Genomic DNA, 65,303 nt, shown 5'->3' on the forward strand with positions numbered 1-65,303 from the left:
TTGGAGTTAAAGGAGAGCCGAGAGGGGTGAAAAGAGACCCCCTTGTGTGTATTGAAAAGGATCCAGCTACAACAATCCAGTTACAGTTGCTGCATGAGAAGAAGATAAGCTGCTGCCCTAGAGAGAATGCTGCTCTGGAAGTGAAAAGGATCTTTCCTTCTTCCCTCCTGGACTTTTATTTGGAGGGGAGAAGAGATTTGATCCATTGTAAATACTTATGTCATGGTAGAGATAGCTAAGATTGTATATAATGTATTGTGGTATTTTATTTGTACAGTCATTGTAATATATTCCCTTTTCCCCAATTTGAATCTTGTGTGATGTCTGGAAACCTATCTCACACTAGGTTGAGATGTGGGAGGGGGCTTGGAGTAGGGAATTAGATTTTGGAGCTCTCTAACCATGACAGCTGCACTACCAGCTCCCCTGAGCAGAGAAATTGGTAGCTTATGTTGGTGGTTGTGGCTGCTGAAGTCAGAGATGGAGTTAAGAGAACAGTACCTTTGCATGGCCCCCTGCTACCCACTGCAGAGCAACACCCTAGTTTAGGAACAACCGGCTTTGCCTGGGCATTGTGGGTTTAGGCAGCTGAGGTGAAGCCCTTTCCAAGTATGCATTGCCTCTGGCATTTGCTCACTGACGTGAGTATTTTTCTTAAAAGTCATGAAAATTTCCGAGGTAAAGGCCAGCATAGGCTTGCAAAGCCTCTTCACAAAGAAGCAAGATGACTTTTCTAAACTTTCTCATTTCAGCTTAATTGTTGTAACATTTAAACTAAATGAACTCCACAGACCACAGTGGATCTCCTCTTGTAAGAATGACCTGCTTACCATGTATGGAAATAGCAGCATCTGACCCTAAACCAGCAAAAAAATTAAAGCAAGAAGATAACTAAAACCAAATAATTCAAGAAGAGCAATTTAAACTCATATTGGCAATAATAATGTGCACTGGTCCACATCTGATCTTCCGCTATTTCTAAATTACACAGAGATAAGAAAGGGGATCTGCTGCACATTCCTGTGCAGAACAAGAATCTGCAATTAGTAATCCAAGATGTACGGTTGATCAATAGTGACGCTCCCTGGTAGCTCTGAGTGTTTTTACAAGGGAAAGGTCATTTCTGCTACTCCAGCTGCATATGGAAGAGGAATTCCCCTAGATGGGTTTACCCCATTGTTTCTGGTGCAGGATTGTGCCCACAAGATTTTTTTTTGTAGTTTCCATTTTATGGTACTGTGGTCAGCAGGGTGTAGGCTGCAGGGATCAGGTTTTCTGTAAGCTATTTCTCAAGAAGATGCCAGGATCACAGCATGGCTGAGATTGACAGGGAACTCTGGAGGTAGTCTTGTCCTGTCCTCCTGGCTCACCACAGGGTCACCTACAACAGGTTGCTCAGGGCCATGTCCAGTCCAGTTTTGAGTATATCTGAGGGCAGAGGCACCACGACCTCCCTTGAGCAAACCTATTCCAGTGCTTGACCCTCACATTAAAAATGTTTTCTTCTTATGTTTAAATGAAAATTATTTTCACAATCACAGAATGATTTGGGTTGGAAAAGACCTCCAAGATCATCAAGCTCAATCTGTGACCCATCACCACTTCGTAAATTACACCAGAGTACTGAGTACCACATCCAGTCATGTCTTGAACACCTCCAGGGATGGGGACTCCACCACCTCCCTAGGCAGTCTATTCCAATGCTTTACCACTCTTTCTGTGAAGAAATTCTTCCTGATGTCCATCCTGAACCTCCCCCTGGGGCTTCCTGAATTTTCTTTAAACTTCTGCCCACAGACTCTCATTGGTTCATTGCATGCCACTGTGAAATGCCTGGCTCTGGAGTCTTTACTCCTCCTCATCAGACATTTATACACATTGACAAAATTTCCCCTGAACTTCCCCTTCCCTGTCCCTGCTGGAGAGCTGCAGTGCTCTCAGCCTCTCCCTATATGACCATGTGCTCCTGCGCCTTCAGCATTTAGTGGCCCTGCCCTGGACATCTCCTAGTAAGTCTATATCTTTTGTGTTAGGGAGATCAGGGTTGGACCCAGCATTCCAGATTTATCTCACCACTGCTGAGCAGAGGGCAGAACCCCATTATGCTGACATGTCTCCTAATATAGACCATGGACCATCAACCCTCTCTGCCATAAGGACACACTACTGGTTCACATTCACCTTCTGCCCACCAGAATGCTGAGTTCCTGATCTGTGAAGCTACTTCCCAGCCCATTAGTCTGCAGCCTGTCCTGGTGGTTGGGGTTATCCCTCCCCAGAAGGTGGGTTCTTAATTTTCTTTTGCTGAACTTCATGAGCCACCTCTCTCTCCAATCGTCCAGCCTGTCCAGGTCCCTCTATCTAACAGGCAGCACATCTACCTCCTCCCACTTCTGTATTGCCTGTGAATGTTTTGAGGATGGACTCTACTCCATCATCCAGGCCATTAGCAAAGATGTAAAGGGATATTGAGCAGGCTATATGCCCCTGCAGTGCACCACTAGTCAATGACCTCAAGCAGGACCTCTTATCACTCATAACAACCCCCGGACCCAGTTGTTCCATCAGCTGTCAATCCATTTATCCACTCCAGTAGTTTATCTATGAGTATTTTATGGGAGGCAATGCTGAAAGCCTTGTTAAAGTCAAGAAAACTCCCATGTCTCTCCCCTTCTCCGCTGAGATAACCTTTTCATCACAGAAGCTATCAGGCTAGTCAGGCATGGCTTTCCCTTTGTAAATCTATGCTGACTGCTCCCAGTCACCTTCTTCTTCATGCATTTGGAAATAGCTACTGGTCTGTTTGCTCCATCACCTACCAACAGATCACCGTGGGGCTGGTAGGTCTGCAGTTCCCAGGATCTTCCTTCTTTCCATTCTTGAAAAAAACTAAAAACATTTGCTCTCTTCCAGTCCTGAGGAATCTCTTTCCTATCACCACAACCTTTCAAAGATAATCAAGAGAGGTTCTGCAATGACACCAGCCAGCTCCCTTAGCACTTACACATGCATCCCATTAGTCCCCATGGATTTATGCAAATTGCGGACGTATCTGAATTGTTTAACAATTCTCTAAGTTTTCTGCCTCTACCAAGGAAAAGTACACTGCACCCTGTTTCTCCCACTGGCCTCATCACCTGTCACCAGACAGAGCCTTGCTTTCTCTCACATCTCCCCCTTTTTGCATTCCAAATTTTTCCTTCCTAAAGAGCCCATACCTACTCATTGCAGAATCCCAGTCCCACCATCCCACCATCTTTCCATTATCCCAATGACATCAGAATTCTACTACAGAACAACAGATCCCTCATCCTGGTCATGCCCCTCATGACATGCATTTGTGTATGGGCATTTCAGAGAGGGATGCCCCTCTGAAACCCATTGGTTTCCCAGAAAGAGTAGGAAAGCTTTCTCCACAACTCTGTCTGATAAGGTCTTCCTTCTTTATGTGGGTACCCCTGGGATGGACCCCCTTTAGCCCTGTTTTGTTGATGACAATCTCCTTTCTTTTCACTTCATCCCATGTTCTTTCTTTGCCATCCTGGTCTACCACTTCCTTACCTTGTTTCGGTGGTCCCCTCCCCACCCTGCAGAGCCTAGTTTACAGCCTCTACCAGGCTGCCAAGCCTGTTGGCAAAGATCTTTTCTCCGTGCTTGGTCAGGTGGATCCCATCTCTTCCAAGCTGGCCTCAGTCCTCTAAGAGAATCTCATGGTCACAAATACTAGAACCCTGTTGACAACACCAGAGGCAAAATCAACTGTTGACCTGCAGGACGTCCCTACTCCTCCTCTAGCCCTTGTCCCTCATTGACAAGATCAAAGAGAAAGAAAATGCCCTGACTGTCCCCACTGACCATTGGCACAGACACATGTAGTCACCACTGGTACTTTCCAGGTCACCCTCGAACCTTTTGTGCCAGATTCATGTCTGGGTTGGAGCAAGTGGATGATGGATAAGAACTGAGCTGCCCACAGAGATGGGCCAGGCCAGGAGAGTTCTCATGGGGCTGATGAACAGTCGCACGCAGCAGCACGTCCAGAGGATGTCACAGTAGCCTGTCAGCAGAACTAGAATTCCTGCATGCTGCTGTGGCAGTGAACTGCTCTTCCAGAGGATTACTTTTCAATCCAAATAGTTTCTAAAGATTCTTAAAACTTTTTATTCTGATTTGAAGTATAGGTAAGGAGATGTTCTGAAAGTTTCAGGAGTCTGGATAAGAGCTGTCAGCCAGAAAATGCAGTTGTTCCAGCATGAAAGTGTATTACAAAGCTGATCCATTTTTAAGAAAAAAATATATAAACAACCTTAAGAAAAGCAAGACACATTTGAACTGAATCAAATGGATTTATGTACTTCTAAGGAGATAAAAATTACTTGTTTTCATTTCCTCAGTTTCATTAGCACTGTTGGGGTTTTCTTCTTCTGTTAAACCATTTTTAATGCTGTATTGTAACTTTCTAGTAGAATTATAGAATCACAGAAGTTTGGTTGGAGGACACCTTTACTGGTCATCTAGCCCAACCCTGCAGTGAGCAGTATCACCTTTCACTAGGTGACATCGAACTTTCACAGGGTTTAAAATGTTTTCTTTTTTTTTCCCCTGTTGAAGTTGTACATTGAGTTTCACTCATTTATTTTTATTTCTTTGGAAATAAAAATAAATAAATAAAATCACAGCAAACTAGAGATCCTCATTTCAGTTTGTTCTGCTTGTTTCTTCAAGCTTCCAGAATCTCCAGTGGCACAAGAACACATCAACATCAGAGGGCAGTTTGTGAGCACAAGTCCATGGGTGTGTCCCAGTAATGCAAAACCTCATGTATAACTCTGCACCAAGAGCACTCTCTTGACTTTATGTCAGTAAACATCAAGCAGTAATGACCAACTAGATTTGGCGTGGCTCAGTTGTCAGCATCCACTGTGCCAGTGCAGGATAGAAACATAAATGTCGGCAACACAGAGAGAGCTTCACAGGGTAAATCAGCATAGACCAGCTGTAAAATCCAGACTGCAATGTATTGCAGTTGCAGAAAATGAGGGAAGATGCTGCACTGAGTATTTAAAGAGAGAAGAGCAGGTTTCCTCATTATGATCGGGAAAAAAAATTATTCACAGAAAACTGGAGAAAGCAGACTGCACAATAAGATGGTTGCAAGTTGTTAGTAGGGTGCTGGTAAAACTGACTGAAAGTAGCCCTGCAGTCTGGATGCTGGATTCAGTGGTGTTGCTGTTAGCTCTGGGCAGCCCACCCGAGGGAAGCCCACCTCTCCTCAAAACCTTAATTCCAGTGTCCATGCTGGAGTACAGTCAGGGTGCAGGCATTGTCCCTCTGGCCAATGCAGGTACTGACACGTAGCCAAGGGGACAATTGGTGGTGACGCAGCCCCAGTCGCTGAGCTCAGATAGAGTTTGAAGTGCAAGCTTTCACAGCCCCAGCAGGAAGCCTTGCCGCTACATGAGGGTAATAAAGCGATGTGAGTGCATGCCGCCTCTGACACGGCCATGTGCACCGGCCGCGGCTGCAGCGAGCCCTCTGCTCCGTGTGCCGGTTCCGTCACATTAACTCATCCTGTGTAGCCATGGTAACAGGTGTGGAAAACATGCTGTTGACGGGTCCAGATCCACCACCGTTCAGCTCAGCCCTGATGTGCATGCCAGTGGGGAGCAAACCACTAATGAGACCCCTTAATTTTGTTCATCAGGAACACCTCTGCTCACAGACTGTCAGTTTGAGAGGTCTTGAAAATAGTCCCCAGAACTAACGGTAAAAAATAGAGAAAAACAGGCCAATGTCTTCAGCCAAATAGGAAGATTTCAGACAAGCAGCAAAATGCCTTGGTTTCTTCAGAGACAACGATGCTACACGGCCGCCCGATTTGCGGCTCTTGAGCATTCAACACTTATGTTTGTGACTAGCAGAAACCCCCTACCCAGGCAAAGATCCACAACCATGGCTCTCCAGCTGTGTTCATCCCCTCCAGCACCCAAATGCAACAGAGATGTGGTGCTACAAACCAGTGGCAAAGAAGGGAGAATAATCTGACAGGAAAGATGACTTAAAATTAAAAAGGCAATGCTGGTGGTGGCAAGAGTGTGAGAAGTGTGGGAAGCGGGGAGGAAGGAGAAGGAAAGCACAAAATTCATCAAACTTGTATTTGTCTTATTGAAAGTATTTTTAATTTATAATGTCCTATAATGTAGTTGTCACCCAGCTGCGCAGCCATCATTGTGTTGCCTCTTACTTTTTTTTCCCCAACTCTCCTCTCCCACCTCACTGTGATTGCCATCAATTTCTTCCCATCAGCAGGAGTTACAGTAAATAGATTCATTTGTGGGCAATAGGAGCTGAGAGACAAAGGTGACAGTATAATTAGGGTTTTTAATTCTATGCCTGAACAGTTGTCCAGAACTCATGATAATTAGCTGGCTGCAATGAAGGATCTTTGGTCATTATTTTTCCTTTATTTCCTATAATTGTTCACTTTGGCCAACTACATTTTTCCTTTAATCTGAATCCTTCATCGCTGATGTTCTGCCTTTCCATCTATTCCCTGGGGCTGCAGGAAGTTTATTAGTAGTGCAGGAACGTATGAATGGTGAACGTGGACACCAGGCAGCATCCTTGGTTGCACAGCATGGCTGGTGCCTCTTGCATACATGCATGGGTGGGAGCACATTGCTGGACTATATGAGGAGTGAGAATGAAGAAACAGGGAAGAAGGAAGAAGGGAAGGCTTCTGACATCACAGCACCTAAAACAAACAAATCAGGCACTCTTGTGCCCCAACATCATGTGTCCTTGCTGTTGTTGATACTAACACTAGAGGAATGCATCAAAAATACTTCATATTTTTTCTTTTAAAAAATGAACAACAGTGGTAATTGCCTAGTTAGCCTGCTTGCTGTTTGTACGCTTTTGCATTCCATAACTGATATATCTGTGGTTGAGCCACCACACGAGGTGAATGCAGCAGCCTCATCAACGGCGATGCCACCAGAAAGCTGTCCTTTGAGGTAAGGGGTCAACAACCTCTCCAAGGACAACTCCATTAGAAGGAAGAAGGAGAGCATGACAAAAGATTGTTTTTTATTACTGGGTGCTGAGGATATCTCAAGGTCTGCCTCTGGTTGCACTACTAAGTCCCAGTGCTGCCAGCAGAAAACCTTCATGCCTGTCTTTGACCTTGCAGAACCGGACCACAGGATCTGACACTACGCACTGGCTTGACCTTCATCCATGGTAAAACAGCCCACAGGCCCACAGCACAGTTCTCCCAAATACTCAGAGGTATTCTCCAACATCACTGTATTTAGTCTCTTTTTTTTTGGTGCATGGGAGCTGCCCCAGTGGCACACCTTACCCTTTCCTGCCAGCCTAGTCCCAAACAGGTGCTCTTCATCAAAACCTTCAGAGAAGGGCTTTAGAGCTTTAGGTCTCTTGGCTCAGTATAAATCAAAATATCTCATCCTTTTTAGGGGTTTCAGAGTGATTTCTGTTATTCAAGGTTTAAGGAACCAGGCAATCACTGAGAATAAGATACTCCTACTGAACCTGCATTGAGCCATAACTTTATTCAGAGGAATATCATCAAGTGAAAACAAGCATGTGTTGGGCAAAAAGGAAGGAACAAGAAGCAGGAATCAGTGAACAATAAACAAACACATGCATTTGGTTTCAGCGAAGTTTCAGCAGGAATAAACCAGCAGTTTGGAAAGTTTCAGCAGGAATAAATCAGCAGCAGCATTGCAGAAAGTGAATCACTCCATGTACTGCAAAAATGGTTACAAGAAGTACTGGGAGAATGTTATGCAACGCTAACTTTGACTTAGCACATAACTTAGCACATAATACCAAGAAGACCCTTTGGAGAGACTATTTTGGCAAGTAATTTGCCCTGTCTGACCTGCCTGTAATCTGTGATAGCACTCTCATTGCTTCAGGGCTGAGTGGACTGGGAAAGAGACAGAAAAAAGTCTTCAGAAAAAAAAAAAGAAAAAGGGAAAAGTCAGTCCTACCAAGGAAAATCGAACACTGACAATTCACGTAATGGATAAGTAGAAAGGTTTCTGTCCATGAGCTCATTTGTTATGTCTGGGTATGACATTCCCCCTTCACCCCCCCATGCACCAATTCCTTTGCTTTATGATATAATTTCAGCCAGGGTCATAGACCCATGTTCCATGGGAGTTCCTGTTTTGGTTAACTCTTTGTCCCAGGCACTGTGCAAAGTTTTCCCTGAAAAACTTCCTCAGAAAGCTTGCATGCAGTGTCTTGCACAAGCTGGACAAAATCTGGTAAGCAAGGGCAGATGTAACATTCAGAGGTCTAATTTCACACAATCATGTCATAAAACAGTTCAGCCCCAGGCTGATGATGGAGCAAGTTAGTCACTAAGGAGTAACAGTGATGTCTTCTGTGAAAAACATTTAAATCTGGAGAATTAGCTGCTAATTATCACCAGCACCATTGCCCGTACCAGTGACAGGTCTGGATATGCCAGTAGTTTTGTTTGGAACCAGGGATTAGTTTTGATGGAGCATAGAGGAAACCTGTGGAACTCCAACTTTCCGCACCAAAATAACCTTCAAAAGCTCTACACATCAGTCTCAACATGCCAAAAATATAATTTTAGTCCTCAGCACCCTTCTTCTTCCTCCCCAGTAGCATTTTAAGGGAAACAAGCACTTCTTGGGAAAGTGTATGCTTTTTAAAGAGGAATTTGTTTTGATTCAGAGGCTCGGCTCAGCTCTTGTTACCGATCTCATTTCAAATCGGTGCAACTTATTCTCCTAAACTGGGATGCCACATCTACTTGGGCAATTTGAGCCCTTGGACTTACTGTAATGCTTTTCTTGAGCCAGCAGTTTCTTTCCCATTATGCTTTTATAAGGGGAATCCCACAAACTGTCTGTGCAGAGCCATGGGGCAATAGAGGCAACTGCCCAGGTTTGTAGCTGGGAAAGGATGGGGACAGCATGCACTATACTGTTGGCTGCAGATGTCATGATGTATAACATCACTTTTACTGCTGACTTCAGACCTGATATCTGTGCTCACACACAGTGACCAGACCCATAAGTGGCTGCACTTCCCATTGCAGTCAAAGCATCTGGCCACGTGAACTCTGCATCTGCCACGGCATTTCAGTCAGTGGTCTATGGGGCCAACATTTCATTGAGGCATAGAAGAGTTTGCTTTTTATTCTTGCGGAGACCATGACAAGCTTTTGCACAGCCATAAATGGCAGATATAAATGGCAGGCAAACCATGTTTTTGTAGTCAGCCTGTTGCAATGCCTCAAAAGCCTCTGAAAAAGCCTGGTGATGTTGTTTTCAAGAAGAGTTCAAACAGAAAAATCTTTTTGGTATAAATGCAAATATTAGTCTGGTCATGTTAAAAATTGTTTCCTTGATAAAAAGATGGCTCTAGCCACTAGAAGAAAAAAGAGCAATAGCACTGCATGTTCCTAGCAGGTCCTGTAGCAGAGGAGGGTGTCACTAATCCTGTATAAATTTGCTGGAATCATATACACATAGAGGAATAAAATATAACCACTTGTATTTTCCTTTAAAGGACCAGAAAGCAAAATGTTAGAAATGAGCATTCACAAATCACAGAGCACCTAACCACTGTTGGCATCTATTGGACTTCGGATATTTTCAGAAAAAAAATGAATTCACACATTCAATTTGTGATTATTGAACAGAAACAGTATAAAGTAAAGCAGGTTTTACATTTATTTTAAAGAAAAATTAGGTTTTATTCTTAGAAAATTATTTCTTTTTCCAAGCTATGTAATATTTTCTAGACAGAGGTTATATTCTACATAATTTGTTTAATTATGTTAGTTTTAATGATGTTATTCCCTCTACAGCTCGTGGACTGGTAGGGGGTTATCTCTTTTCATTCATAGCCCACACCCTGTCCTCCCTGTTGCTCAGAGCTTGTCTCAGTTCGATGCTCTGGCACTGCCCACCTGGCCTGCCCTGCCCACTGTGTGGTGAGTGTTTTTGAGATGCACAGCAAGCACAGAGCAGCCACTGTGGTTGGCAGTGGAGAGGCACAGGGAGATTTCCTGCCCCGAAACAGCCTGTGGCTGGGTGTCCCTGTGCCTGGAGGAGTTCTTCCACCTCAGTGTTCACACGTACCTGGTGTGCTGCAGCCTTCCACACAGTAAATCCTGCTGGGGTGCTCAACCCCTGCCATCCAGAGCACCTGTACTGCAGTCATGCTAGCCATACAGCACTAATGCTATTTTGAACATATTTGTGTGCTCCCTCCCAGGCCATTGCCTAGGTGAAAAGGCAAGAAAAGTCTCCAAAATGTTTAATTGTGCCTCTACAAGGACTTCCCAGCAAGCCCAGCATTCTCTAACCTTTACACCCCAGTGGTGTCTTTCAGGGGAGGAAGGCTCCAAGTGTGGCTTAAACTGTGTTTCCTCCACAGGATGGGGACTGCTAGAACTCCTGGCCCCCAGCTAGGGTAGGCAGCCAGTGTGGGGGGCCACAGTGTGGTGGTCCCCAGAGGTGCTGCAGTAGGAGACCACAGACCAGTCCCCTCCGACAGGTAACTGATTGGATTAGGAGTTCTGTCTGACAGCTTGTCTGCTCAGCGGCATGGGCTCATCAACCTCCCCGTCCTGCCTGCTAATAAACCCAGCACTTGGGACCATTCTGCTTGATGATCTCTCCTTGGGGAGTTTTTAAGGCTTCACTCTGTGAAAACTACTTGGAGTCTATTAAAATTGCAGCTCTGCTGTTGTCATGTCGTCCTAGAGAGTCATGGGAGGTGCCTGTCACCCAGGTGGAGGTAGCTATTACATATTCAAGCGAAAAAACAGCCCCTGCTTTGGGAAGACGGGCATCCACGCCAGCAAACAGAATGAAAGGACTCGTGCGCATCTGACACACTAAGGCCTGAGGAAAAGAGACACGACAATGCCTCACTGTGCCCTGGCTCTGCTGCTGAAAATGTCTGCAGTGCCTTTGCTGAAGGGATTGAGCAAAAGGGCAACTATCCTGGGCTCTTGGTCATCAGCCTGATGCTTCTGCTCCCTGTCTGCGGTTGCTGCCAGCCAGCTCTCTGGGCTGCAGGAACCCAGCCCCAGGCAGCTGCTGCAGCACTGCCTCCTCCACAGCTTTCTAATTCAGCCATGACAGAGTTCTCTGCTTGCAGGATGGGCTTCTGCTCCAATACATCTACTGGCAATCATCTTGTATAGGACACTGCCTGAATAAATCAGAAGACAGTAATCCTGGGATCTATAGTATCCATATAAAAGACATATAAAAAAATTACAGTTTTAATTCTTTTCTTGAATACACCTTCAGAGAGCAGCCTGAGAAGGGCTGAAGGCAGCAAAACAAAGAAAAATCTTCCAGGCTGTAAAGCTGCTGTGGCTTTTGCCTCAACCACCACAATTAAAGGACCATAAAACCCAATATCATTTGTTGTTTAAGAAAAAAGTTAATGAATGCAGAGTCACAGGATGAGTTGCTGCAAAATATTACTGTGAGATTTCAGGTTTTGTTTTCATTGGGCAGACTGCAGGTGCAAAGTTTGAATCTGTGTCAGGCTTAGGAGAACTTTCCATCGTTCTGGTATCAACAACACACTAGAAATATTTGGGCTGTTCAAATGTCTGACACATTCATGATGCACTTCTAAATAACTCAGAAGGAATGAAATGTGTGTCTGATTAGCCAGATTAGATTATACAAATACCAAATACTTTAAAATTATGGACAAGCAGCCTTGGCATCTACAGAGAGATGCTCTTCCCTAAGCAAAGGCCCCTTCTATTTCTTCCTCATACTGAGCTGCCTCAGTAGAAGTTGTCTCTAATGCACAGTCCTGTCTGGAGAGTTGGGTTTGTGCCTGGAAGCTGTCCCTGTGTGTGCTTTCACCCACAGACTTTGCAGCTTGCAATGCCTGTGAAGGGAGACTCGTAAGTTGGGCTCTAGGAGATGCTGAGCATTGGGTAGTGACCCATGAAGCCAGGAAAATTTGTCTTTCTGTATACCTTGATACACATGAGTTGTGCCTACAGCTAGAAGGAAGCGAAAAAAGGGAAGCAAGTGGGAAAAGGGAAATGGAAGAGACATTTTCTGTATCTCTAGTGCTTTTCTCTGTGCTGTGGGCTTGAGACAACTGTGTCTCTTCCACTGGTATGATTTCTGGAAGGTAGTAATGCAAAACTTTTTATTTAGCAAGATGCCAATAACATGGCAGTTCAAAATCCTGTGGATGCCCGTGGCAACCATTTGCTCCACCATGGAGGAACCTGCACTCCAGAGCACTTGGTGTGCTAAATAAAACCCAGTTTCTCTTAGTTTACTACAGAGTCAGATAAGCAAGTCCCAGAAAGTCTCTGTGAGGCTGGGTTTCAGCAGTTCTGGAGTGCCAACAGAGAACAACAAATATAGGGCACATTTTCTTTTACCCCTTTGTTATTTTCCTCTTCCAGTACTTCAGATACAAAGAGTAGAAATACAAAAGCCAAGGACTGACTGTCATTATGTTATTTCAAGTTCTCACCAGTTCCATGTGACACATTCAGCCTCCCACAGTGCAGGTGCAAGGCTTCTATGCACACTGTGCAGAGCTGAGCCTACATTTAAATTCAGGTCCCTTTGCATGTTAAACCCTGTAGTTGCCTGGTTACTGTGACAATTGTGACCACCAAGAGAAGGTGCTCACACGACTAATGTTATTTCAAACGTAAAATTAGCACTTATTCACAATTGTTGTATAATTTATAGGCATCCTTACCCACACCACGACCAAGGTAAATACCAAGGGGGGGGAAACCCCATATTCTTTCAGTATGGACATAAGTGGAAAACACAGTCTTGGAAGAGACCACACTTTAATTCAAAACCTCAGATGAGACATGGATAAGCTGGCCACAATTTGGGTAGTGCCTATTTTCCCCATTTACTTTATGTTCAGTGTAAAACATGTCAAAAATGAGTATGGATTTCCATCTTCTAAGAAAAAGAGCAGGGCCCTTTGAAGATAACAGTACCTTGGCAATGATGATTGTATTTCTCTAAGTGTAAGCACAACAGCTTCAGCTGGTGAGCAGCAGTTGTTATTAAAGTGTCATGTGCAAATTGATCACTATATTTAGAAGAGAGCATTCAGCTGATCAGTTGCAGCTTTTTGATTTTGCTGTAATCGTCTTTCTAAGAAGACTTAAAGCAACTACAAACTCAAACTGCTGCATGGATGCAGAGCTGGTTGTAGCTGTACCGTGTGATGTTTTGATAACTCTTTCAAGGGAATTATCTCTTGGAGATTTTTGTTGAGACAGGCTCATGTTTTTGTTGCAGCATCCGCCCATGGCAGGTGGGGTTGAACAAAGTGACCTTTAAAGGTCCTTTCCAACACAAACTATTCTGTGGTTCCATATACCACTCCTGTGATTGGTAAAAGATCAATCCAGTTAGTATTCCACACCCAGATCTCCTCTGAATTTTGCTAAAAAAGCAAATTGACAGCGTCTCTTGTTACATTCCATTATGTGTTCTGCATTTGGGAAGGGTAACCTGCAACCAAACCTGCACCTAACACTGACATTTACTCATGGCCTAAGCTCCATTTTGGGATCAAAATACATGTTAGCCTTATATAACCCAGATCTGTGAAGCCCTCACAGCTCAGTGACAGAGAGAAGATATGCTCACAGCAAAGAATTTCTTTCTCATAACTGTCTGGTTATAGGTTTTAATTGCTAAATATATAAAAGCTTAGAATGGAAGCAGGCATTCTTGAAAGTCTGAATATAAGCACTTATCAACCACTTGACAGCAATCTGAGCAGAAGACAATCTCCATGGCAGCATGCAGTGGCTTATTACCACGGGAGTACCTCCTGAAAAGCCTGGGCAGGATGGCAGCAACGTCCTTAACCTGCTCTCCTCTTCTCAGGAAGTGCCTGTGAGTTGTGCACTGAGTCCAGCCAGTGGTGGGTGCCTGACGAGGAGTCGATACCTTTGCCATGTGTTGTCACAGGAGCTTGCCCAGACCACATGTCTTGTGGCATGTCTCAGTGAGTAATGACAGTGTCTGCCACTGGCAGCAGTGCCCAGTGTAGAGCTTCCCAGATAATTTCCCCCAAGTTGCAGGTCCAGTGGGGTGCACCCCAGCTGTAAACAGCAGTGCCACAGCTGCTCCACACCTGATGTCCATGTACCTGCCAACAGTACCAAAGACATGGTGCTTTGTTGGTCCCTCCACAACTCTAGACCCCACCGAGCTGAGATAACAATCTGTTTAAAAAGAGAAATATGCTCTGAATTCTGCTAATGTCACCTTTCATAGTCTGGATCCTGAAAAGAATAGCACCTTTCATGGTAGGCAGGTTTGCCAAATTTATTTCCAAAGCCACTATTTTAAGGGAGGAGGAGAGAAATTTTCATCTTTTTAATGAAGGCCTGTTGCAATAGGACACGGGCTAATGATTTTAAACTAAAAGAGGGTTAATTTAGGTTTGGTATTAGGAAAAAATTCTTGACTGTGAGGGGGATAAGGCACTGGCAGAGGTTGCCCTGAGAAGTTGTGGCTCCCCCATCCCTGAAAGTGTTCAAGACCAGGTCAGACAGGACTTTTAGCAATCTGATCTAGTGGAAGATGTCCCTGCCCATGGCAGGGGGCTGGAATGAGATGAGCTTTAGGGTCCCTTCCCACCCAAACCACTCTATAGATCTATGATTCTATCTTCATGTGCTGCTGTGCATAGGTCCATTGGAAGACACTCATTATTGTGTTCAGTTGCTGGTTTTGCTGAAAATGGACATTAATTCTTACAAAAGATTCAGCTTCCTTCAAAACCAATGGACATCTCTATTTTGTTAATAGAAAACCTGCTAGTGACCAAAATCAGGACATGAATGGTAAATACCATGGTTGAGTGCAGGGTACCCTGACAGACTAAGCTTTAGAGGAAAACAGAAATGCTCCTTCATGCTTGGCCTGTTCAAGCCAGCAGAGGACATGATGGTGTTTGATGCTGATGGTGCCACTCAGTTGTTGTAGCTGCTGTCATGGGATCTGGTGGGGGTCATGCAACACAAACCAAGCACAGAGAGGATTCACAGATGTGAGCCATGCTGCAGGCCAACCCCCACAACTCAGAGGAGTAGGAAGGAAAAGGTCTTTCAATTTCATTCTGTTTCCCTACTGGCATAATAAATTCCAGCTTTAAAAGGAAACCTGAGTAGTACTAAGTGAACCTGAAACCTGGAGTGAAGGAAGGCCTGTGCCTCTGCCCATTGCTTCTCTGGGCTTTGGACCATATGCCAGCACCAGCCTCTGATGCACCGAGAAAGGGGAAGATGCGTCCCAAATACGTGTGCACATAATCGTGCTGGCCTGCTTGCAGCCCAGGGTCCTTGTCTTGGTTTAATGACAATATATATATATATTCAGGAGGTTGAGACATTAATGAGATGAACCTTTCCATTTCCCTCCCACAATACCAAGAGGGTAAAAATTGCAAGGAGTCTGAATGAATGAAAAAAATAATGGTTTTACTAAAAAGGGGGGGAAAAAACAACCAACCAACCAACCAAAAAAAAAAAAAAAACCAAACCACAAAACACCACAAAAAACCCCAACCAACCAAACACAAACAAAAATTTTTAAAAAAAAAGAAAAAGAAAAAACCAAACAAGAGCAGAAAATTATTGCCTAGCTCCCCTCCCCCTGGGTTAAAACAAAACCTGGAATGATATTTCGCCTGAAAAAGTCTTATGCTGGCGAGGTGATGATGTGGGTTCCGGCATAGCAACGACGGGGGTGTGGCTGGCGGGGCTGGGACTGACTCGGCGTGGTGCTGGGGCCCGGCGGGGCAGAGCAGGCTCAGGCTGCGGGGCAGCGGCGCTTTGTGCGGTGAGAGAGCGAGACGGCTGCGGCTGAGAGGGGCTCGCCCCCACGCTGAGGCAATAGCGGATCCGGGCTATTGCGAAACAGCTCCAAAAGTGCTCTGAAAAACAGCATTACATTGGTTCCCCTGGCCTCGGCACGAAACAGCCAGGAAAGCCGATCGTCTGGGCTCGGTCAGACAGCGAAGGAAATGCTGACCACCTCGGCAGAGACTCGGAGGGTCCGCTCCTCTCCTGCGGGCAAAAGCCACGTACAGAGAAAGCCAATTTAGCCTGCCCTTGCTCTTTTATGGCCTATTTCCCGAGTTCCCGGGATGCTCCACTCAAGGGACCCAACTTTCCAGTGTCAGACTGAAGTTTCTAGCTTTTAGCACTGAGGCTATGCATAAGAGAATTGATGAGGAACAGATCTTAACCCCTTTGCTGCCTGCACACCCCTTTCCCTCAGTCACCCACTGAGCAACTCTGGAGGGGCTTCCCAGCATCTTCTAGAAGGCTCTGACTTGAGTCCATACCTGTGCTACACTGGGAAATAGGCTCCTTGATGCTCAGACTGTGTGATCTGTTCATCTGTAGTGACAAATCCTAGCCCAGCCACAGCTCTGTGATGAGACTGAACCTGATGGAGAAGGGCAACCTGGGCACACAGGAGAGATTTTGCTGTTAGTGCAGGATGCTGCAGTTGTTCTCCTGGGATGAGAATGGGAAGAGGTCTTGCAGTGGACAGCAGGTTGGGCAAATTGCTTCTAGGGGGACAAAATCTGGGACCAATGCACACAGTCTCCATCCCCCAGAAACTCTCTGTCCCTGTTCCTGAGCCAACTCTGTTCTCCACCTCCCTCCTTGTACATCTCCAGATCACCTGCAGTGACCCTCTCTCCTTCCAGCACTCCCTGCCTGAGCGGCAGTTTCAAGCGCCTGAGACACATGCCAAAGCTCCCAGAGTCCTGCCACCTCACAGAACCCCTGCCTGGTGGTCTGGCATGGACCTTCCTTGCTGGGAAGCTGCTGGCCTCCAGGGAGCTACCTACTGCCTGCAGATCTGGCACTTTTATCATGCACACTAAAGGAGACATAATCAATTCCCCAGTTGGCACTTTGCACTGAATACCCACTTTTTCAGTCTGATAGCAGGACTAAATTAGTTATTTAGCAATGAGGCCCTAATTTAAAGTGAACAACTGCCCTGACAAGCATCATTGTTCAAGTCCATTCCCCCTTTGCTTTCAGATGAGAGGCCCACCAATCCATGGAAGGTGATAAATAGACAATTAGAAAATAGATATATTTTGTTAGTTCTACAAAGCTCCCTGGTGCTGTCAGGCTCACAATAAAGGGGGCTCCAGTAAATTGGTGGGCAATGAAAGCCAGCTGTACGGTCATCACTCCTACGGACACAAAGCCATATGTGGCCATTTACAGGACATCCCTGAGAATAGATGGAACCAGTAAGACCAGAGGGAACTAAAAATACTTGACAAAGTTGGCTGCTCTTCATTTAACAAGAATAAAATATCTAATGGTGTGTAATGGAAGCCATCAATCACCCCTGAGTAAAGCACAGTTTTAATACTCCACTTTTAAGTGTTAATGCAAGTTTTTATTCATCTGTAATAAGTCATAGATTAGTATCTCCTGTGTGCAGCACAGTGATGTTGTGAAAGGGCTCACAAAAGACATGGGCTCAGCAGCACTGTCGCAAAGCCATTCAGATTCAAATAGAGCAGGGACGGGGGACACAGAAAAAGAGGGTTGAAGGTAAGAGTAACCATCTCTTCAAAGATAAGAAGATATCTGCATGCACTTCCTAGAAAATATTCCATTTAGGCTTGCAAGCAAGATGCCATTTCTTCTTTTTACTTATTTACTTTTTCTAGGCAAAGACACAAGAATAGGTGTTAAAGACACAAGAATAGGTGTTAAAGGAAGTCCTTCAATTACCTGCCTATTAGGGAAAAATATTTGAAGTGCTTCTCCTGGAGACAAGGATCAGACAGTGGGAAACTCCTGGCACATCCTCAGTCCTGCAAAGTGGAACTGTGATGTATAGCTTAGCACTGGACCCAGGCAACAACACACAGAAGTCAGGCCTGAGATGGAGCCAGGTCACACCACATGCCTTCAAGGTGCACACAGCAAATGCACACTACTATTGAGTCATCATGGCCATTCTAAGAAGCTACTTCTTGGTGTATGCAATCAGCCAACCAAATGCCAAATTGCATAAAAATAAACTCAAAAGATTCTGTCTTGCATTACCACTGCTATAAAAGAGGACCAATAGCTCTCATCTGTGTTCAAGAGGCTGGCAGACAAAGCTGCTACGACACTTGGAGTCTGGTATTTAATAACCATGGAGCCACGGCCCCCTCGCAAGATAAAACATGCATCAGCAAGTCAAGCAGCGCTGGCCGTGCACATGAGTGCTCTAACTGCCACCCCTGTAATGTCAGGATCTCTGCCTGCATTTAACCATGGCATATGCTGCAAGGTAACTCTCTGCTCTCCCTTGCCTATTTTTAGTTGCTTTCACAGGACAAGAATTGTAATTTATTTTGCAGAACAGCAAATGTCACATCCTATGAATACTTTGTTGTACAAAATGCGATATAGTAGCTGGAGAAAAGTGACCTTCCATAATGGAAGTGTCCTATGGAACTAATAGAAAATGATAACCAATAGCTTTTACCAGATAATTATATCCCTCTTCCAGAACAGTTTTAAAAGCCAAGGACATCTCTATCTATAACATTGTGACATTCAGGCTTGTTTGGTTTGGGCTTTTTTTTCGCTCTTTCAATTTCAATAGAGCCAAATTCATTTAATCTCTGTCTGTGCCTAAGAAAATTCACATTGCTGTTGTCAAGGATTTAGACACAAGGCTTAACCTTTTGACTGTGATCGACCAGCCCCTGTTTTCTGCATGTACCACAAACTTACATGATCGCAGTCTTCCAAATCTAGTTTAAGTGATCTTAAATCTATTATGTTTTAATTTTGTGAGGATTGCTGACTGGGTAACAAGTACAGAATTCTTTATATATGGCTACAGCCACACGTGAATGCAGACTTTTTATCTCCTATACGAATGTATGGTGCCATCCTGAACTGAAGTCTCTTTTTGGTAAGGTCTTTTTGGTCTGTTTTTGAAAGATTACAGCCAGCTGCATGTGATAATGATACTGACTGAAATGCACTCCTCCTGATGCACGACAATCCGTGCCAGAGCACAATAATTTATTGGAACAGATTATGGGAACAGACAGAATACTTTCAGGGGAAAAAACCCCATGGTTTAAGACACATCCACTGTTGAGTACCATTATATCTAACTGAAATAGCAAACAAGCCCACATGTAGCAGCAGAATGAGGACAGAAAAACGAGAGCATTCACAGCACCATGACAGAAATGGGCATTCTTGCTTTGACAAGCTTAGCCAGGGGACAGAAACAATTTCACAGCTTCCAAATAAGGGCCAGAATAACAAAACACAACACAAGTCAACAGTCCCGTTTTTTCCAACACAAATGTCTGTGTGCCCAGAACATCAGACACGGATCAGGGTGGATTCTGTCTCAGATCTTCAGGTTTTTCATGATATTTGGTAATACTTTGTTTTGAGGGGGGGGGAAACATTGGTTTCATAGACCTGCCAAATATTGTCCACATATGCTTTCTGTCAGCAGATGCAGCTACCTACAGGCTGCCCCTCTATCAAGGTTTTTTCATTGCCTTTGAAATCCACCATGTTACTATGTCTCTGGTAGAAAAAGGTAAAAGTTTCTGTAAAGTTTCTCAGCTTTCCATGAAAATCCAGGACAGGATCTCAGATTGCTGCAGGTTGGAAGGGACCTCTGAAGATTGTCCACTTCAACTGTCTGCTTGAGCAGGGCCAGCAGAACTGTGGCCAGTCAGGTTTTAGACATCTCCAAGGATGGAGACTTCACACCTTTGCTGTGCCACTGCTTGGTCACCCTCACAGTGAAAAAGTGTTTGCTGATGTTCAGGAGGAATCTCCTGTGTTTCCGTGAGTGCCCAAGGCCTCTGGTCCTGTCACTGGGCACCACTGAAGAGAGCCGGACTCTCTCATCTTCATTCCTGTCACCACTTATTTATACACATGGATGAGACCCCCTCACGAGCCTGCTCTTCTTGAGGCTGAATAGCCCCAGCTTCCTCCCTGACCCTAACCCTGTCTTCGTAGGAGAGATGCTCCAGTCCCTTCATCACCGTTGTGGTTCTAGGAGGCCCAGCACTCCAGATGTGTCTCACCAGTGCTGAGTATAAAGAATGGCTCACTTTCCTCAACCTTCTGGAGACACTTTGTCCCAGATGTCATTGGCCTTCTTTGCTGGCTCATGGTCAATTTTGTGTTGACTGTGGACCCCAAACTATGTGTTTCACCAGGTCCCCCAGGGCTATTTCTGCCATCTGCTTTCCAGTTGGGTGCCTGGGGGCAGCACTTGGCTTTTTGGTTTTTGAACTTCATGAGGTTCTTCTCTAGCTTGTTGGTAGGTAGTCAGAATCAAAAAAACTCCCTAGAGAAGGATTTAATAACTGAAGCTTGCATTAGCTTGCTCTGGAGCAGTCAGCTGCACAGAGATGGTTTTACCTGAGGTGTAACACTGAGGATAGGACGAGAAGTATCAATTTGCACATTCAGAAAAACACACACTGAACATGTAGGTGCACGTATGGACAGTGTGCAGTCAGCACTTTGGTGTGGCCCCTCGCTGGACCTGTTGTGATACATACTCCATGTGTGTGTGCTCTGTCCTCCATTGGTGGTAAAGGACAGCTGTAATGGGAAGGAGCATTTTTCTACCATAAGACACAGAGGGGTTCCAGGTCTTCGTGTTTCCGAGCAGCTGATGGGTCTGGAGAAGTGGCTATCACAAAGAGACCTTAGCTGGGGTCCCCATCAACAGACCAGAGCTCAAATCCTCTCTGCCTTGCACACATCTCCTAGAACCAAAAACCAATTGCAAACCATTTGCATGGACAAAAGCAGTAAGAACATCTCTCACACATTTGAGGCAGTGTGGGCTAACTGGCCAGGAGCAGACAGAGCACACAAAGATGTTAATTTTCCCTTGTCAAAAGTTCAAAACCATGTGGAAGATGCAAATCCTTCATAACTTCAAATGTGACAACAGCCTGGCTGACTCACTTCAGAGGACTAGAGGTTGAGATTGAGGGAGTTGCATCCCTAGTGATGTTCAGATCACTGGTTGCCGAAAATAGAATATGCTGCTTGGAATCCACTGGGGACAGGTTTGGCACACTGGGGTTAAATGGAGTTCTACTAATTTACAAGGTGTATCCTTAAAGATCCTTTCTATGATTAAATTAACATAAAATGTTTTAATACATGAAAATCACCAAACAGCATGTATTTGCGAGAGATTTTTTTTTAAATTTTTTTTACATTTGATAGGACATAATGAGGCCATCTTGGTGCTAATTGTGTGTCTGCTAGAGACATGATTCGGGAGGACAGACTACCACTGTTGAATGGAATTGCCCAGAAAAGTAATTGCTTTTCAGAATGAGCTTGTGCTCGTTTATATGATTATTATTTTTTGATTAACCTTTTTTTCTTTCTTTCTGTTCTGTGCATAGTAAGCAGGATCTTCTCCTTTTGTAACTTTATCATTTTAATAAACCTTGGCATGCCAGCAGCAACCCAGAGATCATTGTGACCTGCCCACGGCCACCTGAGCCCTACTTAATCAATTTAATTAATTTACCTTACACAATCCTTGATATCAAGTTTAATCAAATCTGTTGGATACACTAAAAGCTCACTGGCCACTTCTGTTACATCTTGGTGGGGGAGGGGTGTGTGTGTGTGTGTTGTAAAAGTTCTTCAGTTTGTCTTTTTAAGAAGAAATTAGCTTTTTCTCTATGACCATTGCTAAGTGAAACCATATACATGAAAAGTAGTTAGATTAACTTCTCTCAGCAAAGGAAAACAGTGAGAGTGACCATACAAGTTCATTTGCTCCATCTCAGTGTGACCAGTATGGGATGTCCATGGAAGAGTACAGCAAAATGGCCATCACTGTTAAGGTTTTAACTGAATATTCTCCAACTAAGTAATGATTTACAGCTCATGAGTGTCTGCCACCTTATTTTTAGCAAGATGTCCAGCTCAGGAACGCGAAAAGGGGACAGTAATTCCCAACCAATCCTAGTGTCTATAAATTAGTTGCAGAATAATCATAGGAAAAAAGATGCAAAAGGAAGAAAGGTTGGCCACACAGCTTATAAACTGTATAAACAAAATTGCAAAGACACAGCATATTGAAAAAAGCCACGCGCAGAGTGACAAAAATTTGAAAGCAACTCAGGTGACTGAGGCACCATACCCAGCAGCCTGTAATATGTTGGTCCCCAATATATCACAGCAGCACCTCCAGGAGGGGGAACTGTCACACATTACACCCTCGTCACAGCCATCCCTGGAGTTGACACAGGTCTACAAGGTGCTCTGCTGCAAAGTGGGCTTCCTTTAAATGTTACATTGAAATGACCTCTCTCCCTCCACTACTGCACGAACTCCTTTCTAAGGGAGATCTGTCTGCAAGTTAAGATATGCCTTTTGCTTCATATTGAACAAAACATCTTCCCTGACCCTGAAAATAAAGTCAAGGAGAATCGTGTTCTCCTTCCACCCAGAATGATCTTTGGTGGCTCCTAGCTGGTTTTCCATGGGGAAGGGAGACCAACAGAGCAAGCATCCAGATCGGGTGTATGGAGCCACTCCTTATGTGGGCAGGACAGGACTGGTCCACAGGAGGGCAGAGGGAAAACCCCTGCCGAGGAGTGAGTGCGAGCACCAGAGGAGTCTACTCCCCATCCCACTCAAGCCGCAATGACCCACGTGCAGGTAATTTTCACCATTCCCAGGCTCAGCAGGGATAGGGGTAAGCAAAGGTTAATCATAGAATCACAGAATAGTTTGAGTTGGAAGGGACATTAAAGATCATTGCATTCAGTGCTTCTGTCAAGGGCAGGGACAACTTGTATTAGACCAGTTTTTACTCCAAGCTCCATCCAACCTGGTCTTGAACACTTCCAGCAATAGGGTGTCCATGAGCCTGAGCCCTGTCCACACACTGTCTCTTGGCAGCTCAGCTGGTTGCAGCCCAGGCCATCAGCGTGGCTGGATGGCTGTGGACTCATAGCATTGGGAACCAAGGATTCTAGAGTTGGAAGATTCCAGAGATTATCCACTCTGTACTGAGAGCATATGCTGTTGTCTTTTCCAGTTTTCTAATTCACACACCCAGAGAGCCCTTGAGATTTGGATATGCAGTTTCATGTTCCTGTTGGCCCACAGCCCCGTTGCTGCCAGAGGGGTTGCTGGCCCCTTCACAGCACTCTGTTCCAGGGTCAGAACACTCGGCAGCAACACACCTTCTCCTCAGCCTCAGGGACTCTCCATGCCCAGCTGTCCCCAGCACAAGCCTTTTCCTTGTGAACCAACACCTGCCAAGCGGGAGAGCAGAGGGTCATGCGCAGCACCACAAACAGAAAAGCAGGAGCCTGCTCTCAACTGCAGCACACCACCTTCTCCCGCCTTTCCTAAAACACATTCCAGACTCTGAGGGAGGAGAAAGTGCCCCAGACCTCCCCTCTGCAGGAGGGCATAGGAGATGTGTCCCCACTGCTGTCCCTGTGTTCAGCATCCCACTCTGGACCTGTGCCTCACTGTTGCCCTTCAGGGGCTCTCCATCTGAGGCTCTTCATCTGACTTCTGTGCTGCTGTAAGGCAGAACCCCCAACAGCCAATCAGTCCCCCTCTAAATGCAATATCCTCTTCCTTTCCATACACACCCATAATCACCTGTCACAGGACTATTTGTCTAAAGCTGAGTACATCAGTATTTTGCGCTGTGGCCAAGCAGCCGAGGGAAGACTCTAGGCCATGTATGAGAACTGGAACACAGTGATTTTGAGGAAGACTGTGATCAGATTTATTTTTTTTATTTTTAATTTATTTTTATTTTATTTTATTACAGTACAGTATATAAATATTGCTGGTACAGTTCCATTACAATAGATTACAGTATTGTTGGGTCACAGTCCCTCCTGTTGAGTCACATGAGCCCTCTCTGTCTGAACTTCCCAGAGAAGTTTAGTTCTACTTAGTCTCAGATTTGGTCACAGTCTATGTCTACAGGGTTATTATATAAGCAGGCTCAGCTAGAAACACAGGTTTATGGTATATGGCCTTGCAGAATTCACAAGCGTTCAACAGAACGCAGGTGTTCTGTTGGTTTTTGCTTTACAGTTTTATTCTGTACTGATCAGGATTTTATCTAAGCAGCCCAGATCCCAATGTTAACCTCTTTTTTTATCCCATAAATTAAAACACTGAAAAATGTATCACTATGTAATTAATTAAAAACAAATGAGTTTCTAGCTGCTGAGCTTTTAATTAAAAGAAAACCTGTATTACCCTGAACATTTGCATTAGGAGTCTGTAAAGTATTGTTGCGCAGTGATATTGAGAGAGTTTAGAAGATGCAGATCTTCATGTTTCCAAATGAAGATGTTGCTGCCAACAGCAGGAAGCCACATCATTGTTCCCCATTTGGGAACTTTGCTTTATGTTGGCTAAATTTCCCCTTGCTAGGCCAACACATCCAACAACTCAGTCACATTTTCCCACCTGATCTGTGAAGCTGAAACCCTGAAAATTAATACTGGAGCAAGGCTGATTATGCTTCTTCCTTTCCCAATTAGCAACAGGTTTTCAAGAAAACTGTTTTTGATGGGGAATTTAAACTGCAAATGAAAATTTAATTTTCACAATTGGTAACACCATTTTACAAGGTAAATATCAATCATTTCTCTCCCTAGGAAAAGGTTGATTGTTTTTCTTTCTGATGTTGGGCCAAAGTTACCTAATCCCGTCAGTTTCTATGCTTGCTTCCTATACTGCTCCTCAGCCTCATGAAACTCCTCAGAACTTCCCTGATGTTTCCTGAGCCCCATGAGCTCACTGTCTGGTGCTGACGAGCACCTTCTCTGAGTTCAAACGTGGGGAATCCTCCTTCTGGCCAGAACTTGGCAGGGACAGCCAGCTCCTGTGCTCTAGGGAAAGGCCTGATAAGAGATCGAGAGAGGCCCCAGCCCTGGAGCTCCTAAACCTGCTGCTGTACATCAGCTTGCGAATTCCACAGGCATTCACAGAATCAGAGAGTCATTTAACAGTTTGTGTTGGAAGGGACATTAAAGGTCATTTTGTCCAACTTCCTTGCAATAATGTTGTGGTTTAGATCTTCTTGCTGAATTTTTCCATGCCATCATGGGGTTTTTGGTGGGAGGGGGAGGTGGTGTGCGGAGACGATGGCGCATGGTGCCTGGCAGCAGCGCCACTGCCCCAGGCCCGAGCAGCAGCCCCAGAGCAGGGAGGCTGTTCCGCACCCCGCGCTCCAGCGGCGCGCCGCGCCCGCCGCTGCTTGGGGGCTGGCCGCGGAGCGGGGTCGGGGCAGGCGCCAGGACCCCTGAAGCGAAAACGCCATGGGAACCGAGATGAGATCCCCTGAAGTGAAGGTCCTGCGAGAACTGAGGCGAAATAAAAGAATCCGACAGTTCCACTTTCGCTCTCTTTGCCCCGAGACCGCAGCCACCGTCGCTCTCGCTCCTGGATGGAACCCAGGAAGTTCCCGCAGCCACCTCCGCCTCTCTTTGTCCTGAGACGGGACCTGGGAAGTCTCCACAGCTGCTGCAGCCACTCTTGCCCCTGCCGTGGAACCCAGGAAGTCCTCGACCGTCGCCATCGCCTTTCAGCCCCCGCTGCCTCACTGCTGCGCGGTGCTGGCTGAAGCCCCGCCGTCTGTCCCCGGCGACTCTGCGCTTGCCGGGCTGGTCCCCAAACGCTGCCCACTGCTCCGACCTACCGGCTCCCTGCGCCTTCTCCCCAGTCCCACCACCCACTGGGGCACCGACACACCGCAGGCAGAACCAGAGCTGCCTGCCCGCCACCGCCCACCCCTGCCCGCCACCGCCCACCCCTGCCCGCCACCGCCCACCCCTGCCCGCCACCGCCCACCCCTGCCCGCCACCGCCCACCCCTGCCCGCCACCGCCCACCCCTGCCCGCCACCGCCCACATGCCACTTCTGCAGCCGCCGCAGCCGCACAAACCGCGTGCGCCACAAGCTGCCGGCGCCTAGAGGGCTACCCTGCGCCAGACATAGCTCACCATCGCAGCCAAATGCATGCAACCAGCAGGAACGAATTAACTACCCAGGTTTTGGTTTATTTTAGGAAGGTGAAATCAGTGGGGAAAAAGGTCTCCGCCACCTTCCCTATATTCTCTTTGTTTGTCGAGGGCAGGGGAGAGCCATGCAGCTGACTGGTCTCCAGTCTCTTCACGGGAGCGGGTGGAGAGGCAGACCATCTTCTCTGTATACCCCTGTGGTTACTGTGTTTTGCTGCTTTTGTTTGTTTTGTTCTTCGTTTTCAGTAAAAACTATTATTCGTTTCTATGCTTTTCTCAGAAGTCTCATAATTTCAAATTTACAGTAATTTGGAGGGAGGGGTTTCTGTTCCATCAGGTCCCACCTTCTGGCATACACTGTCTTTAAAACAAGACAAATGAGCATCTCATCTCCCACATGTATGTAAGCTGCATCCTGATGTGGGATAGACAAGCTTTCATATGTGGTTTTATGAACATGGTGGCACATATCACAAAATAAAGCAGTTGCAGATGTCCCCGCTTATTGCATGGGGGTTGGACTAGATGGCCTTTAAAGGTCCCTTCCAGCCCTAATACTTCTGTGATTCTATGAATACTGCCTGGCATCAGCAGTGTGACATGGAAATTGTCTCCTGTAGGATATCTCGATTTGCTTTACAGAGTTTCTTATGACTCATAGTTCCTCCTTGGGATTGTGATGTCTTGTGAAGGTTCATCTTCATCTTGCTGTTGCAGCAAACAGTCTGTCTGAGACAGTAATTTCTCCTTTTGCCAGCAGATAAAAGGGAGAATTTTTCCCTAGAAGGGATGGTCCTTAACTCGCTTTGTTTATATTGTCTTCAGGAAAAGTGGCAATCACAGGACTCAAGCTGGCAGGAAGGGGAGCCTGGGAAAACTGAAATCCATGAGAAGCAACCAAGGACCCAGAGGGATTGTGGGAGGTTACGACCATCCTCCAGAGGGAGGCTTTGAGTGGGAGGCAAAGGAGCTGAAAGCTGCCACAAACTGAGAAGGTACAAGTTTTCTGGAAGAAAGGGAGAAGGAGGAGGAGGAGGAGGAAGGTGATACGGGTAAGAAGGCTCTAAAGGGTGTGGGACCTGTATGTGGCAGGAAGACTTGCTACAGGTGAAAATATAGTGCTGAGGATGGAGAAAGCCTATAGTCTGCTCTCGAGGTCTGTGACCACTGACGCTAACTCACACCCCACGAGCTGCTGGTGAGGACAGAGCTTTGCAGGTGTATCTGGCTCAGATGGACTTCGGAAACCCTGTGTGAAGCAGGGCCAAACAGCTTCCCATGGGAGTCAGGGTTAGGACAGGTGCTGACCCCCAAGAGGCAGGAGCTGCCCCTTGGTCTGTCCAGCTCAAACCAAATCAGAATGTGGGTGATGCAAGAGAAAAATTACCTGATTTCTTTTTGGGGAGTTGTTGGGTAAAGGCTGGTTTTAATGTCACGATGACTGGAGGCAGTAGGAAGGGCTAAAGAAGAGCTGCTCATTACGGTTATTGCTCCTTTGCTACAGACACACAATGAAATCTGCCCATTACTCCCAGTAGGATATTTTTCCCCTTCTCTTTCCTTCCTCAAAGAGAAGGTCCTTAAATTAATGTCATCTCAAGATATAAACACACTTTATTTTTCCAACACTTGATTAGGCATATAATTTCCACCACTTATACTTAACATTTAAGTTTAATCATGAAGTTGTTAACCATAAAAAACTATTAAATGAGTACAGTACATTCAAAAAAAATTAGTTAAGTATTTCAGAATGAGCACTTAAAAAGAAAATTTATGCACAGAAACAATGGAGAATTACAATTAAGAGCTCTAGGGATCTGAGAGTGATCTGTCCAGCCATTACACAGTCATTTCAATTTAAATTAAAATTGCAACTATTTTCTAATCTACTAAAATATGTAGTGTCACATTAAGAGTTTTAATGGAGCTTTCTCTAGGGAACGTAGCAAAGCTAGTTAGTAGCACATAAATAACTAAATATTGGAAACTGAACAAATTGTCTGCCAAAACTCTAATATGATAAAAACAAAAATGACAGTGGATTATTTCATTTTCTCTAACAAAGTGCAGTCCTTATATTAAACAAAAGGAACAGTTCACAGGGTGTCCAAATCTACATCATTTAACCAGAGCTGACTGACAAAAATAAGTAAATCTGCCATACATATTTTTCTAACCTGTCAAGTATCCATGTGAATGATGCTGCATACATTGTTCACAAGATACAACAGTGTTATTTACCAATGTGCAATTGTCCCTCCTACTCCTAGGACATGCAGAAGAAGTCACTATGGTTTATGCAATATCTCTGATGTTGGGAAAATTAGCTTAGTCTCTAAGTTTTAAGCTTTTAGCTTAGTGTTTTCACTAAGCAAAACATGTTTTCAGAAACTGAGTTGCTTTGTTCAAGTCTACTTAAACACTAAGATCTGACCAAACAAAATATACCAAAATGTGCCTTCAGGTGAACCTGGATGGCTTTTGCAATTCAGAAGGTACTTGGAATCTGGGAGTGGCAACTGGGTCATTTGGGGTTGGCTATCCCAGCTGTGCCCCCTTCCAACTCCTTGTACCCCCAGGACCGCTTAGAGCATGAGAAGTTGAAAGTCCTTGACTTAGGTTAAGCACTGCCTAGCAACAGGTAAAACATCTGTGTGTTCTCAACCTTATCCTCATCCTAAACACAAAATATGGCACTGTAGCAGCTCCTGGGAACAAATTAAATCAATCTCAGCCCAAACCAGCATAATAACGAACATAAACTGAGTTTAGACTCTCAAAAGGTTGCTAGCCAAGGGAGAGAAGTTAGTACATACCAAGCATGCTTTCAAGACTGATACACATGATGTACAACCTGGCTGCCTGAAAACAAATCTTCAGGCCCTCTGTTCCTCTGTGCAGACTTCCACAAACTTGGCATGCAACCGGTGCTTCTCCTTATCCACATAGCTCCTTCATCTATTCATCTTTGTTTTTTTCTCCGAGTTCCACCTGAAGTCAGCTGAAATAGATTTCCAGCAATCTCAGTAAAAACAATTACTGACCAAGTAGCAGCAGTTTAGTTTAAAAAAAAAAAAAAAGCACAAATTATTCTTGTTCTTGCACATTCACTGATTCCTATCACCAGATGGCATGCATTCACAGCAAGGAATATTAGCAAAAAAAGTCGACATGGTAGCCTATGAAGAGGCACCTTATTTCGCACATCAGCTTGTAAGACAATGTGAATTAAATCAGTGATTTTTACCTTAAAAGGAACGAAGAAGACATCTTAATTACTATTTGTGCATCCGTAACATCAGTTTTGTCACCACACGGAGGAGATAGTTACACAGAATGTGCTTCTGAGCAGTGGCAGTTAGGGTGTTCCAGAATACTTCTGTAGTCTTTCCTGAATTTAAAACTCAAGGAGTGCAAAGGCAATTGAATGTTTCAGTTCTTCAGCCCTTGGGCTTCACGGTTGTGATTGGTGATTTAAAACATATAGCATGCTATTCATTAGTGAGACTGTTATCGATATGCCTCCTTCAATCCGCCCTTCTACCCTTACTTCAGTTCTGATCAAGTTCCAGACAGAAGCCCAATTCTTGAGAAGTTTGTATTGAAAAAAAAGAAAGCAAGAAAAACCAGAACTCACACAATACTGCAGCACTCAAGATAGACATCAGCTACAACCCTTGGCTGCTCCACCACTTGCCCCTGATTTACAACTGATATTTAGCAAACTCAAATTTCAGCATGCAGAAACCAAACAGGAGTGTCATGTTGCAGCTGGGAATACCAAAAGTATTTAAATGCTGATATGAAGCTTTAAGCACTAATTTAGTAGAACAATAGGTTAGCTGTGCTTTTGGCAACACAAACCTTTAATTCATGCGCCAGTCATACTCCACTTAGGAGATTTCCTATATGTGTGGGCATCACCATTTACACTTCAGTACTAGCAGTTAAGGAATGTGAAGAGCATAATTATCTCCTCTAGCATAAGCACAGCCAAGAGTATCGTAGAACACTGCCTGTACCTTGACTGTATGTGTGTCCCTTCCTTGCTGTCTGGTCTAGCCCAGTGCTCACTGAAAGCATGCAGCACTCACACATGGGCCCCTCAGCACACCCCAGGCTTGTGTGTCCCTCTCAAAACCAGCACGCAGTCTTTGCCCACCTGACACCCCTGCCCAGACCTAGGGCGTCCTGCTTACCTGTTGGTCCAGCTTCACATTTCCTGGGGAATACCCACACTCAACATGGCTGGGGGGGTGTGCAGACACGCTGCCCCACAGCCAGCACTGGGCTGAGACTCCTGAGCATTACCCTATCAGCTGGCACCTTCCCATTGACTCTCCCCAACATCCCACACCCTCGGGATTCCAGTCTCACTAGCTGCAAAGTCCCAATTTGCTGCAGTTTTCCCAAAGCCCCTCCCCTTGCTGTGACTGACAGCATTTATTGTCTTTCTGTCACTGAACAGAATCACAGAATACATCAAGTTGAAGGAACTCACGAGGATCATCAAGTCTGACTCCCTTCTCCTTGCAGGACTGCCTGTCAGGTTTGCATCCCTATATTTTTTATTTCTGACTTTCCCCCTTTTCCTTACTATGCCATTTGACAAGGTCCTCAGTTAGATAACCTTTCCAAAGTGAACGCAACCACGTTCCGCATCCCTTATCAATTAACATGACCGACCAACCCTGACTCTCGTTACAACCTCTCTTAACCTCTGTCAGGTGGACTTGCATCATTGTTCATGTTGTCCCTCTTTTCCTTCTAGTCCCTTCTGCATCTAAAAGGTTCTTGACCAGAAATGTTTCGAAAAGCAACAGTTTTCTCTTTGCTCTCCCTGCTTGCAAGTATTCCTACTTTTTCTTCAAAAACGCTAAAAACGTCCCTGTTCATTTACCTGTCTAAAAAGCAGTAAACTGACAACTTGGCATTGGAAAAATGCATTGAGGGACACTTCTATCTTGGTAGACACAAAAGACCTCCTCCAGTTCCTGCAGTAATGGTCACAGAAAACAAGCAGACAGCTTTCATTACCAGCCGTATCTCATGTCTATCGCTGCAAGTTTTCAGCAATGCTCAGCCCTCCACCCACCTAACCCTTGTGTGGACGTGCCTCAGGCTCTAGCTAAGGGGCGATAACGTGGGCTGTACATGCAGCATGTGCCAGTTACCTCCAGGTACTTTAAGAAAAAGCTGCAGCACACTGTCAACTTGTCTAGGTATTACTGGATGTCTTTGCATACAGAAAGGCTTTAACATATGTCTTCCCACTGCTGTTGCTTGGGTTTAGCCGGATGTGGTTGCTGCTGAAGCATAGCTAAAGGCAAAAATAAACAATCCACACAACAGACAGCACAAGCACATGCACCATTTTCTAAAGGTATTACCCCAACCCCCCCAGCCACCGCTTAGAAGTCCTTTCTTGTTCTGCATATTTCGAGTTTTATTTCTGGTGCTTAAATTCTGTTAAAGGTGTCACTGGATTCCTTGTACACAGTCAGGGTGACAAATGCCTTCTCCATTCCCAACAGTTCAAAGGTGCTGTTGTTCTTCAGTGATCCTTATATCATCACGTTAACATGAGAGCATCAGAAAGTGCACAGGCTTATTAAGTGTCATTGAGGCTTTGTAATGAGATACGGCAACACTTTATATGAGATCACAGTTTAAATCCAAGCACTCTTGACTTCACATTTATTGAAGCCAGTCCTATTTTGTACAACACTGAGCATATAGTGTAACTCTGGGAACCACAGCTGTGACTTAGTTAATGATCTCAATAAATCCTACTTAAGCAGAGACAAGAGAATTATGCAAATTACTATTTCTGTGCCACATGCACTTGATAACTGAAGACATAGCACAAAAAGCTTCAGCACATAAACACCACTACTTTTTTAACCCAGATATGTGAAAAATATATGAGAGAGGGAACAGCTTACAGAATTTTGCTTCAGAAAAGTTGCAGTTGCAGAACATTTATTATGAACCTAATAAAGGAAACTTACAGAAGGCATATGTAAAAAAAGGGATGGTTAAAACCGAAAAAATATGACAGATTTTTCAAATATAGCTGTGACCGTGACAAAGAATTACTTCTCTGAACAGACCTTTCCAAAACATCATGATAAAAGCCTCTGCCACTCACACTTGGCAGCTAGATAAGATGTCTTCCATCAGCCTCTTGTAGACCCAGGCGTCACCTTTAAGCCGTTGTCGCCAAATACCCACTGCTTCAGTTTTATCGAGTTGACACACTTCTAACTCAAACTCCATTGTTACTCTACCAAAATCTGACCGTGTTCGACATTTCAGGGTATAACTGTAGAAAACAAAAAGGAAAACAGAATAATCATTGAACCATTTAATGTTTGTTTTGCAATGCAATTTTAAATTAATAAAACCACTTTACAAAAAATATCCCATTGCTACTGAGAATATTGGGAAACAACTCACAATTTAGTCAACTGAGAGCTTTGTGAATACTTTATTATTAGAGTACTATTGTTATCATTATGCCCAAGGACCAGGTGTTCAGCACCAATGTTCTACTCAGCCACAGGAATCCCTGCTAGCCACAGACACTCATCCTCAGAGCGGAATGATGGAAAGTTCCCATGTTTTTCCTAAACAAGACCACTCTTATCTCTGGTTGTTACAGCTTAGCTGGTGTGAAAACAGGAAAATCTGAATGCACAGTTTGAAACATTACAATGGGAGAAGGTGCTGCTGTGCAATCCAACATCCTTCCAGATTCAGAGCTTGGGAATGCATCAGAAGCTGATGCATACTCTGATGTTTTACAATGGCCATCATAGAAATACTCAAGAACTTGAGAAAATGCATATTGAAGAGTGCCCACAATGTTTATTTCATGTGTTGGGTACTCAGGAAACAGACACTGAGTTTGATCAGAAGTAAGAACCAATCTAACCAATCAGTACCCTAGTCTAGCTAGTAAACCCTACAAATTAATCCACCAATGGTGTAGACTCTGCACAGCTTTTAAGCTATACTGATCTTTTGGCTAAAGGCTAATGTATTTTAACTGCCAAGAATGAGGGTTAAAAAATTAGTAAGTTACTTCCCAAATTGTCCCATTTGGTCATGTGACTGTACCCAAGCAGACTTTTTGTATTTAAAATTTCACATGAGACACAAGATTATGTGAATTTTTATCTCACTATTATTGGTTGATAACTGTTGGTCAAAGAGATCTGCTAGAGCTCACTTAACATAGTTTTGCATTGTGTCAACAAGTTTTATCGCACACATTAATGTAGTGCTTTGTACATTTTCTATAAGATTATTTTACAGTGGTGTCAAGAAAGTAAGTTTAAATACTTCTCTTTATCAAAGATTGGAGTAACCACTATTTAGACAAATATAAGTTGGAGCCATCATATTTTACACTTACCCCTTCTGAACATATTCCACATGCTTCTTTGAAAGAACGGTGATTATTTCATTCAACAGTTGGTCAGGATTCAGTAGGTGAGTGACGGTAACATTGCAGTGTGCCTAAAAGTAGTCAGCTTGTTAAAACAATTAGAGGAATAAAAAAATAAAAATATCTGTCCTAAAACCGAAGACATTGCAAAATGTTTTCACAAAGAAAGTTTCAGAACAGCTAATCTTCGTGACAAATGCTTCAACTTCCCAAAACCATCACCCTGCTGTGTGCCCTACAGTTGGGAGATGGCCTATAGCTGAGACTGAGTGCTTCTGATATCAAGGAACAGGCACAGCACCACGCTGCTTTTCATGTAGAAAGAAAAAAGGTAACTTACTACTCAAAAATTTCCTGTTATAAGTAAAGTATACTTTATATACATCACATCTAGTACTTCATATAAGAGCTTATGCACTAAGTGAACTCTTGAACAACTTGCGGACATCCGCAATAGATGTCTCAGCAGCCAGTCAACTGAAGGGACACATCACTGGCTTCTGCAGAACTGCTTATGCCTTGGTACACAACCTGCGTTCTTTCACGGTAATCATATTTTTCAAACATGTTGCCTACAGATTCAAGTACAAATTCCTCCTTGTATAGCTTCTGAAGTATATATGTTGCATTTGAGTGATGTATAACAGAATAGCTAGGTTTGGAAGGGACCTCTGTAAATCATTTAGTCCAACACCCCTGCCAAGGCAGGGTCACCCAGAGCAGGTGACAAAGGAATGCGTTCAGGTGAGTTTGGAATGTCTTCAGAAAGGGATACTCCACAACCTCCCAGGGCAGCCTGTTCCAGTGCTCTGCCACCTTCACCTACTTGCAGAGTACAGCACCCTGCCCATGCAAACTGCCACACCACATCCCTTTGCTGCACCACGTTCCTGTTTATCCACCTGTTCACTTGTGCTCCCTGGAGCTTTTAAATCTCCCTCGCTGCTTCTGGAAATGCCCCTCAACACCTGGTTGCCTGCTAAGGGCTTCTGGGTCCTGCCAGGGCTTGGAGCTGCTGCTTGGGTGTCCCTGAGCTCTGAAACCCTTCTGTACAGCTCGATCTGATGCTCACACCTGGACTTACCTCATTTGCCACTGCTGCTGCTTCACCAAATGATTGTGCTGTTCACTAAAATGGTATCATGCCAATGCCATGTGATGTGTATTCTACATTAATATTAACCTCATAACTACTTTCAGTAAGAATAAATTCATAATGAAATATTAAAGTGTTCTGTGCAACATACTGCCTGAGGAACTGCTTTTTCTATGGCTACCTAAAGGATAAATAGCCAACCAGCTTGAATGCAGCGACATCGAAACCTAAACAATCTAAATTACAGGGACACTGTCAGAAACTCTCTCAAAAGGTGTAGTTATTTAGGCTCTAAGTGTAATTTCAGATTCCCTAGACACCTAAGGATGACCCTAGAATGGACATATTGCTTCTGGGCTACAGAAACCTAAGCCAGGAAGGTTAGCATTTTTCAGTGGGACAGCTAGCAGTATTTCTTTACAAATAACATGAAAAACTGTCAGCTAAGGCTCTTTTAAAACCATTCTGCTTCCTTCGCATTTGGTTTAGATGGGCTATAGGCAGCAAGGATGAAACTCCTACCTGGATCTGATGACTTGCCTGAGTGCAGACTAAAAGATGCCTCACTGTGAAAACTGGGGCATTGTCTTGTTAACAACAACGCAGTAAGAGCACTCTGCTGTAGAAAGCAGGCAAGACAAGGCACAGAAGCTTTCATAAAACCATTTCTGAAGCTATTGGATGTTTTCAATAATAACAATAATTGTAATATAATAATTAATATATAATTAATGTAGTCCTAATACTTGTTCTCCTGTAAGACTTTCGCAGCAACCATACCTTACGTTTCCTTGGACAACTTCTAGTGCATCGTTTCTTCTTGCTTGGCGTAAGCATTGTGATCACTTTATCTAAGCCTCTTTCCAGACTTCCAAATATTTTGGCTTTTCTCTTCTTTTGGCTGCTATCCACGTGACCTAGGTTGAGATCTAATTCCACCGAGTGACATCTGTTACATGAACAAATCAATCAGTTATTTTTCTCTCAGTGTTAAAAAATTAAGTATTTTGGACATGTCACTAAAATACTACCACACATGCCAGAACAAAAGAATCAAATCCAGTGCAGTATATTATAGGAGTTTCTGTTCAAAAGTTTGAAGGTTTAAATCCAGAGATGTATCAAACTGCAGTCCTATGGAGAACTGGGATAGGAACTCACATTATGGAAAATAGGAATATATCCTAAAGATAATTGAGTTACATAGTTTTAAAACTTTTCTGTACCATCAGTGTTTTCTAGTGACTGTAGAAAGAGGTTTAAGGGAGGTTTTTACCAAGAGAATAGAAATTACTGCTTGCTGCTGTAACAAGACTTCCTAGGCAGCACATGGATTAAGGCTGTCCTGCTCTAAATCAGGAGTGTACACAAATAACTGGACACTTACCTTCTTTCATGAAGAACCTCAGCTGCTGTGAATTCATCTGTGTTTGTCAGGTTTGTGGGCTTAATTGGGGTGACTGCAGTGAACTGGCTCTCTGAAAGAAAGCATCCAAGCCAAACAGGTATGTCTTTGCATAAAGGATTTTCTTTTCTTCAGCAACAATTTCTCATTATTAATAATTTATTTCAAAAATCAGATCCCTTTTCTATCTCAGGTCTGTATTTTCAAAATGATAAAATATGTTTTTCATACAACAACAGTACTACCTCTACTCTACAAATTAAAACTGCAACTGATTTCCCCAGGGCTCTACAAGCCAAACCTTAAGAGTCAGCAATGCAGTTCAATATAAGGAATTTCAGGATCCGAATTGCTTTCTTGCTCTGCCACTGCTCCCACAATAAATACTGAGCAATCCACTGCATCAAATAGTTGTGTTCTTCACTGATCCATTTCCCTTATACAAAGGGTGTAAGTTTATATAGCCATGTTTAATACATGATGTAGATGTTACATAGCAGCCTAAAAAGTCAATGTCTGCAGAGCATGGTTTTGAATGTGCAGGAGAAAACACTAAGTGAAATAGTCATCAAATGAGTTGGTGCAATTAAACCCAACTTCAATGTTCAAAGTTTCAGCTTTCTACAGAATTGCACCTGATCCCAGAAAAACAACCTCAAAATTTCCAATGAATACTTCCATTTTTCTGCTTCTAGGGAAGTATTAATACCTTTCCTGAATCAAAGATTTTTCAGTGCATCAAAGAATTAGCTTTCATTGTTTAATAATCAAAAATCTAAATAAATGAGCTAAAATAGTGTTTCTGCCTTTCCCATTTCAGAGAGTACCTATTTTGCTTTTCAAACTTACTGTGATGTCAGACTTCACATTATCGCATACAATCTTAAAATAAACTCATGAAAGACTAGTCTTTTTATTGCAATTGCAATTGTTTAAACCCTTTACGAAGGATGACATTAAACAGCAGTAAGTCCAAGAGCCCTTATTCCTTGAATCAGTCTGCAAGGACTTACTGTTCCTGAACAATATTCCTTAGCGTCTGGAACAGATGACTCTCCTATTGCAAGGAGCACTTGGCATTTGAATGACAGAGATAGCATTTACAGTATCAACACCAAAACTTCTATGGTAGTCATTGACGGAAACAGTAATGTACATACAGGACATGTACATGACTAGATAGGCTGAGGACTGAAATATGTGATAACTCAGAAAAGCTGACATAATGTAGACAGATTTCTGAGGTTTATTGCACAGCTGCAAGACCTATATGTTGTTAACAGAAGTATTTTCACTGCTACAATGGACTGTTCCTGTGAAAATGCTGATATGCAACTATGAGAAATCCAAAAGTTAGGTTTCTCTTAGAAGCAGCAATAAAAGCAGATGACTAAAAGTGTACCTTTATTTTCATTTAAGGTAATCACAAAGGAAAACTGGAGTGTTGAGGAAATCGTGTTCTCAACCTTCACGGAAAAGCAGAACCAGGTGCAAGTTTTAGGAACACAGCACTTAGCTCCATGTTAGAATGTGTCAAAAGGCACTCATACGTGATACTGTGAGCAGTAATGACTCCTGTTATTAGTAACATGCCCTGATGCACGGTTAAAACTCTTGCAGCACCCTACCAGATGTACTAGAAAAATCAAGATGGTGAATAGGACAAAAGAAGTCTTCCAGAAACAGATGTGTTGGATGCACAAGTATTGTGCTCATATTTGAATTCCAATAATTCCCAAGCCACATATATGTTCTAAGTTGTCATTAGTTACATTCCCTGTACCTTTGAAGGCAGGTGTGTGAGGGGGTATGGCTTGTTCCTGTGTCTCAATCTGACTCTTCGCAAAAGGAGTTTTTGGAGCAGGAAGTGCAAAGGGCATTTCATTTCTTAAAGCTGACTCTGTCTCTACATTCTCTTTGTTTTTATGCTTCTTTGATGCCACTTTTTTTGTCACTGGAGTTGACAGTGTGAATTCCGTATTATCCAATTGAGCATCAGGCTTTGAATGCTACAAAAGATGTAACAGAAAGAAAAGAGGCATCCTTTGCAGTATTCTGATCATATTCAGGAATGTTACAGAAAAGGAAATTCTGAAGCAGGTTAAAAATACCGTACAATGCTTGCCTATAGATCAAAATAATTAGAAACTCTTCAGTACTTCTGATTCCCTCTATAACTTGCTAATAAAGTTCTTGAGTAATTTGCCACTACTATATCTGCTCTTCTAAACTCTTTTGTTTGCCCATTTAAAACTGTTAGTGACCAACTCATTGAAACACAGATAAGAATTTTCATTTGGCTTAATTGTAAAATTTCAATTGCTTCACTGGATTTTGTTGTTCAATACAGACAGGTTGCACTTCTTCGAAGACTTGTGCAGCTCTAGCCTAGCTCCAAGACCTTGTTTGCTCCACTTTATTTTTTCTAGTCAGTTTTAAAATCTTCATTTACTCATTTTCTAGATGCTAATTTTATGCAAATTGGATGTCAAGTTATAAAAAAATCATTCATGACCTACAGCTAGAGGAAGTCACAACATATGTTCAGCCTATATATTTAAAACACCTCATTACTTAGTTTGTACCTTGTCTTGGCTAGGGTCCACCAAATATTTAAATACACAATAATTTTTATGTTCAATGAGATCATTTTTGGATTAAGAATAGTTTATCAAACACCTGTTTTGTTCCATGAGTATTTAGAATAAATTCTTCTAAAGGAGATTCTTTAAACAGTGAAGCTGTATCTGAAAATTCCGTAGATCCAAACGCGCATGGCATTTCACTGCAGTCTGGCATGTCTTCACACATCACAATGTTTTCAGACTGAAAAGAAAGATTTAGTTGAGATTCCACTGCATGCTTAGAAGTAGAATTTCATCAGAAAAGCACCATTAAAATCTAAATCTAATATCTTTCTAAGTTCCTAATAATGGAAATTCCCATGATGGTGACCTAAGTTTTAATATCATCATTGTGGATTTGTCATTTGTATCAAAAGCAGATGTGAAACTATTCTCAAAGCATCATTCCCAAGTCATCTTTCATTACCTGTGTCAAGAAGAGAACCAACTCATAGAAATTCTCACCTTTGAATTCAAGGCTTGGACTACAACCTCTTTTTACCAAAAATCCTAATAGTAAAAGAATAGAGCAAAATTTGAAAGGGGGCTGGATAAAGGTAAACACATATATCCAAAACATACTTGGAACTAGCATTTGGAACCTTTCATCTGATGGGTAGCTCCCCAAAAAAGCTGTCATTTATTAAATCAAGGAATTGATAACTTCAGCCGAGATTGCTAACCGTCATGGCTCACACCACATACAATCAGATGCATATCAAGGTATCCTTAGTTTCCAACACCTTTTGTTATTTTCAGGAAACTCTTCCCGATGACTTGTTCCATAGTATTTCAGTGAAACTGCACACGGTCATTTGGTAGTCCTTGGCTGGAATGGATACCATTTTAGGAAGTTATGTCTGCTGGAAGGTAAGTTTCTGTTGGCCTATGATCAAGAATATCACAGTGAACAGATCTCTCATTGCTACTGGAATAGAGACAGAGCTCCCTGGTATACTGCCAAACCTACCATGATGATTTACTCAAAAGTCCTTACCAGAGGGCTGCTAACTACAGCCAAGAGTCTAGGAGCCTGATATGGCAGTTGAAATCACATTCCATTACAACATGAATGCCTGATTAGGATACCTGGGCTACTGTGTTCCAGATAAAATTTATGGGATGATGAATTTTTTGCAATATCCTTCAACATTAAACTACCTGAAATAAAGAAGTATTCCATACAAGCTTGTGCCACCAAATTCAGAAATGCCTAAATTAAAGGTTCTGTTTGCTTGGTTGTTTTCACATCAGACCAGGTCCAGCTAGAGAGCTCTTCTAGGTAGGTGTTTCAGCAAATTCAGTTGATATTCACCCACAGCATCTACACACAAGCAAGTTAAATGTGTCCTTAGCGCTGCTGGAGGATTAATGGATTGCTGTATTGTGCAGCAATTCCCCACCATCACCTGGGAAGGCGTAATGCATATGTTAGTAGCATTTGCCAGACCAATTTACCTAGGATATCACTAGAAATACAGTAACTTCACAGCATCAGCGCAGCTGAACCTAGAGAGCCTCCATTTAATCATTGGAGTGTAGAAGGCTAACCTACCATGATCATGGAAGTCACGTTATGCATCCTGAGAAACACTTATGATTCACGATCTGTTACGCAGCTCTAGTAGGCCTACAATTCTCGTCTCAAAGAAGCTGTATGGGTTAACTGAAAGGATTTAAACGCAACTGAATCAGATACATAAGAAAGTATTTCTCCTGAGTGCTTGCCTCTACACAGAAACAGCACATTCAAGTAGTTTCACACAGATGCCTCAGCTCAAAGGGGGAATGGCTAATGGTAAGTCTGAGATTCCACTGAATGCTTCTCAGTTTGTCTAACAGACAAATATCACCAACAGCTCATATAGCTGCATATTATATACGACACTGCAAGCGATTTAGCAACTTTGGCCAATTTCTGAAGTGCCCTATGTGCACTTTGCTATCAAACTATAGGAATAGAAACTCCCTTAAGATATACAAAACTGCTTGAAAATCCCAATCATCAGAAAAATAGCAGCAACATGTTTCCTTTACTCAAAATAAACCAAGTCTTCTCTAGGATTATGTTCCCAAAGGAAACAGATGAGGAAGGAGTTGCTCTTTGATCAACAGCTCACATAGTGCCCATGTCATCTCAAAGCAGGCTGCCCAGGTCACATGCCATGACATTTCAGATTTTCCTTACTAAGCCATGTGAAATGCAACCCGAGGTACAAAAATATATATAGAGAAACATGGAGTGCAGTAAGAAGTTAGTCATCACAGAACAAGATCTGGAATGATCACACAGGCCAGACAACAGAGGATTAGGCCCATTAACGTGAGCCAAGGTGGGATTCTGTGCAGCTCTTGATACATTGTGTCCTGCCAGAGCTATTCCAATAAAGCCAATTCATAGAAGCATCCCAGCTGCTAAGTCGTGTTAATAAGACTCAACTGTTTAATGACAAAGACTTTGGCTGACTGCATACATGTTCTCTTAATGATATTTAGAGCACCAGCATGTTTCCTCAGGCAGAGCTTTGTCAATGCAGAGCAGGATTTTAACCAGGATGCTATCCTGCTGAACTCAAGCTTACCTTGAGGCCTGCCAACGGCATGGTTCTAGCATGTTGTGTTAGACATGGAAACCTTAAACACACACGCTTGCCGCGAGCCTTCTTGGATTGAAGCAAGAGGTATGTTGCTGACATCTGGTCATATTTCCACTGGCAAGACACAGAGAGAAAAAGAGTATTTTAATCTCCTCTTTGGAAACCTTGCAAATACAAGGCAAGCTCAGCCTTCTGAAAATTTCTGTGTCTCTGCAAGTTTGTCCACCTGATGTGCAACCCTAATGTTGGACCACAGTGTAATTTCAGACTTCAGATGATTCACTTTATGTGTCTGAGATCATGAAACAGGCACTACGGAGGTTCTTTGCAAGTTAGTTTGCAGTTCATGTGCTAGCATGGAAACTAATGCTGGGATCAGGATCTATCTACTGAAGTGAATGGCAAACCTAGTAATTGGGTTTATCCAATATTTTAACCAGAGATTTGATTTTTCTGAAGTCCCTCCTGCCCATTCTTCCCCTACAAACAGCACCAACTTTTTGCAGGATTTTCAGCAACTCTGCTTGTGTCAGGAACACAAGCACCATGTTTGATAGGTTTGCAGCATATGCAGTTAGTTTGAATTAGTTATAAGGGATTAGAAGTCCTTCAGTAAAGGACTATGCAAATATCACAAAGCTATTTGGAAGGACTCTTCCCCATGTAGACAGATTTTTCTGATCATCTGCTGTAACTGAAAAACAAGGAGCATCAACTCCACAAATCTATCGTAAGTATCACACACAGTTTAAAAGTCTTCTTCTGCTACAGTTACATGGGAAACCCAACTGTTAAAGAAAAACCAAACAACTATTGTAACTGCTAACAATTACAAAGAAGCAAAAAATTAAATTTTAAGGAAGAATTTTCAGATTCAGGTAAAAGCTGGAGTATGCATCATGCTTTAAGTCTCTTCTACAGCTTGCAGTGTTATTGTTAACCTTTGCACAATTCTTCTAGAAGTAGTCAGTTCAACTTTTGTCAGTTGTAGTCAAAAGTGACTTGCTACTTTTAAAAAACTGTAAATAGTAACTCAAAAAAAATACATATTTTGTAGTCTACCTTGGTGTTGCTCTGATATTTTTCTCCTTTTTTCTTCACCTGCTACTTATTGAACTATTTCAAAGCAAAGAGCTAACCCAGCAAATGGCATCTGTTGTTCAACTATAAATTTCTGTAAATCTACTTTAACTTCCAGAGATTCAGAAGGATTTTACCATAGTGGGAAATAACAGTAAGATTTAGGAAACATCATGAGCACAATTAAATGATAAAAAGAAATAAACAAATTTGAACTTCAGAACCGTAGTTACAAGCTACAGCCAGATTCTAGTTCTGCAGGGGCTCCTTAAATCTGCAAAGTATTTAAAATGTCATACTTGAGAATACATAATACAGTATCTGATAACACAGTAAATTTTTTTACTCTATTACCATCATTAATTACTGTAAGTTACTGATATATACTCCTTACCTCTGTTATTAATTCCATTATAGTCTCCCTGCTCTGCTCATGAAACACAGAAAGCTCTGTTACGCAGTCCTCATCAAGATGTCCCAGCTGTAAGAACATGATGGATATTGAAACATGAGGTTTTCAAGTTGTCTCATAATCCACACCTCACAGTGACACTGTCATGAAACCCAGTGGGCTGAATCAATAGTCAACGATGATTTTAGACCTTGTCTTTCAAATGTTCAGCATCATAACTAAACATTGTAGGGAGGAGACTGTAAAAGTCATACAACTTCACAGCCTGGCCCCTCACAGGTGAGAGCTTGTGAATTCAAGTAAGCCACCCAACAGGAGGTGAGATTTTTACTAGAAAAGAGGCTGTTCTTTCATCTGTCCATAAATATCCAAAGCCACTAGACATGCATATCTTTTCCAGAGCCAGCTAGTAGCACTGACACTGTGAGCACAGTCAAGTTCTTCTTTATGTGGAGAAACAGTGGCATCTGGTGACAACAGGAAGCATTGGCTGCCAACATACAGGAACTTCTCAGCACTTTCTGCTGACAACCAGATTATTTTGGTTTTTTTCCTCTGCCTTCATCTCTCACACAAGTAAAACAAGTGACAGAGAGACAGCACGAATATTCTTTCAATGAGATTGAATTTTTTATTCATATTTTCAGTGAGGACTACATACAAGATAGACCATAATCACGTCTTAGCATGCTCTCCAGAATATTTGTGTTTTACACCTTAAACAAAGTATCAAGCAGCCTGGAGAAGGAATTCGTCATTCATATGAAGAAATACTTCACATTTTGATGAGAATTCAGTTATTTTGCAGATTCAGCTGCAGAATATGATGAAAACACATTTGAAATTTCTCCACAAGAGAAATCAAGAGCAAATAATAATATTTTGACAGTTAAAGAATCAGAAAGGAACCATGGCCATCTCAAAGTTCATCTTTGAAGAAATGCCTTCACACCCCCATACTGTAAGGATGGTCATAAGCCAGTAAAGATTACATTAAACACTTTAATATTCATCTGACCAGAGTACTTACTGGGTATTTACTTTGCCACTGAACAGCATCAGAGTAGCCTTGCATAAGCCAAGGGTGACTTAACAGGTGTTTGACTGTAATCCTCTTCTTTGGGTCAACCTGGTGGGCAATAAAAGTGATACTTAAGTTGTGGAGAAGTGAAAAAATAATTCGTCTTCTACACAGAATGGGTGGCTAGGGGTAAAAATGGAAACCAATACTGCTTCAGAACTTCATCAAAAGGAAGCTCACACTCAAAGATGTGAGCTGTGAAGGACAGTTACAGAAACTGTCAAGTTACAATAGATGTCCCAGGGATATACAGCACTGACTACATTCCCTAGGCGTAGCCCAAATACATATTTAGTAAGTTTACCTACAAAAGAGCTCTTGCTTTTATTAAGAACAACCAAAAGCAAGCTGTTCAAAGACTTTGTTAAATCATTTAAACTTTGTTCAATTATTTCCATTCTCAAATATTTTTGAGCCAAAGGCAACGATAATGATTTCTTTAAAAGTGTATAAGAATTAAACTCCTTTTTCAAACACTGAATTCTTTTAAAATGTTTCAGTGATGCTATGTTTTGACCTATGTAATAGTACTTTATAGACCTATGCAACAGAAACAATACCTTTACCTGCAGCATTTGGTCAAGGAGCAGTGTACTACTAGGAGAGAGCCACTTTGGAATACTGTATTTTCCTCTCTGCAGAAAAGAAGAGGATTTAGAACTAACCTTGAATCTCAGAAGGAACTACTAAAGTACTTGGACAATAGTAACATCTGTACTCGGAAAAAAAAAGAATAGCAGGAACATGTTAGCTTTAAGAATGACTTGAATAAACATCATGGTAGTACTAAAACCCAGCTGCATCAGTAAGGAAAATACCATGTTTGAATCACCAGCTGTAGTTTTGACCCGTTCAGCTTGTTTGAAACTTCCATCTCTGCCCACTTTTGCAGCTAACCTGCTCCTTTATCCATTGTATCAAGTCAGTACTGAAGTTCTAGAAGTGCAAACATGCTGGAGTATGAATGACTGATATTAGTGCTCTGAAATGTGAAGATTCACTGAAAACAATACTTTTCAGACACTAAAAGTACACCATCCTCAGTATTAAGATATTCTTTTTTTGAACAGGTTAAATCTAATGCTCAATCTTATACTGCAGACAGGAGAAAGGTTATAGGTCTAAGAGGTAAGTTTTTTTCAATCAAATGATTTACTGTTGGTTTTCTTTAATTCTCAATTAGAAGAAAATTGAAAACAGCTTTCAGAGGTGAGGTACAACAGTGGCTAAAAACCAAACCAAATTCACCATCAAGGATCATTTACTTTGCAATGAAAATTAACAAAAAAAATAAAATTAATAAACAGTCATTGTCAAATAATGTACTTATCATTTTGTCATGGCAGTTTTCTTTCTACAGACAAATTCCTCAATGAAAAAACATTTGCATTATATGCAGCCTGCATTTCTAAGCAGAGTATGTACTGCTTTGACATCACAGGTTAAAGAATTTAGCTTACCTCTTTACAGACCCTACTAAAAGGTTATTTGTGAATAGTTTGTTGGGTGTTTCACAATGCAGTTTTACTCTGAAACTAAGTAATGTATGTAATCTACATTTTGCTTTTAATATATTGCTACAGAAAATGATGTAACAAACAATTCTCATCTACTGGACTATGGGCAATGCTGGATAGGTTGTGATATCTACCAGGTGCATAAGATCACACCAGATATAAGGGTTTTTTACAGAATTTACACCACAACTTGTATTTTCATTCAAAAGACATTCATTCTAGTATTCCCAAATGAAGAGAGGTGGAACATTCTGAGGAAAGAAACATTGTATGTAAGTCATACAACTCTAATTAGATTCAAACAGCAGATTTGACTTGGAACAACTGGTCCAAATTGAGATTACAATAAGTTTCAGGATTTGTAATGTGTGAAATTAAATTCCAGAACAGCGGGTAAGTATTCTCATTTCAAGCAATTTCCAGTTCATAGCCACATGAAATTAAAACAAATTTGGAGTGGAAATAGTAAGACTGCATCTTAACACCTGTGACATGATTGGGTTTTGACCGCTTCCAGACTAAACTTTAAAACCTCATCGGTTGTCTCAGCACACTTAAGCACTAGCATTATTTGGTCAACACTCCTCAGCACTCACGTGGCTTAGTTTTAGGTAGTCCTGCAAGAAGCAGGGAGTTGGACTTCATAGCTCCCTTCCAACTAAAGATATTCTATGACTATGGGAGTATGAAAGTCATGTAATTTTAATGGCACCTCATCTAAACATCAGCACCTTTACACAACCTCTTTGAAGCCTTTGCTTCCTTCTTTTTCCCTTTTCTTATTTTTTAAAGTTCTCTGCAACCACTCAAACCAAGCTTCCTAGGGATCTTCTATCCAAGTATTTAAGTCCGCTCCAATTCCAGAATAAAAAGCCACACTCTTTGATGAACTAGTCTGGTGCTTCGTGGACACCAGACTGTTAGCACGCTAAAAATAGTTCCTGTGCAGAGCAGTGTCAGCTGCCTCCTGCCAAAGTAGCCCTTGAGCACTCTCAAGGAGTTTTTCGGGGGGGGGGGTTTAAACATACTAGGCTCTGGATAAGAGAAGAAGAATGAGATAGATGAACCCAAAGCCCATACTGAACACTGCTTTTCCTCATCCCACTCACTTAGTGTAAGCTTTATCAACACAGATTTTAAGGCAGCTCAGAAGTGGCTGGCAGAGGTGCATGCGTGATAAGACACAGCATCTGTTTAGCCACATCAAGAGGAGTTTACAGGGAAACCGAACCAATGGCTTAATTATATAATTTACTACTTATTCAACTCATTTAGGAGGAGGAAAGTGTAAGAGCAGATGCAGAATCCTCCTTTTCCTAGATATGAGAATAGCTGACGTTTAAGAACAATATTTTTGGTAAACCATAAAATACAAGGAGAAGATAGATAAAGGCTCAGATGCAAAAATCTGGGCCACTAGCAAGAAAATCCTTCTGCTGAAGCTCAGTTTTCTACCGTATCACAGGACCAGCCTAGAGTCCTGCAGAGCCTGATGGAAGACAGAAACAAATCCAAAACAAAATATTGATCAGAAAAGTAACAAAGCATAACAAAATTCCACAAATAAGCCTTTTACCCAAACACAGCTTAACAGGTTCTGTCATCAGAAAGCAAAAGCCTCTCATAATGCTTAGAGATGCCTGTTCCTCATGTATTCTAGCACCATCAATACCTACCAGTATCTTCCTGTAGACAGCCATGACATTGTCATCATCAAAGGGGAGAAAACCACACAGTAGAGCATACAGCAGTACTCCCATACTCCAAATATCTGCCTAAAAAATAAAAGAGTGAGAGTTCACAAACCTGATCTGTCTAAAATGGCTCAGACACAGGTAACACTGTCTCTCTTTGGCACATGCAACTTACTAAAAGTAGGCTCCCTAAGTCTTTACATTCCAAGTGAAAGCACACAACCTGAATTCAGTTTTCAATTCACTGAAGCTGGAGCGCTGGTAAAACTATTATCCTCTCCTTAGGTCACCAAATTGCTGCATTACGTACAAGGATGTCTCAAGCAAAAATGAAATCAAACTCATTGGAAGGGATTTTGTACTGAAATGTATTACTGATTACAATACCTATCAGCACAGTTACAATCAGCTTTAAAGCCCCTCTATTTTTTCTGTACAGTCATGACAAAGTCCATGTGCCTCATACTGTAATTCACACTTCAATCATAAAGCAAAAGGAGGTTTTGAGAAGCACTGACTTCATGGAAAACAAAACAAAAAAAGAAAACAAGAGTTAGAGGACAGGGACAGTGGTGCAAAGGGCAATAAAGGAAAAAAGACTGACTCCACCCAACAGTAGAGCCAACTAAGTTTGAGTGAATTGCAATTACAGCATTTTGGATGGATTTACAAAGGCAAGTAGCAGGCCCTAATGTTCCAGATATGGAATCAAAGCTGGATAAATGCCACAGTTTTTCTTCTCTCTAATTTTACTACACTGCACAGTACAAAGAGCAAGTTTTCATACACAAATTTAAAGGTAAAGTACACAAGACACTGAGACTGCATAAAAATTTTGCAACAAGAGTTGAATAATTAACAAATTGCTGTTTGAAATAATGTAGAAGGAAGGAGTATAAGTTACTTTTTGTAGGGCACTAAAACACAGAGTAACACCTGGAGACAGTGAAGGATTAGTCAGACATGAACAAGCCAGCTGGCTAAGAGCATGATATGCTATTCCAGGCTGTGACTGCTATCAGTCATACAGCTTCTGAGAGCCACTGAGGCAACATTATCCAGTGGCATTGAAGAGAGACATCAAAGGAATGTATCTCAACCTCACCACCTTTAAATACAAAGGAGGCAGGAAAAAAACCACCCTAATCCACAGTTGTGCTACATACCTCTGAGCCAATGTATGCTTTGCCCTGAATCAGTTCTGGTGCTGCATAAGCTGGGCTTCCACAGCATGTGTTCAGATGGTAATCAAGGCCACCCTAGAACAAGACAGAAAGCATTGGCTCTAACACAGATGGTGTCTTCTAGCAACAACATATTAAGAGGCCTCAGAGGCTTCATTTTCCTCTGTTGTCTATGTACATCCACCTTATATTTTGCTTTGGTATAATATATGGGTTCACGAGGCAAAAACTGTCCACGGCCATGAGTGTCCTGCAAACGTTCAGATCCCAAGCGGCTTATTCACCTGTTATCCCGCTAGTCTTTTCTGCAGCTCCTCCTCCGATAGGAATACTTCCTTTCATGACCATGAAGAGAAAAGATGGAACTTGGGAAGCAGTGACCCAAGAGCTACTGGGCATGAGGCTGGTTGGATATTTATACCAATATTTAATGCAATAACTTCATAAAGAACCACAAAAAAATGTTCCCTTATTAAAACCATGTAAATACTTTGCCTGGGCTTTGTTCTAAGCAGATCAGAGTAAGATGACATTGTACCAACAAGATAGTGGTTGCAAGGTGTTCTAACTTGAGTCAGCTAAAACAATCCAAGGACTTTGGGTCAGGCAAGACCTTCTTCCCATTAAATTGTTTCTTAAAAGCACCCATCTCGCAGGTGAAGCTGACAGAGCAGCAGTCTAGAAATCAACTTTAAACTTGGAAAACAACTCTGTACAAGCATCTGGATCCAGAGGCTTTGTAAATGTAAAGGAAATCTATTTGATTTGATCCACAATCTCCACACATAGACAAATCTTATGAAAAAAGACACATGCCATCGAAATTTATTAGGGAAAAATGCACACCAACATAACTCTTACAGTACAAGCAGGTACTCTACACACACAAGGTGATCTCTGCCTTAAACTGGGATAAAAGATGAAGACAAGAAAGTGATCTGAAATTCTGCTTAGAACATGCAGGTTACTGCTTTCTCACACTGTTAAGGCTCCACCAAGAAATCAGCAATGGGACAACAACTAGACAAACGGCTTGAATTCAATGCAAGGCTCTGCACTGCACGTTGAAGTTACATCTGCAATTCTTATGTGTGCACTGTAGCTGATTCAGCTCTGCTCTGTGAGAGCAACTGACACTCTTACCTTTGGCTTTGCACAAAGTCCAAAGTCTATCAGCTTCAGATTATGTTCCTCATCAATCAGCAAATTTTCCTAGTAAAAGAGAAAGTAGTAATGAATTCTTCTGTAACCCAAGTCATTCCAGAAACAACACTTCCTTTCACATTATTTCTTCTTGCCATTAGCAGCTAGAATTTACCTAGAGCTCTCCTCTGGAGATTTTGACCAGTTGTTAATGAATATGTCCTGTATTCTGGATAGGGAATATGAGCTCCTACCTGTTGAGAAGGGCCTGGAAGTTTGCTAGACAGGAAGTTGAGTGTGAGGCAGAAGCCTGCCCTGGCAGAAAAGGCAACCAGCAATATCCCAGGTGGTATGAAAAGGAGCAGAGCTGGCAGAGTAGGGGAACTGACTTACCCTCTGTTCAGCACAGCAAGAACAGCCCATCGAGTTTCTGCCCAGCCCCCCAGCACAGGAAACACATCAAACTAAGGTAAGCTCCGTGGTTAGGCACAAGCCTGCCAAGGATGGTGGAACGCTTTTTCAGTGAGGAGAGCCTGAGGGAGAGACACTCTGCGGGTGAGAAAGCGTCAGTGGAGGCCTCATAGCAGCGTTTTAATTCCTTCCGGGGGGGGCTGAAGACAGAGTCAGCCCCTCCACAGCAGCATGTGGTGGGATGATGATAGACAAGAGGCATCAGACTGGAACTAAGGAAAACCCTTTCTCTTCATAAGGAAGAAAGCAGAGACATTGTGCCTCATCCTTGGGAGAGGTCCAAGATGTGACTGGATAAAGCCCCAAGAAGCTCAGTCTGATGCTGTTTCAAGCAACAGATTCAAACAAGCCACTAGAAGTCACTTCCCATGCAAGGTATGACATGATCCTATAAATCTGTCAGCACTCCAGCTGAGACAACTCCTTCCAAGAGATGCAATGAAGGTTTTCCTTGGAGAGAAGTTCTTTGGAGACAATGATTTCGTGAGCTGCCTAGTAAAATGCTCGTACAGTAAGAATTTGCTTTTCTCAGGGTTGCCAGTGTCTCTAAACATGCAAACTTCTAATCCCTTCAAAGAGAAATGGTCTCAAGGCTTCTATTCCCTAAACCCACACTTAAACCCTGCAGTGACAGCAAAGCCACAGGTTCTGTGGCATGTCCCTCCCCTTGCACCCTGTCGAGTCTCCACTCATTTAAGCTGTGGGGGTCACCATTCTCCTTTGGGCATGATGGGCATAACAACTCTCTCTGGGTACAAGCTGAAATAAAGAAGATAGAAGGAATGCCTAAGCACCAAAATCAGATCTGTGTCTGCTCCAGTCTCAAATGAGTGCACTGTTCTGCTTCTCTTTCAGAGGAAGCTCCTTCCTCAGATACAGACACATCCAGCTCAGCTGAGGAACAAAGCATCAAGTAGAAATAATGCTCTTTCAGCAAACGTTAGAGATGTTAGATAAACCTGCTCCATACTGAGAAATAAAACCGGGTCTTCATTATTATTTGTGCAAATCTGATTACTGTTCAGACTTACTGGTTTGAGATCCCTGTGGGCGTATCCTCGACTGTGCACATAAGCAATTGCTGAAACAACCTGCCGAAAAAATACACGAGCTTCCTCCTCGGAAAGGCGGTCCTTAGAAATTATGTAATCAAACAACTCTCCTCCAGGACAGTACTGCACAAAGGTAGGAGAAAGAAAACATTTGGAATACAGTCATGAAATCTAAACGCGAATGAAAGCACTCTTCCTTTCCCTCTGCTTTATCTCAGCAGCACCCAAGTGTGTCCCAGGCCAGCCTGCAACAGATCCAACAAGCCCAGGAGCCCGACTGTTGCCCAACATGTTGCTATAGACATGTCACTTTAACATCACAGGCAACAGAAACTGCCCAGGAGGTGACAACTCTGTGGGAGTTCTGGGGTCCTGTGTATCCCGCTGGTGCTAGTTTTTGGAGCATGAGATGGGAATTAAAGTTAGTTAGGACAGAACATATTGCCAACTATGGCACCTTGGACACACTTGCCATTGAGATAACTTTCTAAGAATTGTTTCATTTGGACTTTGTTACCATCTGCTGCTAAACCTAGGGACCTTTGTCATAGCAGAAACACGGTTTCTTACCTCTAAAACCATAAATATTTTCTTAGGTGTTTCAATCACATGATACAACTGGCAAATGTGCTGGTGACTCAAGTCCTTCATGGCATCAATTTCTAATTTAACACGAGGCAAATCATCCTAAGAGAACACAACGGCAAGCTATGAAATTGCCAACTAGTTTGACCACCTGTACATTACAGTAAGTAGACTATTGCACAACATTAAATGTCACAGCACACAGTCCAACTGCTCAAACTCAAGCAGCTCCAGCTCTGTCACTGCTCACACACTAGTCAGCAAAGCCCCAAGTGACAGATGCACAATTGCTACTATTCTCATCAGCACTGTGTTTGAATTACTGTAATTTATTTTGTCATTCGTTATTTAAATCCAAAACTCCCTTAGTTTTACAGCCATAGAATGTTGCCCACTCCATAAGAGGGCACAGAATTTTGTGGTGCTCTGTTAACATTCTTTCAAGTCTACAGCATCCACCACCAGCCTACAGAGACAGTTGCACCTGTGTTCCCAAGAACTCCACAGGAACAGCACGTTACCGACTTAGAAGTATCTTCTGACTTACCTGTAGAGCAAGTTTGTCCATGATTTTTATCGCAACTTTTTCACCAGTGAGACGATGCCGCGCAAGTTTTACCTTGGCAAACCCACCTAGAATTTGAAACAGAGATGTGTAAAGCTCTGCATGGCAACAAGCTTTCTCACCTGTGACCTCAATCGCCCTGGAACACGTCCTATATGCACAGCATGCAGCACCTTTGTTAGGGGAAAAAGTGATCACTCCACTACCTTCCAGCTACATTTCCAGACTTCTGCCTCGCAAAATACACCCTGGAAATATGATCCACAGCCTCCTCTGCTCCTCTGCTCTGCTCAGATAAACGCTCAGGCAGGCGAACACGTCACATACATCTGTTTGCATTCCCAGACTGAGCCCACCTGTGCCGACTGTTCCGTGTAATTCATAGTACTTGAGAACTTCCGCATAGTCACCTCCGGCCATTCTGCGACCCGCAGGGGCCAGGCAGCTCCTGAGAGGACAGACCGTAGCCCGCGCTCACGCTTTCGGGCACGGGAAGCGGCTCGGCTGCGGCCCCGGGGAGGGCGGCTGCTCTCACGGACAAGTTCGAGGCGGACTCCGTAAGGGCTATCCGGTGACAGGTGCGAGCGAGTCCCGGTCCCCGGGGCGGTGCCACCAAGAGACTCCTAAGTTCAACCCCGCTGGGAGCAGCGACCCCGCAGCGCAGTCGCCTCCGGAGCCCGTTACCGTTCAAATCTCCCGCTTCCGGCTGCCGGGCCCGAGGGGCCAATCACCTCACGCTGCCGGACCGGAATGGTCGGGGTGGGAGGGGCGTGCCGGGAGGGAGGGCGAGAGCGAGCGGATGCAGTGACGGTGGGAGGGTCTCAACTGCCGGCTCGCAGCAAAGGTGGGCGACCTCGGCCACAAACGGTTCCTGCAGAGACGGGAAACAGCACCCGTACCTTTCAGGAAGAGCATCCACGCCTGCAGCCACCTAAGACTGCAATGGGACCCGCATTGCTGGGGCTGTCGCCACGCACAAGATGGCAGCCGGGACTGCGGGCCCCGGAAGACGAAGCATCCCAGCTCCGTGCGCGGCCCCTCGCGTCCCAGGCCCGGCCACCCGCCGCACCCTGCGTGGCCTGCTCGTGGGCGCCCCTGGCAACGGCGAGGCATGGCTCTGGCCCGGAGCAACACGGGACAGGCGGAGAGGTCACTGTCACCCTCTCTGTGCCTTTGTGTAGATGGCTATTAACAGACAACAGGCTCATTAATGCAGTATTGCAGCTTTGCTCTGTACACACAAAACCCACAAGCCAGTCTGTAACCTCGTCTGTCAGTTAATTTAAAAATGCAGTAAATGTGAGAGGAAAAGGGCAGGAGACATGAGTGAAAAAACATGAGGGAAATGTGAGGGGAGAAAAGGGCAGGAAACATGAGAGGAAAGCATAAGAAACATGGGGGGAGAGAAAAGTCAGGAAATGTGAGGGGGAAAAAGGCAAGAAATGTGATGAGGAAAAGGGCAGAAGTGTGAGGGAGAAAGTGTGAGAAAAATGAAGGGGGAAAGTGGGGAACATGTGTGGGAAAAAGGCCAGGGAATGGGACAGGAAAAGGGTGGGAAACAAGCAGAAAAAAGCGTGAGAAATGTGAGGGGGAAATTATGAGAAACATGAGTGAAAAAAAGGGGGGGAAAATGAAAGAAACATGAGGGGAAATGGTGGGCAACATCAGAGGGAAAAGGACAGAAAACCTGAGGAGAGGAAAAAGGGCAGGAAACCTGAAGAGGAAAGTGCTAAAACGAGAGGGGGAAGGTCTTGAGAAACGTGAGGGGAAAAGTGTGAAGAACATGAGAGGGAAAGTAGGAGAAAAGTGAGGGGAGAAAAAGTCTAGAAAATGTGAGGGGAAAAGTGTGAAAGATGTAAGGGGGAAAGTGAAGAGTACTAGTTTGACTTACACAGTAAGAAAGACTGAATTGCAGTGCAAAATCAGTAGCTCTGCTCACCTTGAGTTCTAGCTGTCCAAACAACAGTTCTCTGCAGGCATAGCTACACAAAGTTTGGCTTCCTGGTGCTGCTGAAAATGTCCTAGAATCCCACCATACTGGAAGTTGCTTTCCATGCTTAGTCAGAAGTTCTGTGTAACCTTAGTTGAAATGTAAGACCTGCAGAGAGTGACTTCTGCTCTCTGACTGGGGGACAGACTCCTGGGTTTGGGTGAGGTTTCTCTTCTTCTGATGTTTTAAATGTTCTCAGAATCCACATGTAAATCTTTATCTACAGGAGGAAGCTGAAAATAAACAAAAGAGAGAGCAGCTGGAACACTTGTGGAAGGACATGGGCAGTGTGTGTGTGCAGGGCAGCACACTGGCAGGTACCTCCCCAGGAAGATAAAGGTTACTGCAGAAGTTTTCTGAAGAGTTTGCCTTGTGAAGTAATACAGTGCTTCTTTGTCCTCACAAGAAGTGTGAAAGCAGCTCCATGTTAGAGGAGTGGGGCTTTAGTTCCTGTGGGATTGGTCACACTTAGCTCTTCCTGTGTCAGTCACAGGTTTGGAAGAAACCCCGCTGCGTAGCTAAAGCAGTGGACCTACTAGAAATAATGAAATACTTTAGAAAAGGCGAAACAGTCAGATTAGAATATGAGAAAGCAAATATTCAGTCACCTGACATGTCAGAATCTGTAGCAGAAGCTCAGCTGCAGTGGTCACTCTAGGGATATCACTCTGTAACCTTTGTGAAAGCTGAATTTTAAATTTTCTATTCAAGTAATTAAGAGGTGTATAACACACATAAACCAGAGAACTTGTTAGGCTTGGGGCATGCAGTGACATCTGAACCTGACTGATGCACAGATGTGTCCATCATCTTTTTGGCCTTACAGTTTCTGCCCCTGGCTCTCTTCCCTTTTCCTGTGACTGTGGTCTTGGAGCAATCTTCTAAGTTGTTACAGTGTGATTTTTCTCTTTCATAGCTCACAGACTTAATCTTCATTCTTTCCCTGTTCCACTGATGGGTAGGATCACTTATTTCCTTTGCTCTGTAATGTAGTTGAAGATGGAACAGACTTTCTATCTTGCTTTGGCTATCCTGATTCTAGCTTTTTTTCAGTAACACAAGTAGAACAAGTACTGAAATAGTGCTGAACTGTCGTTTCTTCCCCCAGTGACTGAGGAGAGTCATGAAGAACCAGCTTTCAGAAACTTTATGCAGGACATGCGGATGAAATGCCAGAGGAGAAGCAACCTGAATGAATGAGACCTTCAGAAACAGAAGGTTTGGAATCACTTGTAATGGAGTTAAAACTGAAGGAACGGCATAAAGAAACTTGCACGGAACCATGCATGAAGACTTTTATCCATGAACAACTTCCTCTGATAGATTTTTATTTTTCTTTCTGCAGTAACTTTTGGTCCAATGAGTTAAAGGTCTTGCAGCCAACTGACTGCACATTTGGCCATCTGCCACTGTGGCTTCCTGAAGCTGAAGGAACTAGAAAGCAGTTTCTTTAACTGCAAATTATTCAGATCTCTCTGTTGAGAGCTTAGATTTTGAGCTCTGATAGCATTAGCATCAAGAGTACTCACTGGTCCCCAGAGGCACCTTCCGTTTGCTGAGTGCAGTCAGGCATCTGCTGCAGCCAGGGCACAACTTGATCAATCCACTGTTTGATGTTTTGTTTTTCATTAAATAGATTTTACGTACTAAGAAATGCATGATGGTTAATAGAAGGAGATTTCCTGTCACCATTCTAAGGTGAGACTTTTTCCCCATGCTTGCAGCCTATCCTGCAATCGGTTATGTCTATCTCGTATTAGCCTCATTAGCCACCAGTGTGCCTGTAATAAATGTGGATAGAGCCTTCCTTAATCTTTGTTCACGAAGCCTAGCCATGATGACGCAGCCTATCCATATGGATGCACAGCAAATGCATCTTAAGTATATTACAACCCTGCAGGTTACCTGGTGAAAACAGGGAAGTCCCTTTGCCCACATTGCCTTTCTCTTGTCCCTCTCCAGCCTGAGGCCACTCCTCTGCTCATTCACTCTGGCCTCACTGTCCTACACGATGTCTCTTCTGTCTTCTCCAATGGCTGCTGCCAAGAAAAGAGGACACAGTGAGTCCCAAGTGCTGACTCCTCACCACTACACCTGGAGAACCACTATGCCAGCCCCTCAGTGATTCCACCACCAGCCCTATCCCCATACGCTGGGCTAGCTACTCTGGGGTTGAAGCTGGAATATAGTGTCTAGAGCTGGACCCGAAGTAAACATCCTTCTCTGATCAAGGAGCAACTTCACTTGGTGGTGGGAAGACGTGGAGCTGGAGCTGAAATCATTGTAGGGCTGGGATAGCAACTGCAGGGCTGGGATTGCAGAGAGGCATGCCAGAGATTGGTTCACAGAACCTGAGCGTAGATCAACTTCAGCATCAGCGGAGACTGCGCGGGAGAAGGAGGGTGGGCAGCGGGCCTGGGGCGGGCAGGGGGATAAGGGGTGGGGACGGCACTTAAAAGATTTCGACCAGGGAGCTGATCTCAGCCCAGTCGGGGCAGTTTAAGTCCCCGCAGAAGTGCTGCGAGGAGAGAGGCGGTCAGAGGCGCACTGCTGCTCTGTGTCCTCCCCCCTCCCCGCCGCCGACTCCCGCCCCACCACGTCGCCGCTGCTCCCCGGTCCCCCATGCCGCACAGTCCGCCTTCGCGCCCCGGAACCGCCCGGTGTGCCGGTGGGGGGCTCCCCGAGGGGCTCTGCAGGGGCCTTGGGGCCGGGCCCCCGGCAGTCCGGCCCGACCAAGGGGCGGGGCAGGGAACGGGGTCCCGGGAGCGGGACCCGGAACGGCCACGGACCCGCGGGAAGGGCCCCTCCGACACGGCCCTCGCTCGACCACCCGAGCACCTCCCGCCACCCGCGGCCGCGGCCCCGCGGGCTCCAAGCCCCGCCAATCCCGGCCCGAGGCAGCGTCCGGCCCGCCAATCCCGACCCGCCTTTCTCGGCGCCGTCCAATCACAGCCTGCCTTTTCAATCCCGCTGCCCCCCGTTCCCCTCAGGCGCTGCTGGGAGCACGGCAGGGCGGTGGGAGCTCCGCCATCACGTCTCGTCCAGGAGCTCTCCCAGGAGAGGGGGAGGGAGGCGGGGAGCGGGCGGGAGCGGCTTCGGGAGTGGGGCGTGCGGGGACAGCGGGGTTCTCGGGAACGGGCGGGCGGGGATTGGCGGAGCTGGCACGGGGAGGCGAGGCTGTGCGGGCCGCGGGCTATAAATAGCGGGGGGGGGGGGGGGGGGGCGGGTGAGGGCAGTTCGGCGGCGGGAGTGGAAGCGGCGCTGGAGCTGCGGGAGCCGGAGCGGGATCGGCGGTGAGCTGGGGCGGAACTCCCGCGGCTGCCGGTCCAGGCACCTGGCCTGTCTTGGGCACGGGGGCCGCTCTCTCCGGGAAGTTCTGGCTCCCGACATGCAGGTCCGATCCCGACCCGCCACTCCCACCCCGCTTTTCTCCGCTCCGTCCAATCGCAGCCCGCCTTTTCAATGAGCCCGCCCTTTCCCGTAAGCTGTGCCCGCTCAGCCGCGGCGCGGAGCCGCCCCCTGCGTTCCCCTGAGGCGCTGATCTCGGCTCCTTTGCTTCGGGATCCGGCGGAGCCGCGCCTGCGCTGCCGCGGCGCCCGCAGGCGCTGTTGGAAAGGCGGGTGGGAGGTCCGCGGTCCCGTCCCGTCCCGGAGTTCTCCCGGGAGAAGGGGAGGGAGGCGGGGAGCGGGCGGAAGCGGAGCAGCCCCTGGGAGCGGGGCCTGAGGGGACAGCGGGGTTCTTGGGGACGGGCGGGGCGGGAGCGGGCAGGCGGGGATTGGCCGGGCCGGACGCTGCCGGACGCTGGGATTGGCTGGGCTGGCACGAGGGGGCGGGGCTGTGCGGGCCGCGGGCTATAAATGGCGTGGGGGGGGGGCCCCTGAGGGCAGTTCGGCGGCGGGGCTGGGGGCGGCGCTGGAGCGGCGGGAGCCGGCCCGGGATCGGCGCGGCCGCTGGGCCGAGGAGCGGCGGTGAGCCAGGCTGGGACCCTCGCGGCTGCCGCTCCAGGGAGCCGTGGGGAGCCATGGGGCAGCACCCCCTCGGCTGCCGATCCAGGGGGAGCCGGGGTGGGTTCCCCGCAGCTGCCGAGGCAGGGCGTTGGGCAGGCGGTGTCCCGGGCAGCTCTGCCGGCCAGCTTTGGTCAGTGCTCGGGGGGGAGCAGCCCATGCTCAGGGGTGCTCCCCCGAACCAGAAGGACTAGGCTGCAGCCTCTCAGGGGGGCTGGTATTGAAAGTATTGTTACAAAGAAACGTAATAAAAGGTGTTTCATTCTATTGTCACTTTATTTTACTTTTATTTTCATCTTTGACTACTTGATTGTCTGTTCTATTGCTTTGTTGGTGTAGTACTGTTCCCATTAGGATGGGTGGGACAGCTCCTAGAGATATTTAAGTGAATGACTAAGACTGATTTGTGGCCTTGTCAACAGCCCCAGGCTGCAGAGATATCCAGAAGCAGCTTTAGGCAGAGACAGCAGAAAGCTGAGGACCTGGAGCTCAGGCAGCAGAACTGGTGGAGACATAAAGTTGGTAGGGCTGTGGGCAAAATGAGTGAGGCTGGGTTAAGGAGCATGGACCTGGCATAAGTACTGCACACATGGAGCTGGGATAAAAATAGTCAGGCTTGGCATGGAATGTGGGCTTGAGAACTGGAGTGGAAAACTCAGACCTTTAACAAAAGAAAGATGCTAGGGTTGGAACGTGCAGCAGCTTTACTGGGAGCTGGCAGAGCAGAGCTGGCAGAGAAATAAAGCTTAGGAGTCTGGCTATGGGATAGGGAGAGTGGAGCTCAGAAAGGGACTGTGGAGCAGGGATAAGGACCATGGCACTGGAGCAGAAATCACTGTAGGACTGAGACAGGGAATGTGGCACTGTCACTGAAATCCCTGTGTGGTGGCATAGGGATTGTAAAGTGGGAAAGTGGACAGGGAGACTGGGGCTGAAATCGGTATTGGGCTGGAATTGCATCTCTGGAGCTGGGAGAGTGTCTCAAGCTCGGATAGAGACTGTGGCACCGTCACTGAAATCCTTGTGCAGCTGTGGAATAGGGATTGATGGGCAGGAACATAGACTGGGCGGGAAGAGCTGAAATCAGTATAGGGTAGGAATTGCGACTTTGGAGTTGGGATAAGAGTTGTGGGGCTGTAGGAGTAACTGGGGGACTGGGATTGGGAGTGTGAGGTTGGAGCTGGAAAGTCCCAGAGCTGGAGCCAAGATGAAGATCCTGCAGTGAGAACCTGGAACAGCTTCTCGTGGCGGTGATGGCAAGATGCAGAGCTGCTGCTGAGAGCAGAGCTGGCAGTGAAATAAAGCTTGTGGGTCTCAAGCTGAAATCACAGTCCCACACCAGTGTCCCTGTTGGAAAAATCCTTGCTTTCGATTTATGAAATGACAAAAAATACCTGCAGGACAAGGAAAATGGCAGCAAGAAATCCTTTATTGCAGCGCTGGGTGCAATCCCAAGTCACATGGCCTGGAAAGCACACGCAGTTTGAAAAACAGCACTCTTTTTGTACCCTTTTGGTTACATAAGCTGTTAAATATTCAACAGGTGACAGGTATTTTACCTTAAAAGGTAATTTTTCGAATTCAGGAGGGGGTGTCACCCTCCCTCCTGATTGATTGATGATGTACACAAAGGCTGGCCATGTGGCGAGGGTATATTTTCCATTTTTATAATTTTCCCTGGTGGCCGCCGGGGAGCCTGCCCGGCATGGCCCCCCAGCAGCATGGTGGCCGACTTGGCCGGGGGCTGGGAGCCTGCCCGGCAGCGGTATCACCATTGGCAAATCAGAGCTCAAATTAGTTCAGCAGTTTAATTACCTAGGTAGTCTCATCTCCTCGGATGGTAAGATTGACAGAGAGCTAGACAACAGGTTAGCAAAGTGTCCTAGTTAGAACAGCTGGGACCGATTCATCATCGGATGGGTGTAGCCCGAAACTGTGTATTCTATAGCCCTCCATGCCATTTCCCAGAAACTGTTGTCAGTAGAGGCCTGTGAGGTGCCCCCCCCCGGCCCATGCTCCTGTCCTCATGCCCTTTTGTGGAATTCCCTGACTGAGCACCCTCACACCCTTTTATGGAATTCCCCACTCTGAGGGAAGGATTGAGCATCCTTTTATGGAATTCCCCGCTCTGAGAGAGGGGCTAAGCATTGCTGCCTGAGCTGGAGAATATATAAACCTGGAGTTTCAGAACCTTTCCACCTCTTGTGGGATCCAGAGGAGGACTGCAGCTCACCGCTCTCAGCCGGACTGAGACCACCACCCCCAACTGAACTGCAATCACCACTTTGGCCGGACTGCAGCAGCTCTCCCACCAGCAGGTTTTTCCCCTCTCCCTTTGCTTTGGACTCAGGGGGGGGGCCCAGGGAGCACCGTTTTGTTTGTGCCCTGGGGTGCTGGGTTGTACATTTGGGCTTTGTGGGTTAGGGCCGGTTGCTTGTCTGTGTGGTTGTACTTATTGTATTATTTTATTAAATTGTTATTCTGATTTGTAATCTCTCTTTTGAGTTGGGTTGGTTTCCCCTGCTGGTTAACTTTTAAACCAGCACACAAAGGCATATAGTGCCTTTGGAAAGCTTCATAAAAGAGTTTGGCGAAATAAACACCTGAAGAAAAGTACAAAGATCAGTGTTTACAGAGCTATAGTGCTGTCTGCTCTCTTATATGGATCTGAATCATAGGTCATCTACCACCACCACCTGCGACTCCTCGAACGCTTCCATCAATGCTGTCTCCGCACAATCCTAAACATCCACTGGTCATGTGACCAATCCATCTGTTCTAGAACAAGCAGCAGTCACAAGTATTGAGGCCATGTTACTGAGAACACAGCTGCGTTGGGCAGGGCACATCTCCAGGATGAAGGACCACTGCCTCCCTAAGATCTTGCTCTATGGTGAACTTGCTGCTGCAAGAGAGGAGCCCCAAAGAGAAGATACAAGGACTCCCTGAAACAACATCTCAGCCTTGGCCATACTGATCATCATAACTGGTCTACTCTGGCCTCCAATTGGGAGGCCTTGAGACACACCATCTATAATGCTGCTGATGCCTTTGCGAACGCAGCAGGATCACCCTTGAGGAGAAAAGACAGCGCAGAAAGAATCGTGCCTTGCAGAATTTACCATCTAAGGAGTCTTTCTGCTGTGCCTTTTGCAACCGGACACGCCTATCTTGTACTGGCCTTTTTAGCCACCAACGCGCCTGCAACAAACGTGGGTAGAGCCCTTCCCAAATCTTCGTTCGCGAAGCCTAGCCATGATGACGAATTTTCCCTATCCCCACCGTGACGTTTTCCTGGCGTCAGGCCCAGATGAGCCTTTCACCTTACAGTCTCCACAAGGCGCCTAAAAAAACCTTGGAATTAAATGAAAGAAAAATCTCACCACCTTCTGTTTTCCACTAAATTCATTTTACTTATAATAGAACCAGATTATTTATTTCTCATACCCCACTCCCAGCCCAAATCCCCCAAGTGTCCCCAGTCCTTCTCCAGTCTCCCCAGTCCCATACCCGTCCCTTCCCCCTGCCCCCAGTCCCTCCCAGTACATCCCAGTACTTTTCCCCAATGGAAGAGACACAGAGGGCATGAAATCCCAGGGCAGCTGCAATTGCCGTAGGGGCTGCAGTGAGAAGCAGCTGGGGGGGTTTGCTCTCTGCCCCCTTCCCACCTTCCCCTCGGTTCCCTGGGACTCCAGGGAATCCCAGCTCCCCTTGACTTCTCTGGGGGCCTCGCAGAAGGGTTTCTGAGTGTGGCCCTGAGATTTTCTGGCCTTGGAACTGATTGCTGTTTTGGGGCACGTCTCACTGGGTAGTCTGTCTTTTAACACTTGCCGGGGCAGGAGAATTGCAGCAGAAGAAAGCAAAGGAAGCCCACAGCCTGGACTAGGAAGGCCCAGGCCTCTGGCGAGCCCAGACCTTGCTGCTCGGTGCTGATTGTGCCCGGGGCTGCCCCTGCGCCGTCTGCGTGGGGCTTGTTCCTCACCATCTGCTTCCAAATGAGAGAGGAAGCAAGGGCAGAAAAGCCCACTGCTGGGGCTGAACTGTCTGCAGTGCCCGGGGGCCGGGCAGGACTTGGCCCCAATGCCTGCATTGCTCTGCGGCGGCCAGGGAGGGGTCCCAAAAGTCATCCCCCCGCGTGCTGTGCTGCACAGCAGGGGCTGGGTAGCCCGGTTCCCGGCTGGGGGACGCCGAGGGAGGCCGTGGTGGGGCTGAGGAGCTGCTGCTCTCTGGGCCTCTCAGGGTTTGCCTTGGAATCCCAAAGCCTCTGCTTGCGTGGGGAGCTGAGACAAAGGTGACTTTAAATTGGTTGGTTGTGGAGTGTTTTGGGGCCGACTTAATGCTCTTGGCTTGTTGTGTGTCAATTCCCAGCCTCAGTCAGGGCTTCCAGGGGAGCGTTGCTGCTGCTGCTGCTGCTGCTGCTGCTGCTGCTGCTGCTGCTGCTGCTGCTGCTGCCGCCGCCGCTGCCGCCGGGAGAGAGAAATCCTTTGGGAAGGTGGGCTACAAACAGCAACTCTGTGAATTGCTCAGCTTTTCCTAGGTAAGAGCAGGTTTTAGGGAAGAAAGACCCGTCCTCGCGAAAGGCGCCGCGGGTCTCGCAAGGGGGAGGGGGGCGGCTGCAGTGCCGCTCCCGGCCGTGTCCGCCAGGTGGCGACTGCGAGGCAGGGTCCGGCGGTCGGGGCGGGCTGGGAAGCGGCGCCTGCGCAGAGCGAGGCGTTGGCCGGGCCGGCGCCTGAAGCGCTCGGGGCCGCTGGGCAGGGCAGTGGGGGCGACCGGCCGGGGGCGGGGGGTGGTGGTGAGGGGGGGATAAGAGCAAGTTTCAGAGAAGAAACGCCTGTAGTGAGTAATCAGAAGAGAAGGGTGAAAGCCAAGAGCCCGGGGAGCCGAGCTTGGGGGTATGTTTGCAGCTCTGCCAGGGCTGGAGCTGACACAGCGCTGGGGGAGAGCCTGGAGCTGGGCTGGGCCGGGGGACAGGCACAGGGGAGCTGGGGGAGGATTTGGGACTCCCTGGGGGGAAAGGAGGGATGGATGGGCCTGTGCTCCTGGGAACACACTTGTCCAGGGCGCTGAGATCCGGGTCAAACTTTAGTTCCCCTCGTGTCCAGGGATGCAGGATCTGAGGGATTGGATTTCCCTGGGGGTTTGCAGGAGACCAGGAATGAGAGGAAATGCGGTGCCAGAGCAGGCTGTGTTTCCCTGTGAGGACAGAGAGCCTGTGGGCTGAGGTGAGATTGCTGTGAGTGTTGGGATGAGGATTCCAGGGAACAGAGAGCTCGGAATTCCAGGTGCTGATGGAACTTACGTTTTTATGTGTTTAGTTTGTGTCTGGGGGAGCTGGGATTCAGTCTGGAGAGCTGTTACTGGGAACAAATGGTGGAGAAAACCTGCTCCATGGATGTGTAAGGAAGGATGGAGCAGCAGGGAAGGGGAGTATTTCTATACAGTATCAATATTCTTCATGTGGGATGGAGCAGTGGTGGGGGTGGTTGGGTTTGGCCTGGGCCAGTCAGGATCTGCCATAAGCAACCCACCAGACCCTGAACCCTCATTGGACATGTCCAGCCCCTCAACAGAAACCCAAGTCATTAATTTTCCATAGAGGACAAATGATTGGTAATTGCTTCTGATCTGTGGAGAATTTCCTTTGGAATGATCAAGCAGAGAGCGTATCAAGGCAGGCAGAGCACTTCTTTTGGTTCTTTTTTTTTTTTCTGGTTTGTCGTTTTCTCTTTGGCTTCAATGTGTTTTGTGTGCTCCTGTTCAGGAAGCAGTGTATTTTTGCCTTGAAATTCGGAGTGGTTTTGTTTCTTTGTTTAGGGTTTTTTTCTTTCCCAGTTGAATCAGGCCTTCCATGCATAGTCCGGTGTTGTCCTACATGACTGCTTTGGTGCTGGGTTAGAGAGAGAAGGGGAATGACTTTTCATTCTCTTCCAAGCAGAAGTGGGAGTTTGTCTTGCCCCTCCCCAAAGCACTGCAGGCACATGGGAGTAGCTCAGTGCTGGCCCAGTTCTCTGAGAAACACCCATGGGAGAGAGGTTTAAGTCTTAATGAAAACACTTTGGTCTCTTGATGGCAAAGACTGGGTCCTACAGTCCCAGCCTGATAAGGGAGAACAGGAACTTCTGTTCTTCATGCCAAACCTTCTGTTACTCCTTGTGTAGTTCTTTTCTTTCTGTAGTATGTGTTACTGTCCAGAATCTCTCCGAGGAAAGCTGTTAGAAATGTAGAGGTAGGACTGGAATTTGGGTCTGTTCCCTACAAACTCCTGCAAAGCCTGAAGGACCAGGCTGATGACTGCTCTTAACAAAGGTGGTTTATTAATATTCCTTCAGATCTCCCTCAGCTCTGGGCAGAACAGGCAAGGGTTAGGGTCAGGAATTGTGCAAGGAAGACCTGTTATTTCTCCTGTGTCAGTGTGTGTCAGTTTGGCAGAGCTGGGACAAGGACAACTTGTGCAGGCACTTCCAGAGACAGAGGGAAGTGCCTGCACTCAGCAATGGGTCAAGTGCAGAAGTTTCCTGGGGACTCTGGAAAATGATGCCAGGTCTGGTAAGAAAAGTGGGGCCAAAAGAGCAGGACCTGGGTCTGCGAGTGTGGGAGAAACAAGGGAGAGAGGAATGGACGGGTCATCCTCTGCCTCCAGGAGGGAGGGCAGCAGGAAAGGCCACGGACTAAAGCACTGAAGTGCCGTTCCCCAGGGAGCCCCTGCCCAGCACTGAGCTTGCTCCTGCCCTTGCTGTCCCTTTCCCAGTGGAGCCGAAGCATCGCGTGCGGGTACCAGGGGGATGGAGCTGCCGAGGACAAACTGGGAGGGTGTTTGCGAGGGAAGGGTTGAGAAGGAGCTCTTGACGTGCTTTTTTTACTTCTTCATCCCACAGAATTGCCACGAGAGGAAATACCTCTGAGGGGCTTCCCTCCAGATAAGCCCTGAATATGCGGGGAGGTTTCAGCCGGGAGAAAGGAGCTGTGGAAGAAAAGCAGCCCAAAAATAGCCAGTGGGGATCATCAGGTTTGCCAACCAAGAAAAACAAGGAGGGAGATGAGGGAATCGGGTTCCAATTCCTAATGATTTGGTGGGTGTAGGAATGCTCTCTGTGTCTTTTGCAGTCCCTTTTGTTTCCTGGGATGATTTTAAAATGATGGCTTTAGCAATCAGCTAAATTGGAGATGTTGTTTTTGAGAGGAAATGAGACCAAATAAATGCAGAGTTTTGGGTCATTTTT

The 65,303-nt window shown here is 45.1% G+C and overlaps 1 protein-coding gene and 1 long non-coding RNA gene across 10 annotated transcripts in view; one reads left to right on the forward strand and one right to left on the reverse strand.

The window, feature by feature from the left end:
• Nucleotides 1–27,769: 27,769 nt before the first annotated feature.
• On the reverse strand, nucleotides 27,770–56,948 carry MELK (maternal embryonic leucine zipper kinase). 9 transcript variants are annotated; one of them, XM_027653046.1, is made up of 19 exons: nucleotides 56,928–56,948; nucleotides 55,985–56,118; nucleotides 54,029–54,312; nucleotides 52,072–52,157; nucleotides 51,510–51,626; nucleotides 50,919–51,062; nucleotides 49,417–49,485; nucleotides 48,256–48,348; nucleotides 47,072–47,170; nucleotides 44,445–44,513; nucleotides 43,828–43,926; nucleotides 42,780–42,866; nucleotides 41,291–41,419; nucleotides 38,764–38,910; nucleotides 37,868–38,093; nucleotides 36,067–36,157; nucleotides 35,460–35,631; nucleotides 33,551–33,654; nucleotides 27,770–32,455 (listed from the first exon to the last, which is right to left on the reverse strand). In XM_027653046.1, the coding sequence occupies exons 4-19, from the start codon at nucleotides 52,090–52,092 to the stop codon at nucleotides 32,278–32,280; spliced, it is 1,845 nt and encodes a 614-aa protein (XP_027508847.1). In that variant the 5' UTR covers nucleotides 52,093–52,157; nucleotides 54,029–54,312; nucleotides 55,985–56,118; nucleotides 56,928–56,948; the 3' UTR covers nucleotides 27,770–32,277. The 9 variants fall into 9 exon arrangements, with proteins under 9 accessions (XP_027508847.1, XP_027508846.1, XP_027508842.1 ...); XM_027653045.1 differs by lacking the exon at nucleotides 56,928–56,948 and having other exon boundaries at nucleotides 55,985–56,290; XM_027653041.1 differs by lacking the exons at nucleotides 54,029–54,312; nucleotides 55,985–56,118; nucleotides 56,928–56,948 and adding an exon at nucleotides 52,446–52,824 and having other exon boundaries at nucleotides 27,770–29,131; nucleotides 32,282–32,455.
• An 8,072-nt stretch (nucleotides 56,949–65,020) lies between these two features.
• The window catches only part of LOC113951717, a 1,132-nt gene continuing 849 nt past the window's right edge, over nucleotides 65,021–65,303 (forward strand). The window contains exon 1 of the long non-coding RNA XR_003529254.1: nucleotides 65,021–65,153. This is a non-coding gene — a long non-coding RNA (uncharacterized LOC113951717). The remainder of the gene's footprint in view (nucleotides 65,154–65,303) is intronic.

This window comes from Corapipo altera, unplaced genomic scaffold (genome assembly GCF_003945725.1).
Source record: "Corapipo altera isolate COAL_440 unplaced genomic scaffold, ASM394572v1 61305, whole genome shotgun sequence".
In the NCBI taxonomy this organism is placed as follows: domain Eukaryota; kingdom Metazoa; phylum Chordata; class Aves; order Passeriformes; family Pipridae; genus Corapipo; species Corapipo altera.

What these genes read in the sequence shown, in the direction of transcription:
- MELK (XM_027653041.1), bottom strand. Translation starts at nt 52,509, where the DNA reads ATGGCCGGAGGTGACTATGCGGAAGTTCTCAAGTACTATGAATTACAC. An exon ending in ACACGGAACAGTCGGCACAG is followed by an intron (nt 52,158 to 52,445) that starts GTGGGCTCAGTC and finishes TTCAAATTCTAG; the next exon opens with GTGGGTTTGCCAAGGTAAAA. An exon ending in GAGGTTCTTCATGAAAGAAG is followed by an intron (nt 35,632 to 36,066) that starts GTAAGTGTCCAG and finishes TTGTTCATGTAA; the next exon opens with CAGATGTCACTCGGTGGAAT.